Raw genomic sequence first — 72,089 nt, forward strand, 5'->3', positions numbered from 1 at the left:
CTGTGCATATATTCACTTGAAATAGCAGTTGCGAGTTAGTTTGGGCGTAGCAGGCAAGGCGTGCACAGATCTAGTTGGCACCCAGTGTTTTGTATATTGAAAACTTCACTTACTAATTTCTCTTATAGACCAGATTGTCATCGCTTCACTTCTGAGGTAAGTTTATCTTTATTCAATATATTTAGTAAATACCGTTATGCATTGCAAACAACTTTGTCATTTTCTCTTATCCTACAACTTTATAGTAGAAGTAATCTCAAGTTTGCATATTGTACATGCAATATTGTTTCACAGGTCATAATGTACTAGTAGTGAGTATATTATATCAAAGTAAAGAGTAAATATGGGTAGAACTTTATGCTCATAGAGTAGTAGTAAAGTTACCTCTGCGTAACTTTTTGTATGTGTAGTACAGTGTACAGTATCTACGTTGTATAGCAAAATACGCTATGTATACAGAAATAGTGGTAAAATGTAAAACCACAGTATTAACGTTATAGTGGATTTATCAAATGTACAGTATGAAGTTTACGTAAATAGTAAACTGTTGTGTAATGATACAGTATGTATTCTTGAAGTGACATTTTTATTATAGGTCTAAGATACAAGTAGACCAAATACAGGAAATATTGACATTCGCACGTAATACCTCTGCCCGCCAAAGTTTGGAAAGAAGAGCATATGTGGAAGCAGAAACCAACTTTAATTATTTAATGAATTGTAGTAAACAAAATAATGTAATATATATTATAGATTGTAAAGTAAACAAAATATGTAATCTGCAAAAGTGGAGAAAATATCTATATTGTAATGTGTTGTGGAGTGTGTCATTTCTTTTATATTTATTTTGTATTATATATTTTATATTTATTTGGACAAGAACTCGGTCTATCTGTGACAAATAGTACGGTGACAATTTCATTTACCTCTCGAAAAGTGCGTAAAACTTATTTATCCGATCTATAGAGGGATCATCTCATTACTTCCCCTTATCGAATTATCCCCCGTTTACCGGAAATGCCTATTCATGTCTTTTAAAAAACCGAAAGTACATAGCGGAGAAACAACATGACTTCTTTCTCATACTAGTGAGTGTATGTTTGTGTGTGTACCAAGGTCAATGTTGAAATCACGTCTTTCGCTTCATTGACCTGGTGTGAGGCCACGCAGGCGGTGTTGCAGAAATGCTATACCGCTACCAAGAAACGATTCCTTGTAAAACCCGAGTATTTTAAAACCTGGACACATGGGGAGACGGAAATGTTACACTTGGAACAGTTTTGTTAATTTCTCTTTTATTTGAGGGAAAGCAGACATTTCCATGGGAAACACATTTCCTCTATTCTTTTTTTCTTCGTCATTTTATTGAATCTTGAAATTTTACAAGTACACGAAAAAAATGCTTAAACCTAAGACACACAAACTCATTCTTAATTGATATTTAATAACTATTTTGCAAAGCATCCCGTCTGTATTTTAATAAATTGTTAGACTTAAAGTTCGTGTGACTAATTTAGTGAATATCGGTAATTGTTTTTAAGTTTTTGTAATGCTCCCTGTCATACAGACAATAAATTGTTAGATTTAAAGTTCGCGTGACTGATATAATATTGTGTTGGTGATTGCTTTTAATTTTTTGTAATGCTCTCGGTCATGAAATTGAAAAGGTTGCAATAGACAGGGAGGGGCGGAAGAAACTAGTCCTTGTCTTATGCAACAAGGACTAGGTAGGTAGGTAATGCTCTCGGTCATACAGACAAAAGCCTTCTGGCTGAAGTTACCGTGTCCTTCGCGTTGGCAGTGATATCTATTTATCAGTGTTCATTCAGGGACAGCTAAAAGTACTGAATAAAAAAATCGAAGAAAATGTAATACATAAAACGCACCGCCTTATAACTTCCCTTAACCACAATTCCTGGGTCCGCCCCTGACCACTACACTACGTTTTGATAAATGCATTTAGTTATACACGAATAGCACAGACGTTTGTTATCTGCTCTGTTATCTATCATAATAAATGTGTGTTAAGAAAAGATGTTACTGTGGTTCGTACTAATCGTGTATTTTCACAGCACGTGGTTTTTATAATAAAAAACCCATGATTAACGTATTTTCATAAATAATTATGCGAGTCCAAATATTTATAATATTTCGCTTCAGGACAAACTTCGACCAATAGCCCTCGAAAGGGAGACGGAGTGGCTTGTTTTTATTTGCACTTTTGAATTCAAATTAAACGACACATCTTTTATCAAGAAAATCCACCACAGATAGATGGGCAGACAAACAAAGGGACTGGTGATACCGCTATACCTTTTTCTAAACTAATACAGTAGTTTTTGTGAAAGAACAGTTAATTGAAATGAATGTTAATAAATCTCGATAAAAATGACAGGATCACAGCTTCAGTATATATACATAATGATAATATAGACACATTTTAGTGTGAAGCAAATGTATCTGTTCATTTATTTTTCAAATATGCGCTGGGAACTGACAACAACCCCTCAAAATGAAATAAAAGATATCCATAATGTCATTTAAATATTGTGTTTTAATATTTCAATATTACAAGAGCCAATAGACCAGAAAACACAAATCGGATGCGAATGCGAAGACATAAGATATATCGCACCCCACCTGGATTTTCAATGCGTGATGAAATACCTTTAAAAGAAGACTAAGGCTCGCATGCAACGATTTAATCTTTAAATCTAAACGTTCATACTACAAGAACATGTTAGTTTATCAAGATGTGAAGCCAATGACTTCATTAACAATCAGGCAAGGTATCAAAATAACTCGTTTAGAATAAACGAGATGGTATCATTTATATTCAACACTATTGTAAACTTAAAAGACAATTTGCATCGAGTGATCTTTAAAATATTTGCGTCAATGTTTTGTTCTGGTTGGTTGTAAAGAATACTTAACATGGAAGTTTAATTTATGAGAATTTGTATGATCTAAAAAAAAAAGAGAAGAAAAAAAAACAACCCACGAATGCGACAGATCGATCTAATTTCCTTTAATGGGTAGTTTTTATCTCCACCCTAAAAGCAACATACGATAACATCATCAGCTGAGAGTTTGTTTGATCGGCAGCTGACCTATCAATGATGTCCAACGTCAGTGTTATCGCCCTGCCCACTATTAACTCTGGCCCAGCGGGTCTTAAATGCCGTATATTGTTCAAATTTACCCCGAAAGGAATTTATAAGTAACTCAACGGTGGATCGGATAGGGGGCATTTTATCAATGACATCGTATTGAGGCTGTGTGTGTTCATCCACTGCACACTCATTCTTATACTTTAACCTGTCCTCTTTCGACTCTATTCCCTCGATTCTCCTTTGAATTTAGGACACCTCCTCTCTCGAAGATCAAAGTTTGGGTCACCCTGTGATGAGACGTTATGAAAGTGATATACTTACACATTTTGATAACCTGTGTGAACCGTCGGCACGAGTTTTGGTGTATAACAGGTCCCTCGTCATACAGAGCTACTCGTCCGAGCAAGGACAAAGGAGTTGTCTCCCGTTCTCCGCGTAATTCTGACACAGAGCAAACATTGGTTTACAGTTGATTTTCTGTGGTAACACAGGTTAGCAGAAGTTCTTAGGGGATATTTGACCTTGGCTATTACAAAGTATTGTCTAATGCTATTGCGATTCTGGGTTAGGATTTATGAGTGTTTGCAGGGATATTTACGCTATCTATCGACGGAAGGGTAGAGAGAACAGAAATCTGAATAATGGATTTTCTCGCTTTCTTCCATTTTGCGGCATTAATAAGTCCCCCGAAAAAAAAAACGTTTACAGGCTGAAGTTGGTTTTGAATGTCTAATAGGACTATCTTGCGGTTCTCGCGCAGCACCTGTTCAAATTCATTGTTGTGTATCTGAGTATACTGGGTCACTGAGAGGGCAATTCGGATTGTATGTCGTTGTTTGTTTTACTATACAATGTATTCCGGAAAAGACTTGGTTGGGTTTGTGTGTTAATAAAACATGGCAGACGTTGAGTAGCATGTCTTTTGAGTTTGTGATAAGTGATCGCAATGTAGACTACATGCATGAACACTCAGGACAGTAGATGAGTGATACAACATGGCGGAGAATCCAAACTTCCCCGATCCCAATAATGTGTTGCTTAATGGGATGGACACGTTTCAATTGATGCCTGTGTTGACCCCGTATTCGCGGGAAAATGAGCAAACCTTCGTGAAGAACTTATGTGACGAGAGCCCACCGTGGTCAGTTAGAACACCAGCGAACACATCGACTCCGGTAGTGAGTAGGCCTAATAAGCAAGACATTAATGTACCTAGTTGTGGGGACAAACTTTCACTCCGTAAGTGTAGCGGATATTCACATGAAGATGCCGCCTATAGGGCCGAATTTAACTCGCACTGTGTATTTCACGACCTCGATGCAAATGAAGCACGGAAAATTGCGACCTTCCATCTTCATCTACAAGGCCCTGCCCTTGTATGGTTTGGACAACTTTCGGAGTTTATGCGGACGTCGTGGAGGATCGTCTCGAGTGAGTTCCAAAGAACATACATCAGCAAATCACCATTGGACCCAACTCTGATTATGGAGTCAGCGATGTTCAATTCATTGTGTTTGTCCCCTACTCAGCCGTAGGAGGATTTCTACAGTATTATTCTGGAGAAAGGTCGAAAGCTAGGTAAACCCGAACGTGACTTGATGAACAAATTTGTTGAAGGGTTACCACAGCAATTGGCGTTTTATGTCCGTGCTGGACGTTGTACCAGTTTCGCCGACACTCTTACAGCTGCCAAGACCGGGGAAGCATTTGGTTACAGGCAAACCCCAGCTTCCACAGCTGCAATACGGACACAGTCAGCATCCGATGTCAGCATGAACTTCATCGTGAAGGAATTATCTCGCCTGTCTACAGCTGTACAGCACTTAGCAACCCCGGATTATGGTGAACAGCCCCCACAACGTTTGGATCCTGCACCGCAACAATCTGCGAATTCCAAGTGTTGTTGCCGATGTAGAGGTGTGGGTCGCGTACAGCGTGCCTGTGCATTGAAGGATGGTGGTGTGTCTGACCCCAACTTTCAGTGTCCGTTTTGTTCCCAGTTCGGGCATAATGCTGCGTCGTGTATGTCCACGAAGTAGGAAAACTCCAGAGCCCCGCGGAGAGATCAACAGGGCGCTCCCTCGGGAAGACGTTAAAATCGCGTCATCGCAGCCCTTCGCCTACACCGTGGAGAGATAGATTCTACCAACAGAGATGTGCGACACAGAATGACGCGACAACTTTTAGTGGCAATCCGTTGTGTGACTCTTGCGTAGCCACAACCGCGCCTGTGAGCAGTGACAGTTTTCATTTGTGTGACTATCAGAATATAGCAACAGATGTGCCTGCTTTCAGTGACGTTATGAGCTCGTCTGATATGTTTTCAGACATACAGGACTCCAACACCACTAAATTTATGTATATGCCAGTGAAATTCAAAACTGTCAATGTGGCAGTACTATTAGATTCTGGTTCATGTATATCTGTTATGTCATTGTCGTTGTATGATATGTTACCCATCTCTGTTAAGCAACCTCTGTATGCCTGTGGTATTTCAGTATTAGTAGCTGGTAATCAGAGTGTCAAGAATTTAGGTGTTACAAACGTTAAGGGTCAAACACCTCATGGTACACATTGGTTTACTGTGTATATTTTTCAATGTACCTCGCACCCTTTTATCATTGGAACAAATTACATGAAAGAAAAAGGTGCTGTGCTAGATTTTAGTGCATGCAATGATTTGTTGAATGGATATATGCAATCCAAGGTGAAGGTTAGATCTATGAAACCTGTTACTGTAGAACCTAACAAAGAGCGTATTGCATATGGCAAAGTTCCAAGAAAGTCATTATATGGTGTGCAGGGTTTACTTTCTGCTCATGTGAATGTTCTGAAAAGAGGTTTGCTGCTGGCTAGATCGGTTACTACTATACCTGCAAATAAAACCATCCATTTCAAAGTCATGAATCCTGGAAATGACCATGTGTTTATACCTAAAGGTATGGTGTTGGCCGATTTTGCTGTGTTGGATTCCTTTTACAATATTGTGTCATTTCCAATGTGTACTAATGTTAAGAGTGTAACTCAGTGCAAGACAGAGTGTCAGAAATCAGATTATTTTTCTGCTTTTTGTGCAAATTTTGATTTTTCTGGTACACATGTACTTACAGACAAACAGATTGAGAAGCTTGAGAAATGTTTATATGCACACAAGCATGTATTTATGACTAAAGAAAATCCACAGCTTGGTTTTACGAACCTTGTACAGCATGAGATACATATGAAGCCAAATTTTGTTCCCAAGTATCAAAGGCCTTATCGTTTACCTCCAGATAAGAGAGAGATTTTGCGCACACAGTTAGACGAACTCCTCTTCCAAGGAATTATTTCCCCTGTTTGTGAAACAGATAGTTTGTCCATTACTAGCCCCTTTTGGTTGTTAAGCGCAAAAACAATGGATCTCATGCTGCCCAAGGTAAAGAGGCTCATCTTACCTCATACAGGTTTTGTTGTGACTTTCGGTATTTGAACTCGCAAACACTTGATTTTGCTTACAATATACCTGATGTACAAGAGCTCACATAGTCTTTTAGTCAAACCACACCCAATTTTATTTCTACCATTGATATGAGCTCAGGTTTTTTTTCAAATGGGCATTTCAAAAGAATATGCTAATTTACCTGCATTTAACACCTGTTTTGGTACGTACAAATTTACCAGATTGCCTATGGGTCTCAAGACAGTCCCTAATAGCTTTCAATTACTTATGGACAAAGTTTTGAAGGGTTTGATTTTTAGATCTGTATTGTGTTATATGGATGATGTTGTTATTATGTCAGATAGTTTTGATCAACATTTAAAAGACATTAGTGAAGTGATTAGTAGGTTTGAATCGTCGGGTTTGAAACTGAATCCTATGAAGTGCACATTTGCTACTGACAAAGCAATTTTTCTTGGACATGAAATTTCCAAGGATGGCATTCACCCTTCCTCAGATCGCGTTGACAGTATTAAAAACTTTTCCCTTCCAACGACAGCAAAGGAGCTGCGTTGTGCTCTTGGCATGCTCAACTGGTTTCGGAAATATATTCCAAACTACAGCATAATAGCTTCGCTCCTTCATGCCCTGTTAAAGAAAAATGTGAAGTTTATTTGGACACAGTCACATACAGTTGCATTTCAGACACTGAAGGGTGCTCTTGTGAATTCGAATGTGTTGTCATTCCCAAGATTTGATATTCCCTTCCATGGTACTGTGGATACTTCGAGCAAAGGTATAGGATATATGTTATATCAACTTTATGACAATGACACTCCACATGTTATTCGTTTCGGTTCGAAAGGTCTTAATAAATGGCAACGATCTTATGGCGCAACGAAATTAGAACTATTAGGAGTGACCACTGCAGTCACAGACTGTGCATCGTATATTCGAGGAAACCATGTAATTGTTGAGGGTGGTCATCAAGCTCAAAACCGCTGTTCATGAACAAACTAAGTGGAGCTATCTTCGACCGCTGGCTGACTATCCTTCAACAGTATGACCTTGAAATTCAGTATAAACCAGCAGCGCATATGATCGTGGCGGATGCATTGTCACGTTGCCATCCTAATCCGTACATGCCAACTCTGGAAGCCAGCCCAGATGAGCATGACCCATACTTCGATTCCGTTGATGAGCCTACATGTGACATAAAATTACCCACAGGAGAATGTCTACGTGACTTGATACAAGACAGATATTCTGGAATGAATGATTTTGCAATCAACAACATAGTGATACCTTTCCGACCTCCGGATCTTCATCTTGCGTTGGAATATGACGCTGATAAAGAAAGTAACTCGGATATTTGTAGTCTCACTCATTCCAAGCAATCGGATAGACTCCGAGGAACTCGTAAGTTTCTGCGTGCAAAATCAAGAATGCGTCCATTGTCGGTTCCTAATCAGCTAGTGTCCGACGTCCCTTGTGACGGTACGCTTCAGTCACACTCGCATATTTCACTGTAGCGAAATGACACGTTTCAACTGGAGACCGAGACTAATGGTCCTGCACACTCACTGTTCCAAGCAGAGACTGATGAGGGTGTTTCACAGGATCAATTTGGTGTTGCAACTGAAGAGGATACGCCTCATTAGCATAGTGACGAATTTCTCTCCAACAGTGATAATGACGTGAACGCAAACCGTTTTACTGGTGACACAGACATTGACATCACCCATACACTGTTACAAGATCAGAAACATATGGACTCGAGTGTGCCTACTGATCCGCTTGCGTCTTCATCTGAAGTTGATACACCACTTGCTCAAAATGGTCAGGATCACACCTCAGCAGCCTGAAAGGACACTTTAACAGTGTTAGGGATATTTCTGCCGATATGGCTCATTTACAACTGAATGATGACGATTTTAAAGACATTTATTTGTATCTCAATGATGGTACAATACCTGATATGCAGAAGGATGCGCGCAAGATAATACTGCTGACTTTCTTCTCATTGACAATTTGCTGTTTCATTCTCGTGTTGCAAAAGCTAAACGTACCAAGGACACGAATCAATGGCAGTTAGTTTTACCGCAGTGTAAAATTATGGATATATTACAAATGTATCATGATAGCCCACTTGGAGGACATTGTGGCATTCAGGACTGTATCGATAGAGTGAAGGAACACTACTATTTTTCACGCATGTCTGCAGTTATCACAGATTAAGTTCGTTCATATATTCCTTGTCAACAGCGAAAACTGACACAAAATCATACCAAATCCGCAATTGTCGCCTACCCAACACCTTGTAAACCTTTCAGAATGTGGCAGGTGGAGAGTTATGGACCATTTCCTCTGACCGTGTCTGGATACACTTACGTTTTGACTGCGGTTGATATGTTCAGCAAGTTCCTTTTCACGGTACCGTTAGCTGCGGATGATGCTTGCACTGTCTCAGAAGGCCTCTACTTACTGTTCACTACATCTGGAACTTGTGACACGCTTATATCAGATAGAGGAACATAATTTACAGCAAGTGACCCAGACACTGTATTTTTGTCGAGATTGGTCCATTCCGGCCAGGTTTTTCAATATACCTCATTAATTTATTTCCAATATTTTTATATATCCTAATAGTCCTGGTTTCACAGATGTGCGGAAACTTTACCGAAGTAAAATACTCAAAGTATTTTAGGAGATAGTGCCAGTTCAACGAGTCTATTCCATCACTTTTAGAGTAGTATTTTTGTCGAGATTTGTCCATTCCAGCCAGGTTTTTCAATATATCTCATTAATTTATTTCCCCTATTTGTAGATATTCTAATAGCCCTGGTTTCACAGATGTGCAGAAACTTTACCGAATGAAAATACTTAAAGGATTTTAGGAGATAGTGCCAGTTCAACGAGTCTATTCCATCACTTTTAGAGTAGTATTTTTGTCGAGATTGGTCCATTCCGGCCAGGTTTTTCAATATATCTCATTGATTAATTTCCCATATTGGTATATATTCTAATAGCCCTGGTTTCACAGATGTGCAGAAACTTTACCGAATGAAAATACTGAAAGTATCATAGGAGATATTGCCAGTTCAACGAGTCTATTTCATCACTTTTACAGTAGTATTTTTGTCGAGATTGATCCATTCCAGCCAGGTTTTACAATATACCTCATTAATTTATGTCCAATCTTTTGATATATTGTAATGGCCCTGTTTTCACAGATGTGTGGAAACTTTACCGAAGTAAAATACTCAAAGTATTTTAGGAGATAGTGCCAGTTCAACGAGTCTATTCCATCACTTTTAGAGTAGTATTTTTGTCGAGATTGGTCCATTCCGGCCAGGTTTTTCAATATATCTCATTGATTAATTTCCCATATTGGTATATATTCTAATAGCCCTGGTTTCACAGATGTGCAGAAACTTTACCGAATGAAAATACTGAAAGTATCATAGGAGATATTGCCAGTTCAACGAGTCTATTTCATCACTTTTACAGTAGTATTTTTGTCGAGATTGATCCATTCCAGCCAGGTTTTACAATATACCTCATTAATTTATGTCCAATCTTTTGATATATTGTAATGGCCCTGTTTTCACAGATGTGTGGAAACTTTACCGAAGTAAAATACTCAAAGTATTTTAGGAGATAGTGCCAGTTCAACGAGTCTATTTCATCACTTTTAGAGTAGTATTTTTGATGAGATTGGTCCATTCCGGCCAGGTTTTACAATATATCTCATTGATTTATTTCCAATCTTTTGATATATTCTAATGGCCCTGCTTTCACACATGTGCGGAAACTATACCGAATGAAAATACTGAAAGTATTATAGGAGATATTGTCAGTTCAACGAGTCTATTTCATCACTTTTAGAGTAGTATTTTTGTCGAGATTGATCCATTCCGGCCAGGTTTTACAATATACCTCATTAATTTATTTCCAATATTTGTATATATTCTAATGGCCCTGTTTTCACAGATGTGCGGAAACTTTACCGAAGTAAAATACACAAAGTATTTTAGGAGATAGTGCCAGTTCAACGAGTCTATTTCATCACTTTTAGAGTAGTGTTTTTGATGAGATTGGTCCATTCCGGCTAGGTTTTACAATATACTTCATTAATTTATTTCCAATCTTTTGATATATTCCAATGGCCCTGCTTTCACACATGTGCGGAAACTTTACCGAATGAAAATACTTAAAGGATTTTAGGAGATAGTGCCACTTCAACGAGTCTATTCCATCACTTTTAGAGTAGTATTTTTGTCGAGATTGGTCCATTCCGGCCAGGTTTTTCAATATACTTCATTTATTTATTTGCAAACTTTTTATATATTCTAATAGCCCTGGTTTCACAGATGTACAGAAACTATACCGAAGTAAAATACTCAAAGTCTTTTAGGAGATAGTGCCAGTGCAACGAGTCTATTCCATCGGTTTTAGAGTAGTATTTTTGTCGAGATTTGTCCATTCCGGCCAGGTTTTTCAATATATCTCATTAATTTATTTCCCATATTTGTATATATTCTAATAGCCCTGGTTTCACAGATGTACAGAAACTATACCGAATGAAAATACTTAAAGTATTTTAGGAGATAGTGCCAGTTCAACGAGTCTATTCCATCACTTTTAGAGTAGTATTTTTGTCGAGATTGGTCCATTCCGGACAGGTGTTTCAATATATCTCATTGATTAATTTCCCATATTTGTATATATTCTAATAGCCCGGGTTTCACAGATGTACAGAAACTATACCGAATGAAAATACTGAAAATATCATAGGAGATATTGCCAGTTCAACGAGTCTATTTCATCACTTTTAGAGTAATATTTTTGTCGAGATTGATCTATTCCAGTCAGGTTTTACAATATACCTCATTAATTTATTTCCAATCTTTTGATATATTCTAATGGCCCTGCTTTCACACATGTGCGGAAACTTTACCGAATGAAAATACTTAAAGGATTTTAGGAGATAGTGCCAGTTCAACGAGTCTATTTCATCACTTTTAGAGTAGTATTTTTGTCGAGATTGATCCATTCCAGCCAGGTTTTACAATATACCTCATTAATTTATTTCCAATCTTTTGATATATTCTAATGGCCCTATTTTCACAGATGTGTGGAAACTTTACCGAAGTAAAATACTCAAAGTATTTTAGGAGATAGTGCCAGCTCAACGAGTCTATTTCATCACTTTTAGAGTAGTATTTTTGATGAGATTGGTCCATTCCGGCCGGGTTTTACAAGATACCTCATTAATTTATTTCCAATCTTTTGATATATTCTAATGGCCCTGCTTTCACACATGTGCGGAAACTTTACCGAATGAAAATACTTAAAGGATTTTAGGAGATAGTGCCAGTTCAACGAGTCTATTCCATCACTTTTAGAGTAGTATTTTTGTCGAGATTTGTCCATTCCGGCCAGGTTTTTCAATATACCTCATTTATTTATTTGCAAACTTTTTATATATTCTAATAGTCCTGGTTTCACAGATGTACAGAAACTATACCGAATGAAAATACTTAAAGGATTTTAGGAGATAGTGCCAGTTCAACGAGTCTATTCCATCACTTTTAGAGTAGTGTTTTTGTCGAGATTGGTCCATTCCGGCCAGGTTTTTCAATATACCTCATTTATTTATTTGCAAACTTTTTATATATTCTAATAGCCCTGGTTTCACAGATGTACAGAAACTATACCGAATGAAAATACTTAAAGGATTTTAGGAGATAGTGCCAGTTCAACGAGTCTATTTCATCACTTTTAGAGTAGAATTTTTGTCGAGATTGTTCCCTTCCGGCCAGGTTTTTCAATATATCTCATTGATTAATTTCCCATATTTGTATATATTCTAATAGCCCGGGTTTCACAGATGTACAGAAACTATACCGAATGAAAATACTGAAAATATCATAGGAGATATTGCCAGTTCAACGAGTCTATTTCATCACTTTTAGAGTAGTATTTTTGTCGAGCTTGATCTATTCCAGTCAGGTTTTACAATATACTTCATTAATTTATTTCCAATCTTTTGATATATTCTAATGGCCCTGTTTTCACAGATGTGTGGAAACTTTACCGAAGTAAAATACTCAAAGTATTTTAGGAGATAGTGCCAGCTCAACGAGTCTATTTCATCACTTTTAGAGTAGTATTTTTGATGAGATTGGTCCATTCCGGCCAGGTTTTACAATATACTTCATTAATTTATTTCCAATCTTTTGATATATTCTAATGGCCTTGCTTCCACACATGTGCGGAGACTTTACCGAATGAAAATACTTAAAGTATTTTAGGAGATAGTGCCAGTTCAACGAGTCTATTCCATCACTTTTAGAGTAGTATTTTTGTCGAGATTGTTCCCTTCCGGCCAGGTTTTTCAATATATCTCATTGATTAATTTCCCATATTTGTATATATTCTAATAGCCCTGGTTTCACAGATGTACAGAAACTATACCGAATGAAAATACTGAAAATATCATAGGAGATATTGCCAGTTCAACGAGTCTATTTCATCACTTTTAGAGTAGTATTTTTGTCGAGCTTGATCTATTCCAGTCAGGTTTTACAATATACTTCATTAATTTAGTTCCAATCTTTTGATATATTCTAATGGCCCTGTTTTCACAGATGTGTGGAAACTTTACCGAAGTAAAATACTCAAAGTATTTTAGTAGATAGTGCCAGCTCAACGAGTCTATTTCATCACTTTTAGAGTAGTATTTTTGTCGAGATTGTTCCTTTCCGGCCAGATTTTTCAATATATCTCATTGATTTATTTCCCATATTTGTATATATTTTAATAGCCCGGGTTTCACAGATGTGCAGAAACTTTACCGAATGAAAATACTGAAAGTATCATAGGAGATATTGCCAGTTCAACGAGTCTATTTCATTACTTTTAGAGTAGTATTTTTGTCGAGATTGATTCATTCCAGCCAGGTTTTACAATATACCTCATTAATTTATTTCCAATCTTTTGATATATTCTAATGGCCCTGTTTTCACAGATGTGTGGAAACTTTACCGAAGTAAAATACTCAAAGTATTTTAGGAGATATTGCCAGTTCAACGAGTCTATTCCATCACTTTTAGAGGAGTATTTTTGTCGACTTCGGTCTATTCCGGCCAGGTTTTACAATATACCTTATTAATTTATTTCAAATGTTTTTATATATTGTAATAGTACTGGTTTCACAGATGTGCGGAAACTTTACTGAATGACAATATTTAAAGTATTTCAGGAGATAGTGCCAGTTCAACGAGTCTACTCCATCACTTTTAGAGTAGTATTTTTGTTGAGATTGGTCCATTGCAGCCAGGTTTTTCAATATACTTCATTAATTTATTTCCAATCTGTTGATATATTCTAATGGCCCTGGTTTCACACATGTGCGGAAACTTTACCGAAGTAAAATACTTAAAGGATTTTAGGAGATAGTGCAAGTTTAACGAGTCTATTCCATCACTTTTAGAGTAGTATTTTTGTTGAGATTAGTCCATTCCGGCCAGGTTTTACAATATACTTCATTAATTTATTTCCAATCTTTTGATATATTCTAATGACCCTGCTTTCACACATGTGCGGAGACTTTACCGAATAAAAATACTTAAAGGATTTTAGGAGATAGTGCCACTTCAACGACTCTATTCCATCACTTTTAGAGTAGTATTTTTGTCGAGATTGTTCCCTTCCTGCCAGGTTTTTCAATATACCTCATTTATTTATTTGCAAACTTTTTATATATTCTAATAGCCCTGGTTTCACAGATGTACAGAAACTATACCGAAGTAAAATACTCAAAGCATTTTAGGAGATAGTGCCAGTTCAACGAGTCTATTCCATCACTTTTAGAGTAGTGTTTTTGTCGAGATTGGTCCATTCCGGCCAGGTTTTTCAATATACCTCATTTATTTATTTGCAAACTTTTTATATATTCTAATAGCCCTGGTTTCACAGATGTACAGAAACTATACCGAATGAAAATACTTAAAGGATTTTAGGAGATAGTGCCAGTTCAACGAGTCTATTTCATCACTTTTAGAGTAGAATTTTTGTCGAGATTGTTCCCTTCCGGCCAGGTTTTTCAATATATCTCATTGATTAATTTCCCATATTTGTATATATTCTAATAGCCCGGGTTTCACAGATGTACAGAAACTATACCGAATGAAAATACTGAAAATATCATAGGAGATATTGCCAGTTCAACGAGTCTATTTCATCACTTTTAGAGTAGTATTTTTGTCGAGCTTGATCTATTCCAGTCAGGTTTTACAATATACTTCATTAATTTATTTCCAATCTTTTGATATATTCTAATGGCCCTGTTTTCACAGATGTGTGGAAACTTTACCGAAGTAAAATACTCAAAGTATTTTAGGAGATAGTGCCAGCTCAACGAGTCTATTTCATCACTTTTAGAGTAGTATTTTTGATGAGATTGGTCCATTCCGGCCAGGTTTTACAATATACCTCATTAATTTATTTCCAATCTTTTGATATATTCTAATGGCCCTGCTTTCACACATGTGCGGAAACTTTACCGAATGAAAATACTTAAAGGATTTTAGGAGATAGTGCCAGTTCAACGAGTCTATTCCATCACTTTTAGAGTAGTATTTTTGTCGAGATTTGTCCATTCCGGCCAGGTTTTTCAATATACCTCATTTATTTATTTGCAAACTTTTTATATATTCTAATAGCCCTGGTTTCACAGATGTACAGAAACTATACCGAAGTAAAATACTCAAAGTATTTTAGGAGATAGTGCCAGTTCAACGAGTCTATTCCATCGGTTTTAGAGTAGTATTTTTGTCGAGATTTGTCCATTCCGGCCAGGTTTTTCAATATATCTCATCAATTTATTTCCCATATTTGTATATATTCTAATAGCCCTGGTTTCACAGATGTGCAGAAACTTTACCGAATGAAAATACTTAAAGTATTTTAGGAGATAGTGCCAGTTCAACGAGTCTATTCCATCACTTTTAGAGTAGTATTTTTGTCGAGATTGGTCCATTCCGGACAGGTGTTTCAATATATCTCATTGATTAATTTCCCATATTTGTATATATTTTAATAGCCCGGGTTTCACAGATGTGCAGAAACTTTACCGAATGAAAATACTGAAAATATCATAGGAGATATTGCCAGTTCAACGAGTCTATTTCATCACTTTTAGAGTAGTATTTTTGTCGAGATTGATTCATTCCAGCCAGGTTTTACAATATACCTCATTAATTTATTTCCAATCTTTTGATATATTCTAATGGCCCTGTTTTCACAGATGTGTGGAAACTTTACCGAAGTAAAATACTCAAAGTATTTTAGGAGATATTGCCAGTTCAACGAGTCTATTCCATCACTTTTAGAGGAGTATTTTTGTCGACTTCGGTCTATTCCGGCCAGGTTTTACAATATACCTTATTAATTTATTTCAAATGTTTTTATATATTGTAATAGTACTGGTTTCACAGATGTGTGGAAACTTTACTGAATGACAATATTTAAAGTATTTCAGGAGATAGTGCCAGTTCAACGAGTCTACTCCATCACTTTTAGAGTAGTATTTTTGTCGAGATTGGTCCATTGCAGCCAGGTTTTTCAATATACCTCATTAATTTATTTCCAATCTGTTGATATATTCTAATGGCCCTGGTTTCACACATGTGCGGAAACTTTACCGAAGTAAAATACTTAAAGGATTTTAGGAGATAGTGCAAGTTTAACGAGTCTATTCCATCACTTTTAGAGTAGTATTTTTGTTGAGATTAGTCCATTCCGGCCAGTTTTTTCAATATACTTCATTAATTTATTTCCAATCTTTTGATATATTCTAATGGCCCTGCTTTCACACATGTGCGGAGGCTTTACCGAATGAAAATACTTAAAGGATTTTAGGAGATAGTGCCACTTCAACGAGTCTATTCCATCACTTTTAGAGTAGTATTTTTGTCGAGATTGGTCTATTCCGGCCAGGTTTTTCAATATACCTCATTTATTTATTTGCAAACTTTTTATATATTCTAATAGCCCTGGTTTCACAGATGTACAGAAACTATACCGAAGTAAAATACTCAAAGCATTTTAGGAGATAGTGCCAGTTCAACGAGTCTATTCCATCACTTTTAGAGTAGTGTTGTTTTCGAGATTGGTCCATTCCGGCCAGGTTTTTCAATATACCTCATTTATTTATTTGCAAACTTTTTATATATTCTAATAGCCCTGGTTTCACAGATGTACAGAAACTATACCGAATGAAAATACTTAAAGGATTTTAGGAGATAGTGCCAGTTCAACGAGTCTATTTCATCACTTTTAGAGTAGAATTTTTGTCGAGATTGATCCATTCCAGCCAGGTTTTACAATATACCTCATTAATTTATTTCCAATCTTTTGATATATTCTAATGGCCCTGTTTTCCCAGATGTGTGGAAACTTTACCGAAGTAAAATACTTAAAGGATTTTAGGAGATAGTGCCAGTTCAACGAGTCTATTCCATCACTTTTAGAGTAGTATTTTTGTCGAGATTTGTCCATTCCGGCCAGGTTTTTCAATATACCTCATTTATTTATTTGCAAACTTTTTATATATTCTAATAGCCCTGGTTTCACAGATGTACAGAAACTATACCGAAGTAAAATACTCGAAGTATTTTAGGAGATAGTGCCAGTTCAACGAGTCTATTCCATCGGTTTTAGAGATTGGTCCATTCCGGACAGGTTTTACAATATACCTCATTAATTTATTTCCAATCTTTTGATATATTCTAATGACCCTGCTTTCACACATGTGCGGAGACTTTACCGAATGAAAATACTTAAAGGATTTTAGGAGATAGTGCCACTTCAACGAGTCTATTCCATCACTTTTAGAGTAGTATTTTTGATGAGATTGGTCCATTCCGGCCAGGTTTTACAATATACTTCATTAATTTATTTCCAATCTTTTGACATATTCTAATGGCCCTGCTTCCACACATGTGCGAAGACTTTACCGAATGAAAATACTCAAAGGATTTTAGGAGATAGTGCCAGTTCAACGAGTCTATTCCATCACTTTTAGAGTAGTATTTTTGTCGAGATTGGTCCATTCCGGCCAGGTTTTTCAATATACCTCATTTATTTATTTGCAAACTTTTTATATATTCTAATGGCCCTGGTTTCACAGAGGTACAGAAACTATACCGAAGTAAAATACTCAAAGTATTTTAGGGGATAGTGCCAGTTCAACGAGTCTATTCCATCGGTTTTAGAGTAGTATTTTTGTCGAGATTTGTCCATTCATGCCAGGTTTTTCAATATATCTCATCAATTTATTTCCCATATTTGTATATATTCTAATAGCCCTGGTTTCACAGATGTGCAGAAACTTTACCGAATGAAAATACTGAAAGTATCATAGGAGATAGTGCCAGTTCAACGAGTCTATTTCATCACTTTTAGAGTAGAATTTTTGTCGAGATTGATCCATTCCAGCCAGGTTTTACAATATACCTCATTAATTTATTTCCAATCTTTTGATATATTGTAATGGCTCTGTTTTCAGAGATGTGTGGAAACTTTACCGAAGTAAAATACTCAAAGTATTTTAGGAGATAGTGCCACTTCAACGAGTCTATTCCATCACTTTTAGAGTAGTATTTTTGATGAGATTGGTCCATTCCGGCCAGGTTTTACAATATACTTCATTAATTTATTTCCAATCTTTTGACATATTCTAATGGCCCTGCTTCCACACATGTGCGGAGACTTTACCGAAGTAAAATACTCAAAGGGTTTTAGGAGATAGTGCCAGTTCAACGAGTCTATTCCATCACTTTTAGAGTAGTATTTTTGTCGAGATTTGTCCATTCCGGCCAGGTTTTTCAATATACCTCATTTATTTATTTGCAAACTTTTTATATATTCTAATAGCCCTGGTTTCACAGATTTACAGAAACTATACCGAAGTAAAATACTCAAAGTCTTTTAGGAGATAGTGCCACTTCAACGAGTCTATTCCATCACTTTTAGAGTAGTATTTTTGTCGAGATTGGTCCATTCCGGCCAGGTTTTTCAATATATCTCATTAATTTATTTCCCATATTTGTATATATTCTAATAGCCCTGGTTTCACAGATATGCAGAAACTTTACCGAATGAAAATACTTAAAGTATTTTAGGAGATAGTGCCAGTTCAACGAGTCTATTCCATCACTTTTAGAGTAGTATTTTTGTCGAGATTGTTCCCTTCCGGCCAGGTTTTTCAATATATCTCATTGATTAATTTCCCATATTTGTATATATTCTAATAGCCCGGGTTTCACAGATGTGCAGAAACTTTACCGAATGAAAATACTGAAAGTATCATAGGAGATATTGCCAGTTCAACGAGTCTATTTCATCACTTTTAGAGTAGTATTTTTGTCGAGATTGATCCATTCCAGCCAGGTTTTACAATATACCTCATTAATTTATTTCCACTCTTTTGATATATTCTAATGGCCCTGTTTACACAGATGTGTGGAAACTTTACCGAATTAAAATACTCAAAGTATTTTAGGACATATTGCCAGTTCAACGAGTCTATTTCATTACTTTTAGAGTAGTATTTTTGTCGAGATTGATCCATTCCAGCCAGGTTTTACAATATACCTCATTAATTTATTTCCAATCTTTTGATATATTCTAATGGCTCTGTTGTCACAGATGTGTGGAAACTTTACCGAAGTAAAATACTCAAAGTATTTTAGGAGATAGTTCCAGTTCAACTAGTCTATTTCATCACTTTTAGAGTAGTACTTTTTGATGAGATTGGTCCATTCCGGCCAGGTTTTACAATATACTTCATTAATTTATTTCCAATCTTTTGATATATTCTAATGACCATGCTTTCACACATGTGCGGAGACTTTACCGAATGAAAATACTTAAAGGATTTTAGGAGATAGTGCCAGTTCAACGAGTCTATTCCATCACTTTTAGAGGAGTATTTTTGTCGACTTCGGTCTATTCCGGCCAGGTTTTACAATATACCTTATTAATTTATTTCAAATGTTTTTATATATTGTAATAGTACTGGTTTCACAGATGTGCGGAAACTTTACTGAATGACAATATTTAAAGTATTTCAGGAGATAGTGCCAGTTCAACGAGTCTACTCCATCACTTTTAGAGTAGTATTTTTGTCGAGATTGGTCCATTGCAGCCAGGTTTTTCAATATACTTCATTAATTTATTTCCAATCTGTTGATATATTCTAATGGCCCTGGTTTCACACATGTGCGGAAACTTTACCGAAGTAAAATACTTAAAGGATTTTAGGAAATAGTGCGAGTTTAACGAGTCTATTCCATCACTTTTAGAGTAGTATTTTTGTTGAGATTAGTCCATTCCGGCCAGTTTTTTCAATATACCTCATTAATTTATTTCCAATCTGTTGATATATTCTAATGGCCCTGTTGTCACAGATGTGTGGAAACTTTACCGAAGTAAAATACTCAAAGTATCTTAGGAGATAGTGCCAGTTCAACGAGTCTATTTCATCACCTTTAGAGTAGTATTTTTGTCGAGTTTGGTCCATTCCGGCCAGTTTTACAATATACCTGATTAATTTATTTACAATCTTTTGATATATTCTAATGGCCCTGGTTTCACACATGTGCGGAAACTTTACCGATTGAAAATACTTAAAGGATTTTAGGAGATAGTGCCAGTTCAACGAGTCTATTTGATCACTTTTAGAGTAGTATTTTTGTCGAGATTTGTGCATTACGGCCAGGTTTTGCAATATACCTTATTAATTTATATCCAATCTTTTGATATATTCTAATGGCCCTGATTTCACAGATATGCGGAAACTTTACCGAAGTAAAATACTTAAAGCATTTTAGGAGATAGTGCCAGTTCAACGAGTTCATTCCATCACTTTTAGAGTAGTATTTTTGTCGAGATTTGTCCATTCCGGCCAGGTGTTTCAATATACCTCATTAATATATTTCCAATATTTTTATATATCCTAATAGCCCTGGTCTCACAGATGTGCGGAAACTTTACCGAATGAAAATAATTAAAGTATTTTAGGAGATAGTGCCAGTTCAAAGAGTCTATTCCATCACTTTTAAAGTAGTATTTTTGTCGAGATTGGTCCATTCCAGCCAGGTTTTTCAATAAACCTCATTAATTTATTTCCAATATTTTTATATATTCTAATGGCCCTATTTTCACAGATGTGCGGAAACTTTACCGAAATAAAATACTCAAAGTCTTTTTGGAGATAGTGCCAGTTCAACGAGTCTATTTCATCACTTTTAGAGTAGTATATTTGTCGAGATTGGTCCATTCCGGCCAGGTTTTACAATATACCTCATTAATTTATTTCCAATCTTTTAATATATTCTAATGGCCCTGTTTTCACAGATGTGCGGAAACTTTACCGAATGAAAATACTTAAAGGATTTTAGGAGATAGTGCCAGTTCAACGAGTCTATTCCATCACTTTTAGAGTAGTATTTTTGTCGAGATTGGTCCATTCCGGCCAGGTTTTTCAATATACTTCATTAATTTATTTCCAATCTTTTGATATATTCTAATGGCCCTGCTTTCACACATGTGCGGAGGCTTTACCGAATGAAAATACTTAAAGGATTTTAGGAGATAGTGCCACTTCAACGAGTCTATTCCATCACTTTTAGAGTAGTATTTTTGTCGAGATTGGTCTATTCCGGCCAGGTTTTTCAATATACCTCATTTATTTATTTGCAAACTTTTTATATATTCTAATGGCCCTGGTTTCACAGAGGTACAGAAACTATACCGAAGTAAAATACTCAAAGTATTTAAGGGGATAGTGCCAGTTCAACGAGTCTATTCCATCGGTTTTAGAGTAGTATTTTTGTCGAGATTTGTCCATTCCGGCCAGGTTTTTCAATATATCTCATCAATTTATTTCCCATATTTGTATATATTCTAATAGCCCTGGTTTCACAGATGTGCAGAAACTTTACCGAATGAAAATACTGAAAGTATCATAGGAGATAGTGCCAGTTCAACGAGTCTATTTCATCACTTTTAGAGTAGAATTTTTGTCGAGATTGATCCATTCCAGCCAGGTTTTACAATATACCTCATTAATTTATTTCCAATCTTTTGATATATTCTAATGACCCTGCTTTCACACATGTGCGGAGACTTTACCAAATGAAAATACTTAAAGGATGTTAGGAGATAGTGCCACTTCAACGAGTCTATTCCATCACTTTTAGAGTAGTATTTTTGTCGAGATTTGTCCATTCCGGCCAGGTTTTTCAATATATCTCATTAATTTATTTCCCATATTTGTATATATTCTAATAGCCCTGGTTTCACAGATATGCAGAAACTTTACCGAATGAAAATACTTAAAGTATTTTAGGAGATAGTGCCAGTTCAACGAGTCTATTCCATCACTTTTAGAGTAGTATTTTTGTCGAGATTGTTCCCTTCCGGCCAGGTTTTTCAATATATCTCATTGATTAATTTCCCATATTTGTATATATTCTAATAGCCCGGGTTTCACAGATGTGCAGAAACTTTACCGAATGAAAATACTGAAAGTATCATAGGAGATATTGCCAGTTCAACGAGTCTATTTCATCACTTTTAGAGTAGTATTTTTGTCGAGATTGATCCATTCCAGCCAGGTTTTACAATATACCTCATTAATTTATTTCCAATCTTTTGATATATTCTAATGGCCCTGTTTACACAGATGTGTGGAAACTTTACCGAATTAAAATACTCAAAGTATTTTAGGACATATTGCCAGTTCAACGAGTCTATTTCATTACTTTTAGAGTAGTATTTTTGTCGAGATTGATCCATTCCAGCCAGGTTTTACAATATACCTCATTAATTTATTTCCAATCTTTTGATATATTCTAATGGCCCTGTTTTCACAGATGTGTGGAAACTTTACCGAAGTAAAATACTCAAAGTATTTTAGGAGATAGTTCCAGTTCAACTAGTCTATTTCATCACTTTTAGAGTAGTATTTTTGATGAGATTGGTCCATTCCGGCCAGGTTTTACAATATACTTCATTAATTTATTTCCAATCTTTTGATATATTCTAATGACCATGCTTTCACACATGTGCGGAGACTTTACCGAATGAAAATACTTAAAGGATTTTAGGAGATAGTGCCACTTCAACGAGTCTATTCCATCACTTTTAGAGTAGTATTTTTGTCGAGATTGGTCCATTCCGGCCAGGTTTTTCAATATACCTCATTTATTTATTTGCAAACTTTTTATATATTCTAATAGCCCTGGTTTCACAGATGTACAGAAACTATACCGAAGTAAAATACTCAAAGTCTTTTTGGAGATAGTGCCAGTTCAACGAGTCTATTCCATCACTTTTAGAGTAGTGTTTTTGTCGAGATTGGTCCATTCCGGCCAGGTTTTTCAATATACCTCATTTATTTATTTGCAAACATTTTATATATTCTAATAGCCCTGGTTTCACAGATGTACAGAAACTATACCGAATGAAAATACTTAAAGGATTTTAGGAGATAGTGCCAGTTCAACGAGTCTATTTCATCACTTTTAGAGTAGTATTTTTGTCGAGATTGGTCCATTCCGGCCAGGTTTTACAATATATTTCATTAATTTATTTCCAATCTTATGATATATTCTCATGGCCCTGCTTCCACACATGTGCGGAGACTTTACCGAATGAAAATACTTGAAGGATTCTAGGAGATAGTGCCAGTTCAACGAGTCTATTCCATCACTTTTAGAGTAGTATTTTTGTCGAGATTGGTCCATTCCGGCCAGGTTTTTCAATATACCTCATTTATTTATTTGCAAACTTTTTATATATTCTAATAGCCCTGGTTTCACAGATGTACAGAAACTATACCAAAGTAAAATACTCAAAGTCTTTTTGGAGATAGTGCCAGTTCAACGAGTCTATTCCATCACTTTTAGAGTAGTGTTTTTGTCGAGATTGGTCCATTCCGGCCAGGTTTTTCAATATACCTCATTTATTTATTTGCAAACGTTTTATATATTCTAATAGCCCTGGTTTCACAGATGTACAGAAACTATACCGAATGAAAATACTTAAAGGATTTTAGGAGATAGTGCCAGTTCAACGAGTCTATTTCATCACTTTTAGAGTAGTATTTTTGTCGAGATTGGTCCATTCCGGCCAGGTTTTACAATATATTTCATTAATTTATTTCCAATCTTATGATATATTCTAATGGCCCTGCTTCCACACATGTGCGGAGACTTTACCGAATGAAAATACTTAAAGGATTCTAGGAGATAGTGCCAGTTCAACGAGTCTATTCCATCACTTTTAGAGTAATATTGTTGTCGAGATTGGTCCATTCCGGCCAGGTTTTTCAATATACCTCATTTATTTATTTGCATACTTTTTTATATATTCTAATAGCCCTGGTTTCACAGATTTACAGAAACTATACCGAAGTAAAATACTCAAAGTATTTTAGGAGATAGTGCCAGTTCAACGAGTCTATTCCATCGCTTTTAGAGTAGTATTTTTGTCGAGATTTGTCCATTCCGGCCAGGTTTTTCAATATATCTCATTAATTTATTTCCCATATTTGTATATATTCTAATAGCCCTGGTTTCACAGATGTGCAGAAACTTTACCGAATGAAAATACTTAAAGCATTTTAGGAGATAGTGCCAGTTCAACGAGTCTATTCCATCACTTTTAGAGTAGTATTTTTGTCGAGATTGTTCCCTTCCGGCCAGGTTTTTCAATATATCTCATTGATTTATTTCCCATATTTGTATATATTCTAATAGCCCGGGTTTCACAGATGTGCAGAAACTTTACAGAATGAAAATACTGAAAGTATCATAGGAGATATTGCCAGTTCAACGAGTCTATTTCATCACTTTTAGAGTAGTATTTTTGTCGAGATTGATCCATTCCAGCCAGGTTTTACAATATACCTCATTAATTTATTTCCAATCTTTTGATATATTCTAATGGCCCTGTTTTCACAGATGTGTGGAAACTTTACCGAAGTAAAATACTCAAAGTTTTTAAGGAGATATTGTCAGTTCAACGAGTCTATTCCATCACTTTTAGAGGAGTATTTTTGTCGACTTCGGTCTATTCCGGCCAGGTTTTTCAATATACCTTATTAATTTATTTCAAATGTTTTTATATATTGTAATAGTACTGGCTTCACAGATGTGCGGAAACTTTACCGAATGACAATATTTAAAGTATTTCAGGAGATAGTGCCAGTTCAACGAGTCTACTCCATCACTTTTAGAGTAGTATTTTTGTCGAGATTGGTCCATTGCAGCCAGGTTTTTCAATATACTTCATTAATTTATTTCCAATCTTTTGATATATTCTAATAGCCCTGGTTTCACAGATGTACAGAAACTATACCGAAGTAAAATACTCAAAGTATTTTAGGAGATAGTGCCAGTTCAACGATTCTATTCCATCGGTTTTAGAGTAGTATTTTTGTCGAGATTTGTTCATTCCGGCCAGGTTTTTCAATATATCTCATCAATTTATTTCCCATATTTGTATATATTCTAATAGCCCTGGTTTCACAGATGTAAAAAAACTATACCGAATGAAAATACTGAAAATATCATAGGAGATATTGCCAGTTCAACGCGTCTACTTCATCACTTTTAGAGTAGTATTTTTGTCGAGCTTGATCTATTCCAGTCAGGTTTTACAATATACCTCATTAATTTATTTCCAATCTTTTGATATATTCTAATGGCTCTATTTTTACAGATGTGCGAAAACTTTACCGAAGTAAAATACTCAAAGTATTTTAGGAGATAGTGGCAGCTCAACGAGTCTATTTCATCACTTTTATAGTAGTATTTTTGATGAGATTGGTCCATTCCGGCCAGGTTTTTCAATATACCTCATTAATTTATTTCCAATCTTTTGATATATTCTAATGGCCCTGGTCTCACACATGTGCGGAAACTTTACCGAATGAAAATACTTAAAGGATTTTAGGAGAAAGTGCCAGTTCAACGAGTCTATTCCATCACTTTTAGAGTAGTGTTTTTGTCCAGATTGGTCCATTCCAGCCAGGTTTTTCAATATACCTCATTTATTTATTTGCAAACTTTTTATATATTATAATAGCCCTGGTTTCACAGATGTACAGAAACTATACCGAATGAAAATACTTAAAGGATTTTAGGAGATAGTGCCAGTTCAACGAGTCTATTCCATCACTTTTAGAGTAGTGTTTTTGTCGAGATTGGTCCATTCCGGCCAGGTTTTTCAATATACCTCATTTATTTATTTGCAAACTTTTTATATATTCTAATAGCCCTGGTTTCACAGATGTACAGAAACTATACCGAATGAAAATACTTAAAGGATTTTAGGAGATAGTGCCAGTTCAACGAGTCTATTTCATCACTTTTAGAGTAGTATTTTTGTCGAGATTGGTCCATTCCGGCCAGGTTTTTCAATATATCTCATTGATTTATTTCCCATATTTGTATATATTCTAATAGCCCGGGTTTCACAGATGTGCAGAAACTTTACTGAATGAAAATACTGAAAGTATCATAGGAGATAGTGCCAGTTCAACGAGTATATTTCATCACTTTTAGAGTAGTATTTTTGTCGAGATTGATCCATTCCAGCCAGGTTTTACAATATACCTCATTAATTTATTTCCAATCTTTTGATATATTCTAATGGCCCTGTTTTCACAGATGTGTGGAAACTTTACCGAAGTAAAATGCTCAAAGTATTTTAGGAGATAGTTCCAGTTCAACTAGTCTATTTCATCACTTTTAGAGTAGTATTTTTGATGAGATTGGTCCATTCCGGCCAGGTTTTACAATATACTTCATTAATTTATTTCCAATCTTTTGACATATTCTAATGGCCCTGCTTCCACACATCTGCGGAGACTTTACCGAATAAAAATACTCAAAGGATTTTAGGAGATAGTGCCAGTTCAACGAGTCTATTCCATCACTTTTAGAGTAGTATTTTTGTCGAGATTGTTCCCTTCCGGCCAGGTTTTTCAATATATCTCATCAATTTATTTCCCATATTTGTATATATTCTAATAGCCCTGGTTTCACAGATGTGCAGAAACTTTACCGAATGAAAATACTGAAAGTATCATAGGAGATAGTGCCAGTTCAACGAGTCTATTTCATCACTTTTAGAGTAGAATTTTTGTCGAGATTGATCCATTCCAGCCAGGTTTTACAATATACCTCATTAATTTATTTCCAATCTTTTGATATATTGTAATGGCTCTGTTTTCAGAGATGTGTGGAAACTTTACCGAAGTAAAATACTCAAAGTATTTTAGGAGATATTGCCAGTTCAACGAGTCTATTCCATCACTTTTAGAGGAGTATTTTTGTCGACTTCGGTCTATTCCGGCCAGGTTTTACAATATACCTTATTAATTTATTTCAAATGTTTTTATATATTGTAATAGTACTGGTTTCACAGATGTGCGGAAACTTTACTGAATGACAATATTTAAAGTATTTCAGGAGATAGTGCCAGTTCAACGAATCTACTCCATCACTTTTAGAGTAGTATTTTTGTCGAGATTGGTCCATTGCAGCCAGGTTTTTCAATATACTTCATTAATTTATTTCCAATCTGTTGATATATTCTAATGGCCCTGGTTTCACACATGTGCGGAAACTTTACCGAAGTAAAATACTTAAAGGATTTTAGGAAATAGTGCGAGTTTAACGAGTCTATTCCATCACTTTTAGAGTAGTATTTTTGTTGAGATTAGTCCATTCCGGCCAGTTTTTTCAATATACCTCATTAATTTATTTCCAATCTGTTGATATATTCTAATGGCCCTGTTGTCACAGATGTGTGGAAACTTTACCGAAGTAAAATACTCAAAGTATCTTAGGAGATAGTGCCAGTTCAACGAGTCTATTTCATCACCTTTAGAGTAGTATTTTTGTCGAGTTTGGTCCATTCCGGCCAGTTTTACAATATACCTGATTAATTTATTTACAATCTTTTGATATATTCTAATGGCCCTGGTTTCACACATGTGCGGAAACTTTACCGATTGAAAATACTTAAAGGATTTTAGGAGATAGTGCCAGTTCAACGAGTCTATTTCATCACTTTTAGAGTAGTATTTTTGTCGAGATTTGTGCATTACGGCCAGGTTTTGCAATATACCTTATTAATTTATATCCAATCTTTTGATATATTCTAATGGCCCTGATTTCACAGATATGCGGAAACTTTACCGAAGTAAAATACTTAAAGCATTTTAGGAGATAGTGCCAGTTCAACGAGTTCATTCCATCACTTTTAGAGTAGTATTTTTGTCGAGATTTGTCCATTCCGGCCAGGTGTTTCAATATACCTCATTAATATATTTCCAATATTTTTATATATCCTAATAGCCCTGGTCTCACAGATGTGCGGAAACTTTACCGAATGAAAATAATTAAAGTATTTTAGGAGATAGTGCCGGTTCAAAGAGTCTATTCCATCACTTTTAAACTAGTATTTTTGTCGAGATTGGTCCATTCCAGCCAGGTTTTTCAATATACCTCATTAATTTATTTCCAATATTTTTATATATTCTAATGGCCCTATTTTCACAGATGTGCGGAAACTTTACCGAAATAAAATACTCAAAGTATTTTAGGAGATAGTGCCAGTTCAACGAGTCTATTTCATCACTTTTAGAGTAGTATATTTGTCGAGATTGGTCCATTCCGGCCAGGTTTTTCAATATACCTCATTAATTTATTTCCAATCTTTTAATATATTCTAATGGCCCTGTTTTCACAGATGTGCGGAAACTTTACCGAATGAAAATACTTAAAGGATTTTAGGAGATAGTGCCAGTTCAACGAGTCTATTCCATCACTTTTAGAGTAGTATTTTTGTCGAGATTGGTCCATTCCGGCCAGGTTTTTCAATATACCTCATTAATTTATTTCCCATATTTTTATATATCCTAATACCACTGGTCTCACAGATGTGCAGAAACTTTAACGAATGAAAATACTTAAAGGATTTTAGGAGATAGTGCCAGTTCAACGAGTCTATTCCATCGGTTTTAGAGTAGTATTTTTGTCGAGATTGGTCCATTCCGGCCAGGTTTTTCAATATACCTCATTGATTTATTTCCAATCTTTTGATATATTCTAATGACCCTGGTTTCACACATGTGCGGAAACTTTACCGATTGAAAATACTTAAAGGATTTTAGGAGATAGTGCCAGTTCACCGAGTCTATTTGATCACTTTTAGAGTAGTATTTTTGTCGAGATTTGTGCATTACGGCCAGGTTTTGCAATATACCTTATTAATTTATATCCAATCTTTTGATATATTCTAATGGCCCTGATTTCACAGATATGCGGAAACTTTACCGAAGTAAAATACTTAAAGCATTTTAGGAGATAGTGCCAGTTCAACGAGTTCATTCCATCACTTTTAGAGTAGTATTTTTGTCGAGATTTGTCCATTCCGGCCAGGTGTTTCAATATACCTCATTAATATATTTCCAATATTTTTATATATCCTAATAGCCCTGGTCTCACAGATGTGCGGAAACTTTACCGAATGAAAATAATTAAAGTATTTTAGGAGATAGTGCCGGTTCAAAGAGTCTATTCCATCACTTTTAAACTAGTATTTTTGTCGAGATTGGTCCATTCCAGCCAGGTTTTTCAATATACCTCATTAATTTATTTCCAATATTTTTATATATTCTAATGGCCCTATTTTCACAGATGTGCGGAAACTTTACCGAAATAAAATACTCAAAGTATTTTAGGAGATAGTGCCAGTTCAACGAGTGTATTTCATCACTTTTAGAGTAGTATATTTGTCGAGATTGGTCCATTCCGGCCAGGTTTTTCAATATACCTCATTAATTTATTTCCAATCTTTTAATATATTCTAATGGCCCTGTTTTCACAGATGTGCGGAAACTTTACCGAATGAAAATACTTAAAGGATTTTAGGAGATAGTGCCAGTTCAACGAGTCTATTCCATCACTTTTAGAGTAGTATTTTTGTCGAGATTGGTCCATTCCGGCCAGGTTTTTCAATATACCTCATTAATTTATTTCCCATATTTTTATATATCCTAATACCACTGGTCTCACAGATGTGCAGAAACTTTGACGAATGAAAATACTTAAAGTATTTTAGGAGATAGTGCCAGTTCAACGAGTCTATTCCATCGGTTTTAGAGTAGTATTTTTGTCGAGATTGGTCCATTCCGGCCAGGTTTTTCAATATACCTCATTGATTTATTTCCAATCTTTTGATATATTCTAATGACCCTGGTTTCACACATGTGCGGAAACCTTACCGAATGAAAATACTTAAAGGATTTTAGGAGATAGTGCCAGTTCAACGACTCTATTCCATCACTTTTAGAGTAGTATTTTTGTCGAGATTGGTTCATTCCGGTCAGGTTTTTCAATATACCTTATTAATTTATTTTTAATATTTTTATATATCCTAATACCTCTGGTCTCACAGATGTGCGGAAACTTTACCGAATGAAAATACTTAAAGTATTTTAGAAGATAGTGCCAGTTCAACGAGTCTATTTGATCACTTTTAGAGTAGTATTTTTGTAGAGATTGGTCCATTCCGGCCAGGTTTTTCAATATACCTCATTAATTTATTTCCAATCTTTTGATATATTCTAATGGCCCTGTTTTCACAGATGTGCGGAAACTTTACCGAAATAAAATACTCAAAGTATTGTAGGAGATAGTGCCAGTTCAACCAGTCTATTCCATCACTTTTAGAGTAGTGTTTTTGTTGAGATTGGTCCATTCCGGCCAGGTTTTACAATATACTTCATTAATTTATTTCCAATCTTTTAATATATTCTAATGGCCCTGTTTTCACAGATGTGCGGAAACTTTACCGAAGTAAAATACTTATAGGATTTTAGGAGATAGTGCCAGTTCAACGAGTCTATTCCATCGGTTTTAGAGTAGTATTTTTGTCGAGATTGGTCCATTCCGGCCAGGTTTTTCAATATACCTCATTGATTTATTTCCAATCTTTTGATATATTCTAATGACCCTGGTTTCACACATGTGCGGAAACTTTACCGAATGAAAATACTTAAAGGATTTTAGGAGATAGTGCCAGTTCAACGACTCTATTCCATCACTTTTAGAGTAGTATTTTTGTCGAGATTGGTTCATTCCGGTCAGGTTTTTCAATATACCTTATTAATTTATTTTTAATATTTTTATATATCCTAATACCTCTGGTCTCACAGATGTGCGGAAACTTTACCGAATGAAAATACTTAAAGTATTTTAGAAGATAGTGCCAGTTCAACGGGTCTATTTCATCACTTTTAGAGTAGTATTTTTGTAGAGATTGGTCCATTCCGGCCAGGTTTTTCAATATACCTTATTAATTTATTTTTAATATTTTTATATATCCTAATACCTCTGGTCTCACAGATGTGCGGAAACTTTACCGAATGAAAATACTTAAAGTATTTTAGAAGATAGTGCCAGTTCAACGGGTCTATTTCATCACTTTTAGAGTAGTATTTTTGTAGAGATTGGTCCATTCCGGCCAGGTTTTTCAATATACCTCATTAATTTATTTCCAATCTTTTGATATATTCTAATGGCCCTGTTTTCACAGATGTGCGGAAACTTTACCGAAATAAAATACTCAAAGTATTTTAGGAGATAGTGCCAGTTCAACCAGTCTATTCCATCGCTTTTAGAGTAGTATTTTTGTCGAGATTGGTCCATTCCGGCCAGGTTTTTCATTATACCTCATTAATATATTTACAATATTTTTATATATCCTAATAGCCCTGGTCTCATAGATGTGCGGAAACTTTACCGAATGAAAATATTTAAAGGATTTTAGGACATTGTGCCAGTTCAACGAGTTTATTCCATCACTTTTAGAGTAGTACTTTTTGTCGAGATTGATCCATTCCGACCAGCTTTTTCAATATACCTCATTAATTTATTTCCAATCTTTTGATATATTCTAATGGCCCTGGTTTCAGAGATGTGCGGAAACTTAACCGAATGAAAATACTTAAAATATTTTAGAAGATGGTGCCAGTTCAACGAGTCTATTCCATCACTTTTAGAGTAGTATTTTTCCGAGATTGGTCCATTCCGGCCAGGTTTTTCAATATACCTCATTAATTTATTTCTAATATATTTATATATCCTAATACCACTGGTCTCACAGATGTGCAGAAACTTTACCTAATGAAAATACTTAAAGTATTTTAGGAGATATTGCCAGTTCAACGAGTCTATTCCATCGGTTTTAGAGTAGTATTTTTGTCGAGATTGGTCCATTCCGGCCAGGTTTTTCAATATACCTCATTGATTTATTTCCAATCTTTTGATATATTCTAATGACCCTGGTTTCACACATGTGCGGAAACTTTACCGAATGAAAATACTTAAAGGATTTTAGGAGATAGTGCCAGTTCAACGACTCTATTCCATCACTTTTAGAGTAGTATTTTTGTCGAGATTGGTACATTCCGGTCAGGTTTTTCAATATACCTTATTAATTTATTTTTAATATTTTTATATATTCTAATGGCGCTGGTTTCATAGATCTGCGGAAACTTTACCGAAGTAAAATACTCAAAGTATTTTAGGACATATTGCCATTTCAACGAGTCTATTTCATCACTTTTAGAGTAGTATTTTTGTCGAGATTGATCCATTCCAGCCAGGTTTTACAATATACTTCATTAATTTATTTCCAATCTTTTGATATATTCTAATGGCCCTGTTTTCACAGATGTGTGGAAACTTTACCGAATGAAAATACTTAAAGGATTTTAGGAGATAGTGCCAGTTCAACGAGTCTATTCCATCACTTTTAGAGTAGTATTTTTGTCGAGATTGGTCGATTCCGGTCAGGTTTTTCAATATACCTCATTTATTTATTTGCAAACGTTTTATATATTCTAATAGCCCTATTTTCACAGATGTACAGAAACTATACCGAAGTAAAATACTCAAAGTATTTTAGGAGATAGTGCCAGTTCAACGAGCCTATTCCATCGCTTTTAGAGTAGTATTTTTGTCGAGATTTGTCCATTCCGGCCAGGTTTTTCAATATATCTCATTAATTTATTTCCCATATTTGTATATATTCTAATAGCCCTGGTTTCACAGATGTGCAGAAACCTTACCGAATGAAAATACTTAAAGTATTTTAGGAGATAGTGCCAGTTCAACGAGTCTATTCCATCACTTTTAGAGTAGTATTTTTGTCGAGATTGTTCCCTTCCGGCCAGGTTTTTCAATATACCTCATTAATTTATTTCCAATCTTTTGATATATTCTAATGACCCTGTTTTCACACATGTGCAGAAACTTTAAAGAATGAAAATACTTCAAGGATTTTAGGAGATAGTGCCAGTTCAACGAGTCTATTTGATCACTTTTAGAGTAGTATTTTTGTCGAGATTTGTCCATTACGGCCAGGTTTCACAATATACCTCATTAATTTATTTCCAATCTTTTGATATATTCTAATGGCCCTGTTTTCACAGATGTGCGGAAACTTTACCGACGTAAAATCATTAAAGGATTTTAGGAGATAGTGCCAGTTCAACGAGTCTATTTCATCACTTTTAGAGTAGTATTTTTGTCGAGATTGGTCCATTCCGGCCAGGTTTTTCAATATACCTCATTAATTTATTTCCAATATTTTTATATATTCTAATGGCGCTGGTTTCACAGATGTGTGGAAACTTTACCGAAGTAAAATACTCAAAGTATTTTAGGAGATAGTGCCACTTCAACGAGTCTATTCCATCACTTTTAGAGTAGTATTTTTGTCGAGATTGGTTCATTCCGGCCAGGTTTTTCAAAATATATCATTGATTTATTTCCCATATTTGTATATATTCTAATAGCCCTGGTTTCACAGATGTGCGGAGACTTGATCGAAATAAAATACTCAAAGTATCTTAGTAGATAGTGCCAGTTCAACGAGTCTATTTCATCACCTTTAGAGTAGTATTTTTGTAGAGATTGGTCCATTCCGGCCAGGTTTACAATATACCTGATTAATTTATTTACAATCTTTTGATATATTCTAATTCCCTGGTTTCACACATGTGCGGAAACTTTACCGATTGAAAATACTTAAAGGATTTTAGGAGATAGTGCCAGTTCAACGAGTCTATTTGATCACTTTTAGAGTAGTATTTTTGTCGAGATTTGTGCATTACGGCCAGGTTTTGCAATATACCTTATTAATTTATATCCAATCTTTTGATATATTCTAATGGCCCTATTTTCACAGATATGCGGAAACTTTACCGAAGTAAAATACTTAAAGCATTTTAGGAGATAGTGCCAGTTCAACGAGTTCATTCCATCACTTTTAGAGTAGTATTTTTGTCGAGATTTGTCCATTCCGGCCAGGTGTTTCAATATACCTCATTAATATATTTCCAATAATTTTATATATTCTAATGACCCTGGTTTCACACATGTGCGGAAACTTTACCGAATGAAAATACTTAAAGGATTTTAGGAGATAGTGCCAGTTCAACGACTCTATTCCATCACTTTTAGAGTAGTATTTTTGTCGAGATTGGTTCATTCCGGTCAGGTTTTTCAATATACCTTATTAATTTATTTTTAATATTTTTATATATCCTAATACCTCTGGTCTCACAGATGTGCGGAAACTTTACCGAATGAAAATACTTAAAGTATTTTAGAAGATAGTGCCAGTTCAACGAGTCTATTTCATCACTTTTAGAGTAGTATTTTTGTAGAGATTTGTCCATTCCGGCCAGGTTTCTCAATATACCTCATTAATTTATTTCCAATCTTTTGATATATTCTAATGGCCCTGTTTTCACAGATGTGCGGAAACTTTACCGAAATAAAATACTCAAAGTATTTTAGGAGATAGTGCCAGTTCAACCAGTCTATTCCATCACTTTTAGAGTAATATTTTTGTTGAGATTGGTCCATTCCGGCCAGGTTTTACAATATATCTGATTAATTTATTTCCAATCTTTTAATATATTCTAATGGCCCTGTTTTCACAGATGTGCGGAAACTTTACCGAAGTAAAATACTTATAGGATTTTAGGAGATAGTGCCAGTTCAACGAGTCTATTCCATCGCTTTTAGAGTAGTATTTTTGTCGAGATTGGTCCATTCCGGCCAGGTTTTTCATTATACCTCATTAATATATTTACAATATTTTTATATATCCTAATAGCCCTGGTCTCATAGATGTGCGGAAACTTTACCGAATGAAAATATTTAAAGGATTTTAGGACATTGTGCCAGTTCAACGAGTTTATTCCATCACTTTTAGAGTAGTACTTTTTGTCGAGATTGATCCATTCCGACCAGGTTTTTCAATATACCTCATTGATTTATTTCCAATCTTTTGATATATTCTAATGACCCTGGTTTCACAAATGTGCGGAAACTTTACCGAATGTAAATACTTAAAGGATTTTAGGAGATAGTGCCAGTTCAACGACTCTATTCCATCACTTTTAGAGTAGTATTTTTGTCGAGATTGGTCCATTCCGGCCAGGTTTTTCAATATACCTCATTAATTTATTTCCAATCTTTTGATATATTCTAATGGCCCTGTTTCCACAGATGTGCAGAAACTCTACCGAATGAAAATACTTAAAGTATTTTAGGAGATAGTGCCAGTTCAACGAGTCTATTCCATCACTTTTAGAGTAGTATTTTTGTCGAGATTGGTCCATTCCGGCCAGGTTTTTCAATATACCTCATTAATTTATTTCCAATCTTTTGATATATTCTAATGGCCCTGTTTCCACAGATGTGCAGAAACTCTACCGAATGAAAATACTTAAAGTATTTTAGGAGATAGTGCCAGTTCAACGAGTCTATTCCATCACTTTTAGAGTAGTATTTTTGTCGAGATTGGTCCATTCCGGCCAGGTTTTTCAATATACCTCATTAATTTATTTCCAATCTTTTGATATATTCTAATGGCCCTGTTTCCACAGATGTGCAGAAACTTTACCGAATGAAAATACTTAAAGTATTTTAGGAGATAGTGCAAGTTCAACGAGGCTATTACATCACTTTTAGAGTAGTATTTTTGTCGATATTGGTCCATTCCGGCCAGGTTTTTCAAGATATCTCATTGATTTATTTCCCATATTTGTATATATTCTAATAGCCCTGGTTTCACAGATGTGCAGAAAATTTACCGAATGAAAATACTGAAAATATTATAGGAGATATTGCCAGTTCAACGAGTCTATTCCATCGGTTTTAGATTAGTATTTTTGTCGAGATTTGTCCATTCCGGCCAGGTTTTTCAATATACCTCATTGATTTATTTCCAATCTTTTGATATATTCTAATGACCCTGGTTTCACAAATGTGCGGAAACTTTACCGAATGAAAATACTTAAAGGATTTTAGGAGATAGTGCCAGTTCAACGACTCTATTCCATCACTTTTAGAGTAGTATTTTTGTCGAGATTGGTCCATTCCGGCCAGGTTTTTCAATATACCTCATTAATTTATTTCCAATCTTTTGATATATTCTAATGGCCCTGTTTCCACAGATGTGCAAAAACTCTACCGAATGAAAATACTTAAAGTATTTTAGGAGATAGTGCCAGTTCAACGAGTCTATTCCATCACTTTTAGAGTAGTATTTTTGTCGAGATTGGTCCATTCCGGCCAGGTTTTTCAATATACCTCATTAATTTATTTCCAATCTTTTGATATATTCTAATGGCCCTGTTTCCACAGATGTGCAGAAACTCTACCGAATGAAAATACTTAAAGTATTTTAGGAGATAGTGCCAGTTCAACGAGTCTATTCCATCACTTTTATAGTAGTATTTTTGTCGAGATTGGTCCATTCCGGCCAGGTTTTTCAATATACCTCATTGATTTATTTCCAATCTTTTGATATATTCTAATGACCCTTGTTTCACAAATGTGCGGAAACTTTACCGAATGAAAATACTTAAAGTATTTTAGGAGATAGTGCAAGTTCAACGAGGCTATTCCATCACTTTTAGAGTAGTATTTTTGTCGAGATTGGTCCATTCCGGCCAGGTTTTTCAATATACCTCATTGATTTATTTCCAATCTTTTGATATATTCTAATGACCCTGGTTTCACAAATGTGCGGAAACTTTACCGAATGAAAATACTTAAAGGATTTTAGGAGATAGTGCCAGTTCAACGACTCTATTCCATCACTTTTAGAGTAGTATTTTTGTCGAGATTGGTCCATTCCGGCCAGGTTTTTCAATATACCTCATTAATTTATTTCCAATCTTTTGATATATTCTAATGGCCCTGTTTCCACAGATGTGCAGAAACTCTACCGAATGAAAATACTTAAAGTATTTTAGGAGATAGTGCCAGTTCAACGAGTCTATTCCATCACTTTTATAGTAGTATTTTTGTCGAGATTGGTCCATTCCGGCCAGGTTTTTCAATATACCTCATTGATTTATTTCCAATCTTTTGATATATTCTAATGACCCTTGTTTCACAAATGTGCGGAAACTTTACCGAATGAAAATACTTAAAGTATTTTAGGAGATAGTGCAAGTTCAACGAGGCTATTCCATCACTTTTAGAGTAGTATTTTTGTCGAGATTGGTCCATTCCGGCCAGGTTTTTCAATATACCTCATTGATTTATTTCCAATCTTTTGATATATTCTAATGACCCTGGTTTCACAAATGTGCGGAAACTTTACCGAATGAAAATACTTAAAGGATTTTAGGAGATAGTGCCAGTTCAACGACTTTATTCCATCACTTTTAGAGTAGTATTTTTGTCGAGATTGGTCCATTCCGGCCAGGTTTTTCAATATACCTCATTAATTTATTTCCAATCTTTTGATATATTCTAATGGCCCTGTTTCCACAGATGTGCAGAAACTCTACCGAATGAAAATACTTAAAGTATTTTAGGAGATAGTGCCAGTTCAACGAGTCTATTCCATCACTTTTAGAGTAGTATTTTTGTCGAGATTGGTCCATTCCGGCCAGGTTTTTCAATATATCTCATTGATTTATTTCCCATATTTGTATATATGCTAATAGCCCTGGTTTCACAGATGTGCAGAAAATTTACCGAATGAAAATACTGAATATATTATAGGAGATATTGTCAGTTCAACGAGTCTATTCCATCGGTTTTAGAGTAGTATTTTTGTCGAGATTTGTCCATTCCGGCCAGGTTTTTCAATATACCTCATTGATTTATTTCCAATCTTTTGATATATTCTAATGACCCTGGTTTCACAAATGTGCGGAAACTTTACCGAATGAAAATACTTAAAGGATTTTAGGAGATAGTGCCAGTTCAACGACTCTATTCCATCACTTTTAGAGTAGTATTTTTGTCGAGATTGGTCCATTCCGGCCAGGTTTTTCAATATACCTCATTAATTTATTTCCAATCTTTTGATATATTCTAATGGCCCTGTTTCCACAGATGTGCAGAAACTTTACCGAATGAAAATACTTAAAGTATTTTAGGAGATAGTGCCAGTTCAACGAGTCTATTCCATCACTATTAGAGTAGTATTTTTGTCGAGATTGGTCCATTCCGGCCAGGTTTTTCAAGATATCTCATTGATTTATTTCCCATATTTGTATATATTCTAATAGCCCTGGTTTCACAGATGTGCAGAAAATTTACCGAATGAAAATACTGAAAATATTATAGGAGATATTGCCAGTTCAACGAGTCTATTCCATCGGTTTTAGAGTAGTATTTTTGTCGAGATTGGTCCATTCCGGCCAGGTTTTTCAATATACCTCATTGATTTATTTCCAATCTTTTGATATATTCTAATGACCCTGGTTTCACAAATGTGCGGAAACTTTACCGAATGAAAATACTTAAAGGATTTTAGGAGATAGTGCCAGTTCAACGACTCTATTCCATCACTTTTAGAGTAGTATTTTTGTCGAGATTGGTCCATTCCGGCCAGGTTTTTCAATATACCTCATTAATTTATTTCCAATCATTTGATATATTCTAATGGCCCTGTTTCCACAGATGTGCAGAAACTCTACCGAATGAAAATACTTAAAGTATTTTAGGAGATAGTGCCAGTTCAACGAGTCTATTCCATCACTTTTAGAGTAGTATTTTTGTCGAGATTGGTCCATTCCGGCCAGGTTTTTCAATATATCTCATTGATTTATTTCCTATATTTGTATATATGCTAATAGCCCTGGTTTCACAGATGTGCAGAAAATTTACCGAATGAAAATACTGAAAATATTATAGGAGATATTGCCAGTTCAACGAGTCTATTCCATCGGTTTTAGAGTAGTATTTTTGTCGAGATTTGTCCATTCCGGCCAGGTTTTTCAATATACCTCATTGATTTATTTCCAATCTTTTGATATATTCTAATGACCCTGGTTTCACAAATGTGCGGAAACTTTACCGAATGAAAATACTTAAAGGATTTTAGTAGATAGTGCCAGTTCAACGAGTCTATTCCATCACTTTTAGAGTAGTATTTTTGTCGAGATTGGTCCATTCCGGCCAGGTTTTTCAATATATCTCATTGATTTATTTCCCATATTTGTATATATTCTAATAGCCCTGGTTTCACAGATGTGCAGAAAATTTACCGAATGAAAATACTGAAAATATTATAGGAGATATTGCCAGTTCAACGAGTCTATTCCATCGGTTTTAGAGTAGTATTTTTGTCGAGATTTGTCCATTCTGGCCAGGTTTTTCAATATACCTCATTGATTTATTTCCAATCTTTTGATATATTCTAATGACCCTGGTTTCACAAATGTGCGGAAACTTTACCGAATGAAAATACTTAAAGGATTTTAGGAGATAGTGCCAGTTCAACGACTCTATTCCATCACTTTTAGAGTAGTATTTTTGTCGAGATTGGTCCATTCCGGCCAGGTTTTTCAATATACCTCATTAATTTATTTCCAATCTTTTGATATATTCTAATGGCCCTGTTTCCACAGATGTGCGGAAACTCTACCGAATGAAAATACTTAAGGTATTTTAGGAGATAGTGCCAGTTCAACGAGTCTATTCCATCACCTTTAGAGTAGTATTTTTGTCGAGATTGGTCCATTCCGGCCAGGTTTTTCAATATACCTCATTGATTTATTTCCAATCTTTTGATATATTCTAATGACCCTTGTTTCACAAATGTGCGGAAACTTTACCGAATGAAAATACTTAAAGTATTTTAGGAGATAGTGCAAGTTCAACGAGGCTATTCCATCACTTTTAGAGTAGTATTTTTGTCGAGATTGGTCCATTCCGGCCAGGTTTTTCAATATACCTCATTGATTTATTTCCAATCTTTTGATATATTCTAATGACCCTGGTTTCACAAATGTGCGGAAACTTTACCGAATGAAAATACTTAAAGGATTTTAGGAGATAGTGCCAGTTCAACGACTTTATTCCATCACTTTTAGAGTAGTATTTTTGTCGAGATTGGTCCATTCCGGCCAGGTTTTTCAATATACCTCATTAATTTATTTCCAATCTTTTGATATATTCTAATGGCCCTGTTTCCACAGATGTGCAGAAACTCTACCGAATGAAAATACTTAAAGTATTTTAGGAGATAGTGCCAGTTCAACGAGTCTATTCCATCACTTTTAGAGTAGTATTTTTGTCGAGATTGGTCCATTCCGGCCAGGTTTTTCAATATATCTCATTGATTTATTTCCCATATTTGTATATATGCTAATAGCCCTGGTTTCACAGATGTGCAGAAAATTTACCGAATGAAAATACTGAATATATTATAGGAGATATTGTCAGTTCAACGAGTCTATTCCATCGGTTTTAGAGTAGTATTTTTGTCGAGATTTGTCCATTCCGGCCAGGTTTTTCAATATACCTCATTGATTTATTTCCAATCTTTTGATATATTCTAATGACCCTGGTTTCACAAATGTGCGGAAACTTTACCGAATGAAAATACTTAAAGGATTTTAGGAGATAGTGCCAGTTCAACGACTCTATTCCATCACTTTTAGAGTAGTATTTTTGTCGAGATTGGTCCATTCCGGCCAGGTTTTTCAATATACCTCATTAATTTATTTCCAATCTTTTGATATATTCTAATGGCCCTGTTTCCACAGATGTGCAGAAACTTTACCGAATGAAAATACTTAAAGTATTTTAGGAGATAGTGCCAGTTCAACGAGTCTATTCCATCACTATTAGAGTAGTATTTTTGTCGAGATTGGTCCATTCCGGCCAGGTTTTTCAAGATATCTCATTGATTTATTTCCCATATTTGTATATATTCTAATAGCCCTGGTTTCACAGATGTGCAGAAAATTTACCGAATGAAAATACTGAAAATATTATAGGAGATATTGCCAGTTCAACGAGTCTATTCCATCGGTTTTAGAGTAGTATTTTTGTCGAGATTGGTCCATTCCGGCCAGGTTTTTCAATATACCTCATTGATTTATTTCCAATCTTTTGATATATTCTAATGACCCTGGTTTCACAAATGTGCGGAAACTTTACCGAATGAAAATACTTAAAGGATTTTAGGAGATAGTGCCAGTTCAACGACTCTATTCCATCACTTTTAGAGTAGTATTTTTGTCGAGATTGGTCCATTCCGGCCAGGTTTTTCAATATACCTCATTAATTTATTTCCAATCATTTGATATATTCTAATGGCCCTGTTTCCACAGATGTGCAGAAACTCTACCGAATGAAAATACTTAAAGTATTTTAGGAGATAGTGCCAGTTCAACGAGTCTATTCCATCACTTTTAGAGTAGTATTTTTGTCGAGATTGGTCCATTCCGGCCAGGTTTTTCAATATATCTCATTGATTTATTTCCTATATTTGTATATATGCTAATAGCCCTGGTTTCACAGATGTGCAGAAAATTTACCGAATGAAAATACTGAAAATATTATAGGAGATATTGCCAGTTCAACGAGTCTATTCCATCGGTTTTAGAGTAGTATTTTTGTCGAGATTTGTCCATTCCGGCCAGGTTTTTCAATATACCTCATTGATTTATTTCCAATCTTTTGATATATTCTAATGACCCTGGTTTCACAAATGTGCGGAAACTTTACCGAATGAAAATACTTAAAGGATTTTAGTAGATAGTGCCAGTTCAACGAGTCTATTCCATCACTTTTAGAGTAGTATTTTTGTCGAGATTGGTCCATTCCGGCCAGGTTTTTCAATATATCTCATTGATTTATTTCCCATATTTGTATATATTCTAATAGCCCTGGTTTCACAGATGTGCAGAAAATTTACCGAATGAAAATACTGAAAATATTATAGGAGATATTGCCAGTTCAACGAGTCTATTCCATCGGTTTTAGAGTAGTATTTTTGTCGAGATTTGTCCATTCTGGCCAGGTTTTTCAATATACCTCATTGATTTATTTCCAATCTTTTGATATATTCTAATGACCCTGGTTTCACAAATGTGCGGAAACTTTACCGAATGAAAATACTTAAAGGATTTTAGGAGATAGTGCCAGTTCAACGACTCTATTCCATCACTTTTAGAGTAGTATTTTTGTCGAGATTGGTCCATTCCGGCCAGGTTTTTCAATATACCTCATTAATTTATTTCCAATCTTTTGATATATTCTAATGGCCCTGTTTCCACAGATGTGCGGAAACTCTACCGAATGAAAATACTTAAGGTATTTTAGGAGATAGTGCCAGTTCAACGAGTCTATTCCATCACCTTTAGAGTAGTATTTTTGTCGAGATTGGTCCATTCCGGCCAGGTTTTTCAAGATATCTCATTGATTTATTTCCCATATTTGTATATATTCTAATAGCCCTTGTTTCACAGATGTGCAGAAAATTTACCGAATGAAAATACTGAAAATATTGTAGGAGATATTGCCAGTTCAACGAGTCTATTCCATCGGTTTTAGAGTAGTATTTTTGTCGAGATTTGTCCATTCCGGCCAGGTTTTTCAATATACCTCATTGATTTATTTCCAATATTTTGATATATTCTAATGACCCTGGTTTCACAAATGTGCGGAAACTTTATCGAATGAAAATACTTAAAGGATTTTAGGAGATAGTGCCAGTTCAACGACTCTATTCCATCACTTTTAGAGTAGTATTTTTGTCGAGATTGGTCCATTCCGGCCAGGTTTTTCAATATACCTCATTAATTTATTTCCAATCTTTTGATATATTCTAATGGCCCTGTTTCCACAGATGTGCGGAAACTCTACCGAATGAAAATACTTAAGGTATTTTAGGAGATAGTGCCAGTTCAACGAGTCTATTCCATCACCTTTAGAGTAGTATTTTTGTCGAGATTGGTCCATTCCGGCCAGGTTTTTCAAGATATCTCATTGATTTATTTCCCATATTTGTATATATTCTAATAGCCCTGGTTTCACAGATGTGCAGAAAATTTACCGAATGAAAATATTGAAAATATTATAGGAGATATTGCCAGTTCAACGAGTCTATTCCATCGGTTTTAGAGTAGTATTTTTGTCGAGATTTGTCCATTCCGGCCAGGTTTTTCAATATACCTCATTGATTTATTTCCAATCTTTTGATATATTCTAATGACCCTGGTTTCACAAATGTGCGGAAACTTTACCGAATGAAAATACTTAAAGGATTTTAGGAGATAGTGCCAGTTCAACGACTCTATTCCATCACTTTTAGAGTAGTATTTTTGTCGAGATTGGTCCATTCCGGCCAGGTTTTTCAATATACCTCATTAATTTATTTCCAATCTTTTGATATATTCTAATGGCCCTGTTTCCACAGATGTGCGGAAACTCTACCGAATGAAAATACTTAAGGTATTTTAGGAGATAGTGCCAGTTCAACGAGTCCATTCCATCACCTTTAGAGTAGTATTTTTGTCGAGATTGGTCCATTCCGGCCAGGTTTTTCAAGATATCTCATTGATTTATTTCCCATATTTGTATATATTCTAATAGTCCTGGTTTCACAGATGTGCAGAAAATTTACCGAATGAAAATACTGAAAATATTGTAGGAGATATTGCCAGTTCAACGAGTCTATTCCATCGGTTTTAGAGTAGTATTTTTGTCGAGATTTGTCCATTCCGGCCAGGTTTTTCAATATACCTCATTGATTTATTTCCAATATTTTGATATATTCTAATGACCCTGGTTTCACAAATGTGCGGAAACTTTATCGAATGAAAATACTTAAAGGATTTTAGGAGATAGTGCCAGTTCAACGACTCTATTCCATCACTTTTAGAGTAGTATTTTTGTCGAGATTGGTCCATTCCGGCTAGGTTTTTCAATATACCTCATTAATTTATTTCCAATTTTTTCATATATTCAAATGTCCCTGGTTTCACAAATGTGCGAAAACTATACCGAAATAAAATACTCAAAGTATCTTAGTAGATAGTGCCAGTTCAACGAGTCTATTTCATCGCTTTTAAAGTAGTATTTTTGTCGAGATTGGTCCATTCCGTCCAGGTTTTACAATATACCTCATTAATTTATTTGCAATCTTTTGATATATTCTAATGACCCTGGTTTCACAAATGTGCGGAAACTTTACCGAATGAAAATACTTAAAGGATTTTAGGAGATAGTGCCAGTTCAACGACTCTATTCCATCACTTTTAGAGTAGTATTTTTGTCGAGATTGGTCCATTCCGGCCAGGTTTTTCAATATACCTCATTAATTTATTTCCAATCTTTTGATATATTCTAATGGCCCTGTTTCCACAGATGTGCAGAAACTTTACCGAATGAAAATACTTAAAGTATTTTAGGAGATAGTGCCAGTTCAACGAGTCTATTCCATCACTTTTAGAGTAGTATTTTTGTCGAGATTGGTCCATTCCGGCCAGGTTTTTCAATATATCTCATTGATTTATTTCCCATATTTGTATATATTCTAATAGACCTGGTTTCACAGATGTGCAGAAAATTTACCGAATGAAAATACTGAAAATATTATAGGAGATATTGCCAGTTCAACGAGTCTATTCCATCGGTTTTAGAGTAGTATTTTTGTCGAGATTTGTCCATTCCGGCCAGGTTTTTCAATATACCTCATTGATTTATTTCCAATCTTTTGATATATTCTAATGACCCTGGTTTCACAAATGTGCGGAAACTTTACCGAATGAAAATACTTAAAGGATTTTAGGAGATAGTGCCAGTTCAACGACTCTATTCCATCACTTTTAGAGTAGTATTTTTGTCGAGATTGGTCCATTCCGGCCAGGTTTTTCAATATACCTCATTAATTTATTTCCAATCATTTGATATATTCTAATGGCCCTGTTTCCACAGATGTGCAGAAACTCTACCGAATGAAAATACTTAAAGTATTTTAGGAGATAGTGCCAGTTCAACGAGTCTATTCCATCACTTTTAGAGTAGTATTTTTGTCGAGATTGGTCCATTCCGGCCAGGTTTTTCAATATATCTCATTGATTTATTTCCTATATTTGTATATATGCTAATAGCCCTGGTTTCACAGATGTGCAGAAAATTTACCGAATGAAAATACTGAAAATATTATAGGAGATATTGCCAGTTCAACGAGTCTATTCCATCGGTTTTAGAGTAGTATTTTTGTCGAGATTTGTCCATTCCGGCCAGGTTTTTCAATATACCTCATTGATTTATTTCCAATCTTTTGATATATTCTAATGACCCTGGTTTCACAAATGTGCGGAAACTTTACCGAATGAAAATACTTAAAGGATTTTAGTAGATAGTGCCAGTTCAACGAGTCTATTCCATCACTTTTAGAGTAGTATTTTTGTCGAGATTGGTCCATTCCGGCCAGGTTTTTCAAGATATCTCATTGATTTATTTCCCATATTTGTATATATTCTAATAGCCCTGGTTTCACAGATGTGCAGAAAATTTACCGAATGAAAATACTGAAAATATTATAGGAGATATTGCCAGTTCAACGAGTCTATTCCATCGGTTTTAGAGTAGTATTTTTGTCGAGATTTGTCCATTCCGGCCAGGTTTTTCAATATACCTCATTGATTTATTTCCAATCTTTTGATATATTCTAATGACCCTGGTTTCACAAATGTGCGGAAACTTTACCGAATGAAAATACTTAAAGGATTTTAGGAGATAGTGCCAGTTCAACGACTCTATTCCATCACTTTTAGAGTAGTATTTTTGTCGAGATTGGTCCATTCCGGCCAGGTTTTTCAATATACCTCATTAATTTATTTCCAATCTTTTGATATATTCTAATGGCCCTGTTTCCACAGATGTGCGGAAACTCTACCGAATGAAAATACTTAAGGTATTTTAGGAGATAGTGCCAGTTCAACGAGTCTATTCCATCACCTTTAGAGTAGTATTTTTGTCGAGATTGGTCCATTCCGGCCAGGTTTTTCAAGATATCTCATTGATTTATTTCCCATATTTGTATATATTCTAATAGCCCTTGTTTCACAGATGTGCAGAAAATTTACCGAATGAAAATACTGAAAATATTGTAGGAGATATTGCCAGTTCAACGAGTCTATTCCATCGGTTTTAGAGTAGTATTTTTGTCGAGATTTGTCCATTCCGGCCAGGTTTTTCAATATACCTCATTGATTTATTTCCAATATTTTGATATATTCTAATGACCCTGGTTTCACAAATGTGCGGAAACTTTATCGAATGAAAATACTTAAAGGATTTTAGGAGATAGTGCCAGTTCAACGACTCTATTCCATCACTTTTAGAGTAGTATTTTTGTCGAGATTGGTCCATTCCGGCCAGGTTTTTCAATATACCTCATTAATTTATTTCCAATCTTTTGATATATTCTAATGGCCCTGTTTCCACAGATGTGCGGAAACTCTACCGAATGAAAATACTTAAGGTATTTTAGGAGATAGTGCCAGTTCAACGAGTCTATTCCATCACCTTTAGAGTAGTATTTTTGTCGAGATTGGTCCATTCCGGCCAGGTTTTTCAAGATATCTCATTGATTTATTTCCCATATTTGTATATATTCTAATAGCCCTGGTTTCACAGATGTGCAGAAAATTTACCGAATGAAAATACTGAAAATATTATAGGAGATATTGCCAGTTCAACGAGTCTATTCCATCGGTTTTAGAGTAGTATTTTTGTCGAGATTTGTCCATTCCGGCCAGGTTTTTCAATATACCTCATTGATTTATTTCCAATCTTTTGATATATTCTAATGACCCTGGTTTCACAAATGTGCGGAAACTTTACCGAATGAAAATACTTAAAGGATTTTAGGAGATAGTGTCAGTTCAACGACTCTATTCCATCACTTTTAGAGTAGTATTTTTGTCGAGATTGGTCCATTCCGGCCAGGTTTTTCAATATACCTCATTAATTTATTTCCAATCTTTTGATATATTCTAATGGCCCTGTTTCCACAGATGTGCGGAAACTCTACCGAATGAAAATACTTAAGGTATTTTAGGAGATAGTGCCAGTTCAACGAGTCTATTCCATCACCTTTAGAGTAGTATTTTTGTCGAGATTGGTCCATTCCGGCCAGGTTTTTCAAGATATCTCATTGATTTATTTCCCATATTTGTATATATTCTAATAGCCCTGGTTTCACAGATGTGCAGAAAATTTACCGAATGAAAATACTGAAAATATTGTAGGAGATATTGCCAGTTCAACGAGTCTATTCCATCGGTTTTAGAGTAGTATTTTTGTCGAGATTTGTCCATTCCGGCCAGGTTTTTCAATATACCTCATTGATTTATTTCCAATATTTTGATATATTCTAATGACCCTGGTTTCACAAATGTGCGGAAACTTTATCGAATGAAAATACTTAAAGGATTTTAGGAGATAGTGCCAGTTCAACGACTCTATTCCATCACTTTTAGAGTAGTATTTTTGTCGAGATTGGTCCATTCCGGCCAGGTTTTTCAATATACCTCATTAATTTATTTCCAATTTTTTCATATATTCAAATGTCCCTGGTTTCACAAATGTGCGAAAACTATACCGAAATAAAATACTCAAAGTATCTTAGTAGATAGTGCCAGTTCAACGAGTCTATTTCATCGCTTTTAAAGTAGTATTTTTGTCGAGATTGGTCCATTCCGTCCAGGTTTTACAATATACCTCATTAATTTATTTGCAATCTTTTGATATATTCTAATGACCCTGGTTTCACAAATGTGCGGAAACTTTACCGAATGAAAATACTTAAAGGATTTTAGGAGATAGTGCCAGTTCAACGACTCTATTCCATCACTTTTAGAGTAGTATTTTTGTCGAGATTGGTCCATTCCGGCCAGGTTTTTCAATATACCTCATTAATTTATTTCCAATCTTTTGATATATTCTAATGGCCCTGTTTCCACAGATGTGCAGAAACTTTACCGAATGAAAATACTTAAAGTATTTTAGGAGATAGTGCCAGTTCAACGAGTCTATTCCATCACTTTTAGAGTAGTATTTTTGTCGAGATTGGTCCATTCCGGCCAGGTTTTTCAATATATCTCATTGATTTATTTCCCATATTTGTATATATTCTAATAGACCTGGTTTCACAGATGTGCAGAAAATTTACCGAATGAAAATACTGAAAATATTATAGGAGATATTGCCAGTTCAACGAGTCTATTCCATCGGTTTTAGAGTAGTATTTTTGTCGAGATTTGTCCATTCCGGCCAGGTTTTTCAATATACCTCATTGATTTATTTCCAATCTTTTGATATATTCTAATGACCCTGGTTTCACAAATGTGCGGAAACTTTACCGAATGAAAATACTTAAAGGATTTTAGGAGATAGTGCCAGTTCAACGACTCTATTCCATCACTTTTAGAGTAGTATTTTTGTCGAGATTGGTCCATTCCGGCCAGGTTTTTCAATATACCTCATTAATTTATTTCCAATCATTTGATATATTCTAATGGCCCTGTTTCCACAGATGTGCAGAAACTCTACCGAATGAAAAGACTTAAAGTATTTTAGGAGATAGTACCAGTTCAACGAGTCTATTCCATCACTTTTAGAGTAGTATTTTTGTCGAGATTGGTCCATTCCGGCCAGGTTTTTCAATATATCTCATTGATTTATTTCCTATATTTGTATATATGCTAATAGCCCTGGTTTCACAGATGTGCAGAAAATTTACCGAATGAAAATACTGAAAATATTATAGGAGATATTGCCAGTTCAACGAGTCTATTCCATCGGTTTTAGAGTAGTATTTTTGTCGAGATTTGTCCATTCCGGCCAGGTTTTTCAATATACCTCATTGATTTATTTCCAATCTTTTGATATATTCTAATGACCCTGGTTTCACAAATGTGCGGAAACTTTACCGAATGAAAATACTTAAATGATTTTAGTAGATAGTGCCAGTTCAACGAGTCTATTCCATCACTTTTAGAGTAGTATTTTTGTCGAGATTGGTCCATTCCGGCCAGGTTTTTCAATATATCTCATTGATTTATTTCCCATATTTGTATATATTCTAATAGCCCTGGTTTCACAGATGTGCAGAAAATTTACCGAATGAAAATACTGAAAATATTATAGGAGATATTGCCAGTTCAACGAGTCTATTCCATCGGTTTTAGAGTAGTATTTTTGTCGAGATTTGTCCATTCCGGCCAGGTTTTTCAATATACCTCATTGATTTATTTCCAATCTTTTGATATATTCTAATGACCCTGGTTTCACAAATGTGCGGAAACTTTACCGAATGAAAATACTTAAAGGATTTTAGGAGATAGTGCCAGTTCAACGACTCTATTCCATCACTTTTAGAGTAGTATTTTTGTCGAGATTGGTCCATTCCGGCCAGGTTTTTCAATATACCTCATTAATTTATTTCCAATCTTTTGATATATTCTAATGGCCCTGTTTCCACAGATGTGCGGAAACTCTACCGAATGAAAATACTTAAGGTATTTTAGGAGATAGTGCCAGTTCAACGAGTCTATTCCATCACCTTTAGAGTAGTATTTTTGTCGAGATTGGTCCATTCCGGCCAGGTTTTTCAAGATATCTCATTGATTTATTTCCCATATTTGTATATATTCTAATAGCCCTGGTTTCACAGATGTGCAGAAAATTTACCGAATGAAAATACTGAAAATATTGTAGGAGATATTGCCAGTTCAACGAGTCTATTCCATCGGTTTTAGAGTAGTATTTTTGTCGAGATTTGTCCATTCCGGCCAGGTTTTTCAATATACCTCATTGATTTATTTCCAATATTTTGATATATTCTAATGACCCTGGTTTCACAAATGTGCGGAAACTTTACCGAATGAAAATACTTAAAAGATTTTAGGAGATAGTGCCAGTTCAACGACTCTATTCCATCACTTTTAGAGTAGTATTTTTGTCGAGATTGGTCCATTCCGGCCAGGTTTTTCAATATACCTCATTAATTTATTTCCAATTTTTTCATATATTCAAATGTCCCTGGTTTCACAAATGTGCGAAAACTATACCGAAATAAAATACTCAAAGTATCTTAGTAGATAGTGCCAGTTCAACGAGTCTATTTCATCGCTTTTAAAGTAGTATTTTTGTCGAGATTGGTCCATTCCGTCCAGGTTTTACAATATACCTCATTAATTTATTTGCAATCTTTTGATATATTCTAATGGCCCTGGTTTCACAGATGTGCAGAAACTTTACCGAATGAAAATACACTCGTGTGTAGTTATTCTACATTTGCTTTTGCTTTTTTTCTCTCCAGATTTTTCATCAGTGGAGAGGGAAGACTCCAGAGGGAGTCCATACTATGGACAGAGATGGATATCATACCAAGACTTCCTTAACCAGGTAATGGAGGGCCGATTAGGTTCACATAGATTCAGAAAATGTGTGGCCGCTTAGGTTCAAACAGATTAAGAAAATTGAAGGTTGTTTAGATTCACACACATTCCAAAAATTGAAGGTTGCTTAGATTGAAACTAAGTCCGAGAACGTAGTGCCGATTAAGCTATTTTTATCTATTTTACATAACGTGTGTCTGAGGGCGCTAAGTTGAAGTCTTTGTATTTTTGTAAAATTTACTATCGGTTATACCAATCTGTATCACTAGGAAGATAAAACGTGATCGATAATAATCTTTATTATATACCCATCCATGTTTTGATTTTAGATCACCTGAGCTGTTCAAGTGAGCTTTTCTGATCGCCTGTTGTCCGTCGTCTGTCCGTCTGTCTGTAAACTTTTTACATCTTCGACTTCTTCAGAACCACAGGTCCAATTTCAACCAAACTTGGTCAAAAGCATCCTCGGGTGAAGGGTTTTCAAGTTTATTCAAATGAAGGGCTATGTCCCTTTCAAAGGGGAGATAATCACAAAAATGCAAAAATAGGGTGGGATCATTTAAAAATCTTCTTCTCAAGAATCGCTGAGCCAGAAAAGCTGAAAATTACATGAAATCTTCCTGACATAGTGCAGATTCAAGTTTGTAAAAATCATGGCCCCCGGGGGTATAATGGGGCCACAATAGGGGATCAAAGTTTTACATACAAATGTATAGGGAAAATCATTAAAAATCTTCTTCTGAAAAATCATTGGGCCAGAAAAGTTTACATTCACATGAAAGCTTCCTGACATAGTCCAGATTCAATTTTGAAAAAATCATGATCCCAGGGAGTAGGTTGGGGCCACAATAGGGGTCAAAGTTTTATATGCAAATATATAGGAAAACTCTTTAAATATGAGCCGAGGTGACTCAGGTGAGCGATGTGGCCCATGGGCCTCTGGTTTGATACAGTGGATTTCACGGAATATGATCTGGTTTTCCGGATCACCACACTGTGGTTTTCTGATTCTGTATCAATATCCTGAGACTGATGACGTCACAATGCATGGACGCAACGTTTTTTGTGGAAAATATTCACTGCATCACAAACAAAACTGCGTACACAAAGCATAATTTCACTACATATGTCTGTGTTTTTTATGATTTGGATTATATTTAGTATCTTAATATATATACGGTGTAACCATTGGACCAAGCGAAGCATGAAATGGTCATTGGCGTGTTCCAAGTAATAATCATAATTCTGTTAATTACGGTAAATTATAATTCATTTAAAAATATGTATTCTCCTTGCGCTAAACGCCCAGTATCAACGGGGGATATATGAGGATCCGCCTATTGCGTTAACGCGGGGAATCTAGCATCAGCCGACGTAAACCGTGCATTGTGACGTCACATGTAGCCTCGACCTTTTTCTTCGTCTTTCAATTATAAACAACAACAATACATCCTATTCAAAAGACAGTTAAAAATAAATAAAATTAACCAACAAATTCAAAATGGTAAAACGGTAAGCATAAATATATCGTATATTTTCATTACAGAAACTCATGAACTTGTTCTGCTATTTAGTTGCATTACTGGTTTTTTTTTTAATATGATGATTGGTTAAAAACTGTAACAATGATAATCATATCGTTCATTTTTAGCTCACCTGAGCTGAAAGCTCAAGTGAGCTTTTCTGATCGCTTTTTGTCCATCGTCTGTCTGTCTGTCTGTCCATCTGTCTGTTAAACTTTTCACATTTTCGACTTCTTCTCCAGAACCACTGGGCCAATTTCAACCAAACATGGCCAAAAGCATCCTTGGGTGAAGGGCTTTCAAGTTTGTTCAAATGAAGGGCTATGTTCCTTTCAAAGGGGAGATAATCACAAAAATGCAAAAATAGGGTGGGGTCATTTAAAAATCTTCTTCTCAAGAACCACTGGGCCAGAAGAGCTGAACTTTACCTGAAAGCTTCCTGACATATTACAGGTTCGAGTTTGTTCAAATCATGACCCCCGGTGGTAGGATGGGGCCACAAGGGGGGATCAAAGTTTTACTTACAAATATAGAGGGAAAAACTTTAAAAATCTTCTTCTCAAGAACCAGAAAAGCTGAGATTTACATGACAGCTTCCTGACATAATGCAGATTCAGGTTTATTCAAATTATGGACTCTGGGGGTTGGGTGGGGCCACAATAGGGGATCAAAGTTTTACATACAAATATATAGGAAAAATCTTCTCAAGAACCACTGAGCCAGAAAAGCTGATTTTTACATGAAAACTTTCTGACATAGTTCAGATTCAAGTTTGTTCAAATCATGGCCCCCGGGGGTAGGATGGGACCACAAGGGGGATCAAAGTTTTACATACAAATATATAGTTAAAATCTTTTTCTCAATAACCACTGAGTCAGAAAAGCTGATATTTACAAGAAAACTTTCTGACATAGTGCAGATTCAAGTTTGTTCAAATCATGGTTACCGGAGGGTAGGATGGGGCCACAAGTGGGGGGGGAGTCAAAGTTTTACATACAAATATAGGAAAAAGCTTTAAAAATCTTCTTCTCAAGAACCATTGGGCCAAAGAAGTTGACATTTACATGAAAGCTTTTTGACATAGTGTAGATTCAAGTTTGCAAAGGGTAGTTTGGTCCATAATAGGGACCAAGGTTTTGTATGCAAATATATATGGAAAGTCTTCAGATATGGGCCAAGGTGACTCAGGTGAGCGATGTGGCCCATGGGCCTCTTGTTAACAAACTGAGTGTTTGAATTACAAATTACACGTCAGTCTTGTATTTTTGGCATTCAAAATTAAAACACGAATAACTGTAGAAGCAAGTAATGAACAAAACAAAATGGCGGCGCCCATATGGATCACAAAAAATTTCAGTGAACGTATGTAGAGATTATCTTTATTCATTTGCTGATTTATTTTCAATTTTTCTTTTACATACGTGTTACCTTTAGAGCCTTGCGGACGGGCCTTAGGCGCGTTCGAGCTTCGCTCGGTATAAATGTGGATTTAAAATGCTTAAGGGGGTATATAGTTTTATCATTACTACAGTTACTTGATTCGAAGAGTTGGATCACGTCGAGTTGACAGGCGCGGATCATCAGATCAATGAGACGTATACTATAACTTTTCAATGATGAGATGATCATAAAATATCTACACTGATTTTTATTTTATTTCATTTTTTATTGTATTTTGGGTGTGTGCAATGCTTCGGCTATTTTTATACCGCTAACAAACCTGCAGGTATAAAGTCCTTATCTATATTTGAGATACATGTTCTTTGTATTATACTTTTATGTTATGTGGAAAAGTTGCGTGGGCGTCACACTTCCTTTATCAAGAACTATAACTCACGTGATATGAAGCACGTGATGCAATAAACTCAATCTTTCTGGGACTAATCAGTGTTAACATTTTGTTTCTTTTCAGCCATCAGTAGATCTGACAAAACTTCGGTCGAACTGGAGAGCAGACGCCCGTATCATTCAAAACGCCAGCAACAAGAAACGTAAGAATTACATACACATAAACAATCGCGAGAATCCCGAGAATTACATACACATAAACAATCGCGAGAATCCCGAGAATTACATACACATAAACAATCGCGAGAATCCCGAGAATTACATACACATAAACAATCGCGAGAATCCCTAGAATTACATACACATAACAATCCCGAAAACCCCGAAAATTACATACACATAAACAATCCCGAGAATTACATACACATAAACAATCGCGAGAATCCCGAGAATTACATACACATAAACAATCGCGAGAATTACATACACATAAACAATCCCGAAAATCCTGAGAATTACATACACATAAACAATCCCGAGAATTACATACACATAAACAATTCCGAGAATTACATACACATAAACAATCCCGAGAATTACATACACATAAACAATCGCGAGAATCCCGAGAATTACATACACATAAACAATCCCGAGAATTACACACACATAAACAATCCCGAGAATCCCGAGAATTACATGCACATAAACAATCCCGAGAATTACATACGTAAACAATCCCGAGAATTACATACACATAAACAATCGCGAGAATCCCGAGAATTACATACACATAAACAATCACGAGAATCCCGAGAATTACATACACATGTACAGTGTTACCAGAGAATCACATACAGATGTATAGTGTTACCAGAGAATTACATACACGTGTACAGTGTTACCAGAGAATCACATACAGATGTATAGTGTTACCAGAGAATTACATACACATGTACAGTGTTACCAGAGAATTACATACACATGTACAGTGTCACCAGAGAATCCCGAGAATTACATATACAGTAAAGTAATTTTGATAAAACGGTTTTCCCGTGGGTAGAACAGCAAAATTAATAAATCCTTTCGTTTTACAAAAGTTTTTATAAACACTCTAGTTGTAAATCCTTAAGCTTAAACGGCAAATTCAATTTACAAATGTATTACAAATTTCTTCGGTTGTCGTTATTTTGGAGGAGTGTTGAATCAACCAATCGAATTAGATACAGATATTTTGGTAACCTCGTTCTGACGTTACAGACGTTATCGCGTGTCTTTACCAGATTCTCTGATCGTCGGAGATTTACGGAGAAAGCAGAGCGTCTGGTTGCACGGGACTAGAGAATTACATGCACATCTACAGTGTTACCCGAGAATCCCGAGAATTATATACAGATGTACAGTATTACCCGCGAATCACATATACATGTACAGTGTTACCCAAAAATCATGAGAATTACATACACATGTACAGTGTTACCCGAGAATCCCGAGAATTACATACACATGTACAGTGTTACCCGATAATCCCGAGAATTACATACACATGTACAGTGTTACCCGAGAATCCCGAGAATCACATACACATGTACAGTGTTACCCGAGAATCCCGAGAATTACATACACATGTACAGTGTTACCCGAGAATCCCGAGAATTACATACACATGTACAGTGTTACCCAAAAATCATGAGAATTACATACACATGTACAGTGTTACCCAAAAATCATGAGAATCACATACACATGTACAGTGTTACCCGAGAATCCCGAGAATTACATACACATGTACAGTGTTACCCAAAATCATGAGAATCACATACACATGTACAGTGTTACCCAAAAATCATGAGAATTACATATACTGATTAACAATCGTAAATGTCTTTTCAACCTGTATTTTTCAAATTTGCAGAAAGCACATAACCTTAATGTTCTAAAGTTAAGTATTGTATGCTCAACCCTATCTAATCCGGAAAAACTTACACGGTATATTTTATTATCACCTTGGAATTCATTGCCAGAGAAGTTAACGGGTCCGTTTATGTATAGATGAGTGTGTTGATATGTGTAACATTGTAGTCACTCTACAGGTGTGTAGTATGTGCGTGTGTGTGTAACATTGTAGTCACTCTTCAGGTGTGTAGTATGTGTGTGTGTAACATTGCGGTCACTCTACAGGTGTGTAGTATGTGTGTGTAACATTGTAGTCACTCTTCAGGTGTGTAGTATGTGTGTGTGTGTGTAACATTGTAGTCACTCTACAGGTGTGTAGTATGTGTGTGTGTAACATTGTAGTCACTCTACAGAGGTGTAGTATGTGTGTGTGTAACATTGTAGTCACTCTACAGGTGTGTAGTATGTGTGTGTGTGTGTAACATTGTAGTCACTCTACAGGTGTGTAGTATGTGTGTGTAACATTGTAGTCACTCTTCAGGTGTGTAGTATGTGTGTGTGTGTGTAACATTGTAGTCACTCTACAGGTGTGTAGTATGTGTGTGTGTAACATTGTAGTCACTCTACAGGTGTGTAGTATGTGTGTGTGTGTGTAACATTGTAGTCACTCTACAGGTGTGTAATATGTGTGTGTGTGTAACATTGTAGTCACTCTACAGGTGTGTAGTATGTGTGTGTGTAACATTGTAGTCACTCTACAGGTGTGTAATATGTGTGTGTGTGTGTGTGTGACATTGTAGTCACTCTACAGGTGTGTAGTATGTGTGTGTGTGTGTAACATTGCAGTCACTCTACAGGTGTGTAGTATGTGTGTGTAACATTGTAGTCACTCTACAGGTGTGTAGTATGTGTGTGTGTGTGTGTGTGTAACATTGTAGTCACTCTACAGGTGTGTAATATGTGTGTATGTGTAACATTGTAGTCACTCTACAGGTGTGTAGTATGTGTGTGTGTAACATTGTAGTCACTCTACAGGTGTGTAGTATGTGTATGTGTGTGACATTGTAGTCACTCTACAGGTGTGTAGTATGTGTGTGTGTGTGTAACATTGCAGTCACTCTACAGGTGTGTAGTATGTGTGTGTAACATTGTAGTCACTCTACAGGTGTGTAGTATGTGTGTGTGTGTGTGTGTAACATTGTAGTCACTCTACAGGTGTGTAATATGTGTGTATGTGTAACATTGTAGTCACTCTACAGGTGTGTAGTATGTGTGTGTGTAACATTGTAGTCACTCTACAGGTGTGTAGTATGTGTATGTGTGTGACATTGTAGTCACTCTACAGGTGTGTAGTATGTGTGTGTGTGTGTAACATTGTAGTCACTCTACAGGTGTGTAGTATGTGTGTGTGTGACATTGTAGTCACTCTACAGGTGTGTAGTATGTGTGTGTGTATGTAACAATGTAGTCACTTTACGGGTGTGTAGTATGTGTGTTGAATTGATATTTCACACACAGTTTTGTTATATAAATAGTAGAATCCCTTTTCATTTTGGGTTAAAAAGGTTGAAGGCCAAGTTCACTATAGGACTTGGTAGAGAAAGCTTGTAGACACTCTAGAAGCCCCATTGTTCGCTCGATTGAATTGATACTTCATATTTAGCTTTAGTGTCCAACGCGGCAGAATCCTAGTGATTTTGGGTTCAACATTTGAAAAGGTCAGGTCACCACAGGACTTTATCAGAAAGGTCAGGTCACCACAGGACTTTATCGGAAAGGTTAGGTCACCACAGGACTTTATCGAAAAGTTTGTGGACGCTCTAGAAGCCACATTTCTTTGCTTGATTGATTTTATACTGCACTTGTAGATTTCTTGTCATGAGTGAAAAAACGCTATTGATTTTGGGGGCCAAAGATCAAAGCTCAAGGTCACTACGAGACTTTAAATCAATGATTTGTAGGCACTCATTGTGAGGGGATATGTTACGGAGCTCTTGTTACAGATAAAATGTGAAGTGTGTATTGTCCATTATATCTGATGACGCTGTGTTACCAGGGTATTATTATATCTGATGACGCTGTTTTACAGGGTATTATTATATCTGATGACGTTGTGTTGCCAGGGTATTATATCTGATGACGCTGTGTTACCAGGGTAATATTATATCTGATGACGTTGTGTTACCAGGGTATTATTATATCTGATGACGTTGTGTTGCCAGGGTATTATATCTGATGACGCTGTGTTTCCAGGGTATTATTATATCTGATGACGTTGTGTTGCCAGGGTAATATTATATCTGATGACGCTGTGTTACCAGGGTATTATTATATCTGATGACGTTGTGTTGCCAGGGTATTATATCTGATGACGTTGTGTTTCCAGGGTATTATTATATCTGATGACGTTGTTTTACAGGCTATTATTATATCTGATGACGTTTTTCAGGCTATTTAACGATTGGCATACCGACAGTGAAGCGAGAGAAGGATGAGTATATTTTGAGTACCGTCCAGTCCATCGTGAACTGCACGCGGAAGGAGGAACTACAGGAGATCTACATCGTTGTCTTCCTTGCCGATTTTGACGAGGACTGGAAGGCCAACATCAGTAAACATCTGCGACAGCAGTTTGGCGATATCATTTCCATGGGAACGCTGCACGTGATCCAAGCATGGGATTCATTTTATCCGCCATTGGATAATTTAAAACATACATTTGTCGACCCAGAGACGAAAAAGAAATGGCGGGCTAAACAAAATGTCGACTACGCGTTTTTGTTTATGTATAGTCAGGTTCTTGCCACGTACTATATACAAATGGAGGATGATATATATACCGTACCGGGTTATTTTAAAGTTATAAAAGACTACGTCAAGAAGTTCAAGGAGCGCTGGGTGTGTTTAGAATTCTCCGAATTAGGATTCATTGGAAAATTATACCACTCCGAGGACATCGACAAACTGGCCAAAATGGTCTTGTTGTTTTACGCACAGCAACCGTGTGACGTCACGTATTTGAATTTCAATGTTCAGATGTTGCAGTTTAAGCGACACATTCGTCGGCCGACGATATTTGAACATGTCGGCTATCATTCGTCACTTCCGGGGAAAATACAACCCCTTAAGGATCGTTTCTTTGAGGAACATCAAAAATCGATAAAGGGTGACAACCCACCCGCGAAATTGTACACCAGTTTGCCATTTGAGGGATATTTCAACCCTGACAAAGCCTACCGTAGAGAGGAAGGGATTTTCTGGAGTTCTAAAAATGGCCGAGCAAACGATTGGTTCTCCGTGGTATTCGATGAACCTCAGTTGTTAAGCAAAATAGTTATCCATACCGGAATAAAATCTCACCCTGGTGATAAAATACATTTTGCAAAACTGGAGGCAAGTCTTGCGTCGACGCCCAGGGGCCCCGGCAAACCCGAGTGTAGCCGGAATAAACTGCTAGGGTATTTTGAAGATGGCAACATAGAACTGAATGAAGTTCGGTCTATCACAGGAGAAGAAAAAATTCACTGTTTGAATATCATCATCACCAACAAACAGGAAACTTGGGTGATAGTTAGGGAGATAGCGGTGTTTACTGTACACCACGAAATCAAGCAGACAACAAAAAATCTGGGTGATAGTTAGGGAGATAGCGGTGTTTACTGCACAACACGAAATCAAAAAGACGTCTTAAGCATTGCAGAATGTGTTATCCTGAGCACAAAACAAAAGGATGAGTCAATGTGAAATTCTCTGTAACGAATGTCACATGTGAACGTGCCGTTCTAAAATCAAATTGAATGTTTGTATGTGTGTAGGTCATGAGAGTTATTTATCGTGTGTAGGTCACGAGAGTTAGTTATCGTGTGTAGGTCACGAGAGTTAGTTATCGTGTGTAGGTCACGAGAGTTAGTTATCGTGTGTAGGTCACGAGAGTTAGTTATCGTGTGTAGGTCACGAGAGTTAGTTATCGTGTGTAGGTCACGAGAGTTAGTTATCGTGTGTAGGTCACGAGAGTTAGTTATCGTGTGTAGGTCACGAGAGTTAGTTATCGTGTGTAGGTCACGAGAGTTAGTTATCGTGTGTAGGTCACGAGAGTTAGTTATCGTGTGTAGGTCACGAGAGTTAGTTATCGTGTGTAGGTCACGAGAGTTAGTTATCGTGTGTAGGTCACGAGAGTTAGTTATCGTGTGTAGGTCACGAGAGTTAGTTATCGTGTGTAGGTTACGAGAGTTAGTTATCGTGTGTAGGTCACGAGAGTTAGTTATCGTGTGTAGGTCACGAGAGTTAGTTATCGTGTGTAGGTCACGAGAGTTAGTTATCATGTGTAGGTCACGAGAGTTAGTTATCATGTGTAGGTCACGAGAGTTAGTTATCGTGTGTAGGTCACGAGAGTTAGTTATCATGTGTAGGTTACGAGAGTTAGTTATCGTGTGTAGGTCACGAGAGTTAGTTATCGTGTGTAGATTACCAGAGTTAGTTACCTTGTATGTTGATAGTTTTGTAAAAGCAATATTTCTAGCTTCACGAATTTTATGAGAAATTTGTCTACGAGTGAAGAGTGTGATGTTCAGGTGTGAGATATTTGTTAATTCTTTACTGTAGTTTATATTGATGAATATTTTTTTTACGTCTGTACTGTCGTTCATATTTGTGAGAGTTTTTATTGTTGAGTGTTTTTATTGGTGAGAGGAGTGTTTTTATTGGTGAGTGTATTTTTAAGATGTACAATATGCGCCATTTATAAACTTTATTTTCTACAATGATTTTTTAAAGAAACTGTTTGAACTCATTTGTTCTTGTAGAAATGGATAGCATTAATTTTTCCTTACTTTTTATCTTTCATTTTAGTGTATTATTATCATTTTGAAAAAGTACAAAAATTGTCCGTGTCGTCCAAATGTTTTGTGAACCGAAGGTTATATGAACAAGGTCAAGTTTTTTCAATTATTTTTGAAATGCCTGCATTTTTAGATGCTAATAGAAAAATATTATATTTCCTACAAACAATGGTTGCTGAACACCGGAAGTTGTGTGATGGCTCTGACGTCATGTTGATTGGGCAGGATTTCAGAGCTGAGATAGAAGCTATTTTTAATCTTCTACAATTTGTTTTGTTCTCGTGCACTTTTTTTTATATAAAAATGTTACAGATTTAAACATGCGCACGGTTTTTGTTACGAAATATCCCTTTCAGATTGAAACAAACCGGGAGATATAGGTTCAGTGTTTTTCCTGTACAAAGTCAATCTCTCACCAGAGGGCGTATTACTCTACGCGACAATCTCTCACCAGAGGGCGTATTACGCTACGCGACAACACCTCTGTCAACGTCTGAATGTCAAGATTCTTGGCAAAACTTATTTCTACCTATTGCATTATAAAGTATGATTTTACAAGTTTTAGTGTTAAGCTTAAAATCTTACAGTAAGTTCACAAAAACAACGAATTTCATGATTATTCTAGTATTATTGGATAAATGAATATTTATATAAAACCTTTTAATTCGCTCAGGTGTCTCATATTTACCAGCTTCTGCGTTTATAAAATTCAGACATGTGTTTGATTTGCTTAGATATTATCATTACAGTTTGATATGCTAAGTTAGTTTTAGTACGTTTTGATATGATTTTTAGACGTTGACAGAGGTATTAGTGGAGCATAGCGGGAACGATAACTCTGGGTAGAGATTGGTACAAAGTGTGTTTGTATATTGTAATGCTGTGTTATAGTAACCGGTGTTGTAGCATAGACTTTCACCTCGGTAAAACGGGCCCGGGATAGATTCCCCCCATAGGTGGAAAAAGTGCCCCAGCATATAAATTCCCCCTATGTACAAAGTCAGTATAGAGTTTCTCCATGGCGGAAAAACCGCCCTGGTAAGAATTTTCCCTCTTCCTGTTTCCGGATTTCATTTGTCATAGTTTACTGAAATAGATATCCGCTCATCATTGATATTACGATATTCATGAAATAAACGATTTTTTGTTGTTGAGATGCTGAAGTTGGGTTTACACACTGAAAACTTTAAATTGCATATATAGTAAAAACAATATGCTTCTCAAAAGACCTTAATGATGGTCAATATCATTAGGATTTGTCGTAAAAAGTCGACTAAAAGATGTACAATTAAAATATCTGAAAAGTAAAATAGATGCACTGTATAGATTAAAGTGATTTGATTTTCCCGTTTATCTAAATTCGAACTTTTGAATTAAAAAATCAGTAGCTTCTTCCCAACTTCACTATTTCAAATATTAGATATTGGTAAATAACAGCAAAGACTTGAGATGTCTGAATGAATTTTGATATACCATTACACGTATTGAATAATTTTTTTTTTAAAAGAAACATAAGATGATAATTGTGATACACAAGACCCTGCTTAAAATTAAAGAATGAGAAGAATTCCTGAATGTAGAAAAGCAAGAGAATTCTAGTATTAGAACTGGAAACGGATACATAGCTAGAATATAAGAAAATATAAGAAGGGGTCTTTTAGGGGGATATTCTACACTAGGACGGTTTTTCCAAGGGGGAATTGGGCCTGGGTTAATTCTTCCTTGGGGAAAATTCTATGTCAGGCCCATCTTTCCGGGGGAATATCTATCCCGGGTCCGTTGTTTTTTTTAACTTTCAATTCATTATTTACTGATTATAACCGTATGGTGATGTGTCGGCGTTTGATAACACTGGGGATTGCATTTGTGGTTATTCATTATTTACTTATTATAACCGTATGGTGATAGGTCGGCGTTTGACAACACTGGGGATTGCGTTTGTGATTATCAACACATTACTGACTGATCAAAGTCTTAAGGAGAACAAGAATATAAGATCTGTAACCTAAAGAGGAAACATGAACGTACATCACACTACGCAGAGTCAACTGACTGATCAAGTATATCATTAATTATTCTAGTATTATTGGTCTAAGATATTGTTACCTAACACTTAGGCGGCTGTTACATTTAATCCCCCAGAACCTCCTACCACCCAATCATCACTCCATCGGCTGTTACATTTTATCCCCGGGAACCTCTTTTCTCCCAATCATCACTCCGATGCACCTAGAACGATTCTGATTGCATGGTTTTATCTAAGTTTTTAGTCATAAAACATTTCCTTGTATGTTTCATTTCGATTGATCGAGAACACTTATGCCTGTTGCATGTAAATGTATATTTCAATAGAGTTAACATCAGCTGAGGGAAGTTCACTATAAACACCAACAAACAAAATCAGACCGCCTGCCATTGTATTGTGAGAGAGACAGTCTGCCATTGTATTGTGAGAGAGAGACAGCCTGCCATGGTATTGTGAGAGAGAGACAGTCTGTCATTGTATTGTGAGAGAGAGACAGCCTGCCATTGTATTGTGAGAGGCAGCCTGCCATTGTATTGTGAGAGAGAGACAGCCTGTCATGGTATTGTGAGAGAGAGACAGCCTGCCATTGTATTGTGAGAGAGAGACAGCCTGCCATTGTATTGTGAGAGAGAGAGACAGCCTGCCATTGTATTGTGAGAGAGGCAGCCTGTCATTGTATTGTGAGAGAGAGACAGCCTGCCATTGTATTGTGAGAGGCAGCCTGCCATTGTATTGTGAGAGAGAGACAGCCTGCCATTGTATTGTGAGAGAGACAGCATGCCATTGTATTGTGAGAGAGAGACAGCCTGCCATTGTATTGTGAGAGAGACAGCCTGCCATGGTATTGTGAGAGAGAGGCAGCCTGCCATTGTATTGTGAGAGAGAGACAACCTGCCATTGTATTGTGAGAAAGAGACAGGCCCCATGTCAGGTATTAGTAACCATGGTAACCGGGTTTTTTTCAAATTCTTCTTTATTAATTTTTTTTTTCTTTTTCAACAGAAACTCAGCAAGCTTCATGTCTTGAAAATTAAAATATATATATATATATATATATATATATATATATATATATATATATATATATATATATATATATATATAAAGAAAATCGAGTTTGAGAAAAAACCTGTTAGTGATTCGCTTAGGATATTTATGCTTGTATACCGGTATGTTAGTTTATGTACGAATGTAACAGCATAGATACCGGCATGAATACACCGGTTTAACCGTATATATATATACCTGTAACCGTGACGTAATGACATGTATATACCGTTATATATATTGCTATGTGGAATATGTATTGATTTAGCCGGTATCGGTATAACCGTTCATTTGCCATTGTAACGTATATGCACCGGTATAACGGCTTTAATTTCAGTTCCTGGTGTTCTAAGATGGTATCTTGTTGTTTCCTGTTGAGAAGACTAAAGCAAATGTTTTTAATTCAAACAATGTATTGTGTGAACGTGCGTGTTTATGTACGTGTGTGTGCATGAAGAGAGAGAGAGAGAGAGAGAGAGAGAGAGAGAGAGAGAGAGATAGAGAGAGAGAGAGGTTAGCTTTACCGGTGATTGCACTATACCGATTTTTTATTTGTTGATATAAACTTTTACGATTTGTCTTGCCAAACTACTGATTGTTACAACTACTGATTGTTATAACTACTAATTGTTAGAACTCTGAGTTCATGTCAAAGTTTATTGATTATTTCAAAACCGATATGTTTATTCGGACCTAGTCAAACCAGTGCTTTAGTTACATATACTTTTATCATTTTGAAGACATTCCTATATATCCTGTCTTTATTGACTAGAAAAGAAATCAAACAATAAAATTGTATGTGACGTTTTTATGTGTGTTTTGTTATTAGGTCTCTTGAGCATGAAGATCAAGTGGACTTTTCTTATCACTATTCTTCCGGCTTCCGCACAGCCGTAAACTTTAAACTTTTCTGACTTCCTTTCTAGACCCATAAGTTTACTTGCAACCAAACCTGCCACAATGCATCCTTGATTGGATTTAAATTTTACCAGATGAAGTAACCACGCCCCTTTATGAAGTGGAGATGATGAAGAATGTATAAGTGTTTTGTGGCATCTTTTGAAAATCTCAAGAACCACTGTTTCAATTTCATTCAAACCTGGCACAAATCATCCGTATATCAAGGGGATTCACTTTTGTTCACATGGAGGGCCATGCTCCTTTCAAAGGGGAGATAATCAAGAAAAGGCAAAAATAGGGTGGGGTCACTTAAATATCATTAGAACCACAGGGCCTGAACAGTTGAAATTTACATGAAAGTTTTCTGACATAGAACATATTCAAAGTTCTTCAAATCATGGCCTCCGGTGGTAGGTGTAGTCGCAATAGGGGTCGATGGGAAGGGGAAATATTGGGAACCTGTTTCAGTATCTTCTCAAGAACAACAGGACCATCATTAGTCATATAAGCATCCGCAGGTAGTGCAGATTATATAAGCATTATATGGTTATGTGTAGGTCACCAGAGTCTGCAAATTCAAATTTGTTCAGATTATGACAACAACCCTACCTGTTAAAAATATGTATATAGATTGCTTTTGGCAAAACAAGTTCAAAATGTTTGACCCTGTGACCTTGACCTATGAGTTTGTACAGTTTAACCTTGCTCATAACTTGAATGGTGAGTGATGTATCTTTCATATCTTGAGTATGCATTCCTTGTGACATGACCATTCCTTTGATACCGAAGATTCTGACCCAAGATATTGACCTACTTTTAAGAACAGTTAACCTAGGCAATATCTCCCAGAACTTTGTAAGTTAAGAACTTTCATATTTTATATATAGATTCCTTTTGGCATGTCCTTATATTTCATTCCATGATCTTTGACCCTTTTTCGTGGTTTGGCCGTGACGCTTTTGGGATAGGTTGGGGTCACGATATGGAGTAGAAACTCTTCATTGGAATACTTACTTTTCTTTTTTCCTGTCGCTTGTACCGGTGAGTGTCGCGGGGAGATACAGCCGTTTGCAGCCTGGAGGAGGGACATCTCGTGAGCTCTGAGGGTGTCTGCCACGGAGTCGCTCCAGCGTTGCCTTGGTCGTCCTCTGGCTCCCCAGCCAGAGTATCTGAAGTTATATATGTCCGAAGAGATGGTTGGTTTGGAGACATTCATGCTAGTTGTCTGAACCACTTGATCCTCTGGTGCTCGATATGATTTAGGACGTGCTGCTCCTACCATGTCTCTTATGACGTCATTTCTGATCTTGTCTCGTCTTGTCTTGTTCACCGCTCTTCTTGGAGGTTTCATTCATGGACATTTATATGAAAAGCACTAAAACGTTTTAATTTTGACCCTTCAATTTGGAATTGGATATCAATTTTTTTATACAGACGTTACATCAGCAATCAATCAAAATCTCCGATAGAATCATTATTCAGAGAGGTTGCAGACAGGCAGATCCATTATCACTATGTGTAATTTGATATGTGTAGAAATATTAGCAATCGAAATCAGAATGAATAAGAATATCAAAGGCATTATTATATGTAATGTAGAAAAAATTCTCACAATTGGCTGATGATACCTCACTTATCATTGATGGAAGTGAAGAATCTCTCGTAGAAACTCCTAACACTTTAGATTGTTTTTCAGAAATATTTGGACTATATATCAATTGTGCAAAAACTCATGTAATATGGTTAAGTTAAAAAATATATATAGTAATGAAACTTTGCTGCCAAATTACAGGCTTAGGTGGGGTACCACCAGATTTACTTTGTTAAGAATACATTTTGACATGGAATTGAATAAGATACCATAATTAAAATATGAACCAAAATTAGTACATATTAAATCTATAATCAAAGAATGAAAGAAAAGGTTTATAACTCCCATAGGTACTGAGACACTGGTCTTACCATTACTAAACCACATTTTACTGTCAATCCCAAATCCTTCTTAAGGAATTAAAAAATATATTGTTCTTGTTTATATGGAATAATAAAACACCTAGAGTCAAAACGGAGGTCATTGTTAAAAATATGAAGATGGGGGATTAAAAATGGTAAACCTAATGGCATTGATAGCATCTATGAAATTATTCTGGATAAGATAGCTCGTGTTTTAAAATACAGGGGTGGAACATTTTATTCCATAGTTAGTCTTCAGCAAATTAATAAACTGTGGAATTGAATACATTACAATATTCTTGAAAACATTGAAAAATAGATTTTGGATATATGTATTTAAATCATGGCTTACATTGCATAACCTTAGTAAAAAGTCTGATGTTTGCAATACTTATCCAAATACAAAGATTAATTTATTAGAATATGATATTATTATTCACGCTATTAAGGCTTGGGGGGGGGGAGAGAATTGTGGCTGTGACAAAACTATCAAACAACTCACAAATCCATTGATTATGTCAAACATATATAAGGGTTGAAATACAACAAATCAAAACTTTTTTATGACATTATAAATCAAAATACCTTAATCACATCAGGCAAAACAAAATGGAGTGAACTTTTAGAATAATTCACAAAATACTCTTCAGGGTGACAAAAGATAGCAAAATCCGATGGTTTCAATACAGAATTATAAACCGAATCTTAGCCATAAACTCTTTTTTTTATTCAAATACAAAAAATAATGATTCAAAGTACTGCAATCATTGTCATTCTCACCAATAGAACATAATCTATTGGAGTTTGATTTTTTTATTTATTTATTTATTTATTTTTTTTTTTTTTTTTTTTTTTTTTTACAATTTTTGCCTAGCAGAATTTGAGCATTTTCTGGAAGATAAGACTGATTTACAGATAGCTATTCCAAAAAAAAAAAATTCTTGGCTTTATTAAAAATAATAGTATGATACAAAACACTATTGTCTTAAGGCTTAAATACTATGTGTACACAGCAATATGCACTGAGAAGTCCTTAAGTGTCCGTGCTGCAATATCACAAATGAAATTCTCTCTCTCTCTCTCTCTCTCTCTCTCTCTCTCTCAATCTCTCTCTCTCTCTCTCTCTCTCTCTCTCTCTCTCTCATACTACATACTTTCAGCTTATGCTTTGTTTCTGTTTTGTTTCTCTGGATATAATATTAATGTATACTGATGTACCGGTATGTGGACAAGAAAGATCACGACGTTCTTGAGTTTCGCCTTGTTGCTCATATGAAACGTCAGGATGTCTCAGGAAAGGGGTAAGTTGATAGCATTAGCTTTCTGGCATATTGTCTCTATTTCTCGATCTAGTTTGCCGTTTTCTGTGAAAATGCTGCCCAGGTATTTAAATTCACTGACTTGCTTTAGCTGGGATCCGTTAATGTCCAGTTTGTCCGGTCTCCTGTTGACTGTGGTGTTGATGTCCAGTTTATCCGGTCTCCTGCTGACTGTGGTGTTGATGTCCAGTTTGTCTGGTCTGCTGCTGACTGCCTTGTTGATGTCCAGTTTATCCGGTCTCCTGCTGACTGTCATGTTGATGTCCAGTTTGTCCGGTCTCCTGCTGACTACCGTGTTGATGTCCAGTTTATCCGGTCTCCTGCTGATGTCATGTTGATGTCCAGTTTGTCCGGTCTCCTGCAGACTGTCATGTTGATGTCCAGTTTGTCCGGTCTCCTGCTGACTGTCATGTTGATGTCCAGTTTGTCCGGTCTCCTGCTGACTGTGGTGTTGATGTCCAGTTTATCCGGTATACTGTTGACTGTGGTGTTGATGTCCAGTTTCTCCAGTCTCCTGTTGACTGTCATGTTGATGCCCAGTTTGTCCGGTATACTGCTGACTGTCGTGTTGATGTCCAGTTTATCCGGTCTCCTGTTGACTACCGTGTTGATGTCCAGTTTATCCGGTCTCCTGCTGACTGTGGTGTTGATGTCCAGTTTGTCTGGTCTGCTGCTGACTGCCTTGTTGATGTCCAGTTTATCCGGTCTCCTGTTGACTGTCATGTTGATGTCCATTTTGTCCGGTCTCCTGCTGACTACCGTGTTGATGTCCAGTTTGTCCGGTCTCCTGCTGACTGTCATGTTGATGTCCATTTTGTCCGGTCTCCTGCTGACTACCGTGTTGATGTCCAGTTTATCCGGTCTCCTGCTGATGTCATGTTGATGCCCAGTTTGTCCGGTATACTGCTGACTGTCGTGTTGATGTCCAGTTTATCCGGTCTCCTGTTGACTGTCATGTTGATGTCCAGTTTGTCCGGTCTCCTGCTGACTGTGGTGTTGATGTCCAGTTTATCCGGTCTCCTGTTGACTGTCGTGTAGATGTCCACTTTGTCTGGTCTCCTGTTGACTGTCGTGTTGATGTCCACTTTGTCTGGTCTCCTGCTGACTGTCGTGTTGATCTCCAGTTTGTCTGGTCTCCTGCTGACTGTCGTGTTGATGTCCAGTTTGTCTGGTCTCCTGCTGACTGTGGTGTTGACGTTTTGTTTTGTTTTGCTTTTTCACAGTTGACATTGATTTTATTACGTAAGTACATAATTCTAGTTTTGGGGTAAAATATCCGAAGATATCCGCTAAGTATTCTTCACCTTGGGTGCCAGGGACCCCCTCGATTAGAAAGAAAGGCATTTAGTTCATGTAATTCATATACATGCAATTTCAGAAGTAAAAAGATAATAATAAGAATATTGTACAATATTATATTATATATGTAGTCAAGGGTCACATAATTCAGAGTCCAAGTTTGTGCCCCCGACCTGTTTATCTTGAAGGACAACTTATTACAATGCAGACAAAAATATATATATTTATCATACATTATATCTTTTAAGCAATATCCTTTAGTATTTTATAGAAATACATGTAATTTGCTTTGATTTCTTCACATGCATAGAACTCATAAAATAACTGTTTCTTAATATACACCATGAGACCATGAATACTTTCTTAACAATTTTCAAATCTACATTTCATTTTAAATTTATGTATTTTCATAACAATAAAAGATATCACATTGTTATAGCTGTTTGTTGTATTGTTTTCTTGTAGATAAAAACCTAGAACAATTAATTTTCATATAATCTTGAAATTGAAATATTTCCCTACAGTGTTCCAAACATATTGTACATTTTTTCACTCAAAGAGTAAATGCTTTGAATTTTCTACAACATTACATAATTGGCAAAAGCTGCATTGTTCCTTTTGGCATTTGCTCAGTGACAACTTACAGTGTGTCAAGTTATGTGATAATTTGTGATTGAATTCCGCTACCGATTTGTTTCAGATATTTCTTGCTCTAGAAAATATAAAGTGAATTTCTAAATTCCTTAAAACTACAGTTTAATTCTCTAGACTATTTGTTTTCATTTATTGGCAAAACAAATATCATGGACATAATAACATTATAAATTTCTTGACTATTTAATTCCTTGATTAATACAGTTGTGTTATTTCTTAAATGCACTTTTACGACATCCTTGATGTTAATATAGATGGAAATTTGGCAAACAAATTGTGTTTCAATTTTATTTTCAGAATTGTGTATTCACATCGCCAGTTGGCTTTCACTTTTAATATATGACTGAAATGTTCTAGTTCTTTTAATTGTCCGTCTTCATCAAAAAGTTCCTTTACATGTAATATTTTACTTTGAATCCAATTTTTGAAACAAAGTGTGTCATTATTGTACCTAAAGAGTGTATTTAACCAAATTGGTTGAGACACAAATTTCATCGGTCGATATAAGTGTGATATTCTGTAAAGCTTTGCATTTATTGGAATAGCTGATCACTTCGCAATAGAATGTAGGAATATTTGTCAACAGTGTCTCAATTTCTTGCTTATTCTTTGTGCCTGAGACTTAGGATATAACTTGGCTCTTGGGTTAATATCTTATTTTCTTAATAATAAGATAAAGAATAAAACAAGTTATTTTGTGATGGATTTGAATTAGATAGACGTTTGATCCACATGACTTTTAAGGCTTGAAATTTGCTTTTAATATCTACTACTCTTATCCCCCATCTTTTATTTGTCCAATAAGGGTTTTTCTTTTTATTCATATCTTTTATTCCACAGGAAATTGAAGATAGCTTTGTTGATTTGTTTTATAGAATTTCCATGTGGATCCTTGCACTGTATAATCGTTTAGACAGTGCTAATGTATTTATTACTGTGCATTTTCCAAAAAGAGTTAGTTTTCTAGATTTCCATGGATTTAGTGTCTTCGTGAGTTTTCCAATCTTTATGTCCTAGTTAAGTTTATAACATACTGTTCGTTATCTTCACCTTGCATTTAGCATGATCGTGTCCTAAATATATCTAATCACTTTACTTCTTTATTGATCATTTCAATATTTTTAAAATATTCGTCATTGTTTGTGTAAGTTTTATCGTTTTGTTGTAGACAACAGTGGCAGATTTAAGGGGGGGGGCTGGAAGCCGGTGTTATAGAGCCAGACTCCCCCCATAGTGAGACTTCCCACCGGAAGTCTGGCTCTAGAGTGAGCCTTCCCCCCTGCGGAAGTCTGACTCTAGAGTGACCTTTCCCCCACGGAAGTCTGGTTCTAGAATGAACCTTCCCACCGGTAGTCTCGCTCTAGAGTGAGCCTCCCCCAGCAGACGTGCTATAGAATAAACCTTACCCCCAAGGGGAAGATTCACTCTAGAGCCATAGAACCCTCTTGAAGTATCGCTCTAGAGGGACACCCCCGCTTTCATCCCCTCCAATAGAAACTATGAAATAAATTTTAGTTTATCGGGCAGGAAATTACTTACTTATCTACCTCTCTACCTACCTACCTATACCTATCTACCTACCTACCTACCTACTTTTAAAAAAAATGTTTTATTTTTATATTTTCAACACATTTATACATATAAACATTCAAACTGTAATTTACACTCGCTCATACACACTTGCAATTACTTTGTAAACCTTCTGTATCAACAATAACAGTGAATTGTATATATGATATATACATGTATAATATATACATACACACACATAAATATATACACACACATAAACACACATATATACACATACACATTCAAAAATAAAGGTAATTATTTTATTTTTCATATCAATGCTAGGTGATATGATTATGATTATGATTTTCAACAAAATACTTGTCCATTATATTATCATACAATGCCCATTTACCAAGCATTTTGGATTTGCTATGAAATACATTTTGACAACATTTTTCTAAATTTCTATAGTATTTAAAGAAATTGCATCTGACAATTTGGGTGTTGAGTCCCGTGATCTGGAGGAATAAATGTGCTTTTTTGCTAACAAAAGAAGAAAATTTTCTAAACAACTTTCATCAATATTGCCTAGTAACACAATTCTTTTTTGTGATTTTATAACTTTTGACAAATGCATTGTACCATTTCACAAAATCTCTCCAGAAGGCAGATTCATACACCCAGTCATAAAAAAAAATATGAGTGATTGTTTCTCTTTCACTTTTGCAAAATGAACACAAGTCATTATCTACAAGTTTAAGTTTGCAAAGGAAAGAATTTGTAGCTACAGTGTATATAACACATAAGAATACGGTATTGAAAATAAATTAATTTTGTTTCTTTTGTGCATAAAGATGTATTCATATAATGAAATTCTCAACATTTTTCTGAAATAGTTTCACTGAGATAAGCTTCTCACTTCTCTCTTTTGAGTTGTGGGGCTATGAACTCCCTTTC

General features: G+C 35.6%; 1 protein-coding gene across 1 annotated transcript; it reads left to right on the forward strand.

Moving 5' to 3' along the window:
• The first annotated feature begins 7,628 nt into the window (after nucleotides 1-7,628).
• On the forward strand, nucleotides 7,629-59,265 carry LOC125666982 (alpha-1,3-mannosyl-glycoprotein 4-beta-N-acetylglucosaminyltransferase C-like). Its single transcript, XM_056152441.1, has 4 exons — nucleotides 7,629-8,028; nucleotides 50,296-50,381; nucleotides 53,810-53,888; nucleotides 58,031-59,265. Exons 1-4 carry the CDS (start codon nucleotides 7,629-7,631, stop codon nucleotides 59,221-59,223), a joined length of 1,758 nt encoding a protein of 585 aa, XP_056008416.1. The 3' UTR covers nucleotides 59,224-59,265.
• The last annotated feature ends 12,824 nt before the right edge of the window (nucleotides 59,266-72,089 follow it).

Source organism: Ostrea edulis, chromosome 10 (genome assembly GCF_947568905.1).
Source record: "Ostrea edulis chromosome 10, xbOstEdul1.1, whole genome shotgun sequence".
Taxonomy (NCBI): domain Eukaryota; kingdom Metazoa; phylum Mollusca; class Bivalvia; order Ostreida; family Ostreidae; genus Ostrea; species Ostrea edulis.

Excerpts from the sequence above, each read along its gene's own strand:
- LOC125666982 (XM_056152441.1), top strand. The coding sequence starts at position 7,629 with ATGATCGTGGCGGATGCATTGTCACGTTGCCATCCTAATCCGTACATG. Across the intron at positions 50,382-53,809 it reads ACCAAGACTTCCTTAACCAG|CCATCAGTAGATCTGACAAA; the intron begins GTAATGGAGGGC and ends GTTTCTTTTCAG. Across the intron at positions 53,889-58,030 it reads AAACGCCAGCAACAAGAAAC|GCTATTTAACGATTGGCATA; the intron begins GTAAGAATTACA and ends GACGTTTTTCAG.